The sequence below is a fragment of the Bicyclus anynana genome, chromosome Z (genome assembly GCF_947172395.1).
Source record: "Bicyclus anynana chromosome Z, ilBicAnyn1.1, whole genome shotgun sequence".
NCBI lineage: Eukaryota > Metazoa > Arthropoda > Insecta > Lepidoptera > Nymphalidae > Bicyclus > Bicyclus anynana.
The window spans coordinates 17,316,428-17,369,355 of record NC_069110.1 but is presented as its reverse complement, the minus strand read 5'-3'; the positions used below and the strand labels follow the sequence as shown (position 1 = coordinate 17,369,355).

At 34.4% G+C, this 52,928-nt stretch overlaps 1 protein-coding gene across 1 annotated transcript; it reads right to left on the bottom strand.

Moving 5' to 3' along the window:
- Positions 1-1,463: 1,463 nt before the first annotated feature.
- Positions 1,464-37,602, bottom strand: LOC112048523 (sodium/potassium/calcium exchanger 4). Its single transcript, XM_052890831.1, has 9 exons — positions 37,572-37,602; positions 35,834-36,055; positions 31,206-31,342; positions 29,092-29,262; positions 26,822-27,047; positions 23,075-23,200; positions 17,663-17,887; positions 12,588-12,689; positions 1,464-3,390 (listed from the first exon to the last, which is right to left on the bottom strand). The coding sequence occupies exons 1-9, from the start codon at positions 37,600-37,602 to the stop codon at positions 3,065-3,067; spliced, it is 1,566 nt and encodes a 521-aa protein (XP_052746791.1). The 3' UTR covers positions 1,464-3,064.
- Positions 37,603-52,928: the final 15,326 nt, after the last annotated feature.

Genomic DNA, 52,928 nt, shown 5'->3' with positions numbered 1-52,928 from the left:
TTTGGCCATACCGTGGTGGACTGGCCTAACCCCTATCATTCTGAGAGGAGACTCGTGCTCAACAGTGAGCCGAATATGCGTTGTCAATGATGATTATGAAATACGAAAGTACCCCTTTCTGTCTGTTAACTTATCACCGCTCAACTGCTCAACCGCCGAACAATCGATCATCATCATCCATCATCATCATCATCATGTCAGCCGATGGACGTCCACTGCAGGACATAGGCCATTTGTGGCCTTTTCCAAACATCACGATACTGAACCACCTGCATCCAGCGAATCCCTGCGACTCGCTTGATGTCGTCAGTCCACCTGCTGTAAATAAAATATAATTCAACACATATTTTTTTTCAATTGACAGCTTTAACAGCCTGTATTTTATGATTAAAAGATTATTAATGTGCTCGTTGAAAATAAAAGTTGCTGCCTACATTTGTTTTAACAATTTCACTTCGCATGTAACTTCAATCAGCTTTTAAAATCGTAAATGAAATCACTAATCTAAATGGATTCAATGCATTAAGGGTTAATAATCAAAATGCAACGAGATTATCACTTAATTTCAACAGAATTTTCGCGGGCTTATCGATCTACTTATTATACGAGTAATGAACAAAAATATTAAATGTAAAATAATCCAATTAAGGAGACTTTGTATGTTTATTTAAATACGTTTATCGGAGGAAAATCGGAAGAAAATTGCATTTTTTTTAATATGACCAATATTCCCGTTCCTCTCCAACTAGTCGGAAAAGACTATTTTAGGAGTGGGTACGATAATAGACCAACGGAGATCGAACCACCACCCCCACTAAGTTATGAGTCCAGCCCTTTTACCACCGAGCTATTGAAGCTGTAAATTGCTGTAAGTGATTGAAGCCAAGCGCTAGTTTAAATAACAAAAATGGTGTTTTCGACGCGAACGAAGTCGCGGGCGTCTTCTGTTCTGGAATATTTATGATCTTCAATTATCGTAATCACTTCTCCGTTTCACTAAACATACGTAAGTTACAATACGACAAGTATTTAAAAATATATTTTAATAAAATGATGTTAATTTACCAAATGAGTTTTTTGCTGAGAAAGTGGTGGGGTGATGAATGAAGTAATTCATTGTTTTTTTAACTTTAAAACCATGGTTTGGGCTTTTTGTGAATCAGTCGGAGCCGTTACAGTATTGATTACCTATCGTCGAAAATATCGGATATACCTTCTTGTAAAAAGGAAAACAGTGTCGGCATCAATTTTAATTTCTATTTTCACTGACACGTGCCTATGAGATATGTAGTCAACTCAGCTGTTTTTCTCACGACATACGTTAAACAACACAAATATATCAGAATAGTAACACATATGGTAAATACAACTATATACAGTAATGATTAAATTAATTTATAAATAAATTTAGTTTAATGATTTAATTTACAAATGGTGGGGTTTTGATGACTTTAATATATTAGTTTCTATAACTTAAGACTTTAATGTTGTCAATATAAATAATGCATCTACATACATATTGATAGAAAAATATTGTATCTATTTGTATGACTATAGATGCCTGTTAAAGGTAAATAAATTATACATAATTAAAAATAAACTATTTATACATTATATAAAAACGTTTTGTCTTGTTACCGATTATTATCTTCTTCTACTATATAAAAATAAGTCGGGTTTTCCTTCCTGACGCTATAACTCCAGAAAGCACGAACCGATTTCCACGGTTTTGCATTCGTTGGAAAGGTCTCGGGCTCCGTGAGGTTTATAGCAAAGAAAATTCAGGAAAAATTTCAACGTAACGTAGAGGTAGGGTAGGGTACGGGTAGGGTAGGGGTAGGGTAGGGGTAGGGTAGGGGTAGGGTAGGGGTAGGGTAGAGGTAAGGTACGGGTAGGGTAGGGTAGGGTAGGGTAGGGTAGGGTAGGGTAGGGGTAGGGTGGGGTAGAGGTATTTGTTACAGGTAGAGGTAGGGTAGGGTACGGGTAGGGTAGGGTAGGGTAGGGTAGGGTAGGGTAGGGGTAGGGTGGGGTAGAGGTATTTGAAAGTTTACATCGAGTTTCACGCGAACGAAGTCGCGGGCATCCGCTAGTTGTGTATAATACTGACAATATGATTGCCTGCGTGCGGAAACCTTAAAACAGCGTTTTTATATTAATCAAATAGCGGAAAAAACTAGATACATACGTTTTGAGTTTGACTCACATGCGGCTATGTTTAAAAACTGCCGAAATTGACTAACTTTACCTACCTAAAGCAACAAAACCGTCAATAACAATTCAACGGAAAACGCTACTCAAACTTAATATTAGATAAAAGTAAAAATAACTACAATTAAAATCACATTACAACGAGATTTACTATAATATATAATATAAAATGCATTTCCTCATAACAGGAAAGTGAATATTATTTCTCACTATTATATTTCTGCCATTCATGCCAAGGAACTTGGTAGCAGGATGTTGTGAACAGCAAGCAAGTGTGGCAGTTGATAGTGAAGCAACTTATAAATCATTATCTCAACTTCTTAAAATAATAACCATCTACATCACAAATAAATGAAACTTAGTTTAATTTCCAACGCACAACACAATTCATTTCCTATGAAATGTATTTCAAAGATGCCGCCAATATCTTTAGTAAATGAAAAATTGAATTCTAATACGCGTATTAAAAATTACAAAATATAATAAAACTCATTTTAAAATCATATTAATTAAAAATGTAATACGATATTATATATGATTATAGCTTGGCAAATTCGTTCGTAACACTCCCGATGGTCCGCGCGCACGACTTCACACCCACGCAGTCCTTTCCCCCCGTCGCCCGCATATCATGGGAGTGTCATCAACGAACTTGCCAAGCTACAGATATTGTATTTTACATCTTCGACTACAATTATGATATTCATTGATTTCAAGTGTGTATGATCTTTATATGAGTTTCATAAAAGTTTCAATTCCTTAGCCTTTGATTTGATATCATCATCAATTGGCAGCATCCAGTTCACACTATTCATACAGTCCACACTATTCACACAGCCCATATTTTTCATGCACTTCACAATGAAATTTCTCTGTTCAAAATGATTCCCATTTCCACGAGAATCGCAAAAGTAATGAAAATTGCATACAACACTATTAATACGAATCCTAAAGTTCTTCTTAACTTGAATCTTCCGATACACAACGTTATCCACAAACAGGTGGCGGCTACTAACAAAGAGCTGACTATGAAATCAATGCCCGCGGAATTGATTATGACTGCAGTATCATAACCCTGAACCAGCAGCGACAGGGTTTTAATGAGCCAGGGTAATCCTAGAGCGAATAAAATCGCAAGTGTGTTCGCCCCTAATGCGTTCGATACGCCTATACCTCCCTCGCCTGTAACAAGGAAAAATACAATTTATTATACTTGGAAACAAAAGTTTCAAAACAAAAAAAAAATCCTGAATATTATATAAAAATTAAGCAATTAAATTAATAATTTTAATTTTTTAAGCAAAAAAGCAGGATTATTGTATAATAATCCTGCCTATTTTTTTCAGTACTTGGGCACGCTTTCACAGATCCACATCGAATGTATCGAGTACATTTTGTATAGAAAGTCATACAAGTTCTTAAACGAATATCATATAAATAATTTCACTCCCCGTATTTTTTTTATATCGGGCGTCATATGAAAGTCGATTCTTATGGCAGGTGTCCACAGATCCGCATTGTACGTATCGTACGGATTGCATCGAATGGATTTTTAATTTTCACCTGTGGACGCCTGCCACAAGAATCGATTTTCATATACGCCCGTTATGAAAATTTTACGGGGAGTGAAATTAGTAGTGTTATAAAATCTAGGATTATGCTAAAAACTGTCAATAAGTTCGATTTTAGTAATAGTTAATATAATAGTTAATATAAGTATAAATATAAATTTAATTGCTGAAACAATACTCGTAAACATCTTTGCCTAAGACAATGTACTTGAAGATTAAACTTCAATTGTGCGTTGAATTAGATATTTCTTTTTCTTCTGATCACCTCTTTTTTTATCCCATCAAATTTTTCGTGAATTATATTTAATGCACATACGGTTTCTAGACTCTTATTTTTATTTATTCCTTACAAGTTGGCTCTTGACCCCAATCACACCTGATGGTAAGTGATGGTGTAGGATAACTAGCCACGGCCGAAGCCTCCCACCAGCCAGACTTGGAGTAATTAAGAAAATCAATCGGCCCAGTCGGGGATCGAACCCAGGACCTCCGTCAGTCTTACAAATCCACAGCGCATACCATTGCGCCACGGAGGTCGTCGGCTCTTACTATTATAATAGTATAAATGACTACACCAAATAAGATTGTACTAAATATCTTAGATCAATGTTAGTTGTAGCACTAACAAATGATCACCGCAAATATGGTGGGTACAGTACTGAGAAACTATTATAGTATGTATTGGTTAAATGGAAGGTTTCATGTATTCACTAATGTATATATAAAAATTAAGAGTACGTCAATAGTAAAGCAATTTTGTAAAAGGAACAGGGTAACTGCGATCATTACTTTCTACAGGAGCTACAGGGATTTAAAGGGTCAGATTTGCGGCGCTGCCACTGATCCCTGAAAAACGTCCCATACAAAATGGCACGAACTAATGACGTCGTAGGCAATGTAATGATCGTCAGATTTGTATGTGCGTACAAACAAAATTACTAATATCTTTGTTATTTGTGCGTTTATGTTTATAGTTCACATATTAAAAAATGACACATTTAATGTAAGGAAGCTAAAACTGTATGAATTTTCATCTAATTACGATAAAAGATCTTTAATAGATTTTGAAATTTTATAATCTCATTTACTTTGCAAATACTTGCTTGCTTTTCAATCTTTGCTTTATATATATAAATTAGTTAACATTGACCCTATTTATCCGAATGTATCATAAAAATCAATATTTTCAAACCTAGTCATCATCCCAATTTTCATAGTACAACTATTATTTCAAGATGATTTTTATTAACTATAAAGTGGAACCTTTGTATTCCGTTAAAGATAGTAGTTACCTACTAAAATAACAAAAGGTATTTATCCCTCTATTCCGATCGTTTTTCTGTACGCGAGATAAACTAACGTGCTTAACGTAATTTCCCTAGAATCAAAGTACCTACGAATCAAATAAGACAATATGGTGATAAGAGAATTTCGTGTAATCAGAGGAAAAACCTAAAATAAATGAATAAATGTTGGCAATTCAACGTAGATTGGAGATTTTCCTCTTTCCCTGTTACAGTGTACAACTAGAAACCCGAATGGGTAATTCGCGTATAATTTACGAGTATATAGCACACAGCCATAATAATTTATATACTGCATTACCTCTTTTCAAAGATATGACGTCACATGAATACATTGCAAAAAAAATATTTATTAGCAGAACCTCGCAGTTTCACCTGCGTATTTCCCATTCCCGTGGGAATACGAGGACAATATATCGTCATCAACCCATATTCGGCTCAATCCTGAGCTCGAGTCTCCTCTCAGAATGAGAGGGGTTAGGCCAATAGTCCACCACGCTGGCCCAATGCGGATTGGCAGACTTCACACACGCAGAGAATGAAGATAATTCTCTGGTATGCAGGTTTCCTCACGATGTTTTCCTTCACCGATTGAGACACGTGATATTTAATTTCTTAAAATGCACACAACTGAAAAGTTGGAGGTGCATGCCCGGGACCGGATTCGAACCCACACCCTCCGGAATCGGAGATCAATATATAGCATATATTATTACCTCATATTGTAGCTTTCTATTTTTAGAATATACTAGACTTAATAGACTTTTTAGAATTAGATCTTTCGCCTTTATCATATTAGTGTGATGTGATACACACATTTTTTTATTATTTAGATGTTAGCCTTTGACTGCAATCTCACCTGATTGTAAAATGATGATGCAATCTAAGATGGTAGCGCGCTAACTTGTTAGGAGTAGGATGAAAGCAAACTCCTTTCGGTTTCTACACGACATCGTAGCGGAACTCTAAATCGATTGGCGGTACGTCTTTGTTGGAAGGGTGGTAACTAGTCACGGCCGAAGCCTCCCAGCCAAACCTGGCCCAATTAAGAAAACCTCAATCGACCCAGCCGGGGATCGAACCCAGGACCTCCGTCTTGTAAATCCACCGCGCATACCACTGCGCCACGCAGGCCGTCAAAATATTTGATGTATGTATTGATTAAAGCTCATTGTTGCATTTACAAATTTTACAATAATAATTATTATTTATAGATATCTTGATTATTATAATCTTTTGTTAACTTATCTAAAACTCTTTAAACTTAAAATGATTGAATGTACCTAATTGTACTTTGTCCGATGCAATTATGATGTTTTAAATAATAAAATTAATAATTCGCATGATCGCTTGATAAATAACACAAATAAAAAGAAAGCAGTCTGGTATTATTTTAGACTTAGGTACGTATTAAGCTTCGAAGATTACTAATAAAAGTTTATTCATTATCGATAATTTGCGAACAATTTTAGTTCTTAAAACTATGAAACCTTTTTACGAGTAAATTGTACCTAGCACCTCATCTCATTCACGCACATAGAAAATTCGTGACGTCACTCTGAAAAATGACTGAAAATTATCTTTTAGTCCAATAAACAATGAATCAGTGACAGATAGATAATAATTAAGATATCTTTTTTGGGGTTGTATATCGCTATTTAGATAAATATTTTTTTAAACTATTGATTCCGAAAATAACAAAACACATTATTTTCATTATGCTGCGTGATAGGTCAATGAACGGAAGCGTCGGCGATACGAGAAGGTACATCGTGCATTTCGGGGTTTCCAACTTTCCAAACTTTTAAAAATAAATAAATCTTTGGTACAATAACGTTGATATTTTTGAGTAAATTTAAATATTTGTGTATAGCAAAAACTCAGACCAATTATAGAAGGACCTGTATCGCACTCATAGTCACGAACAAAATTGTCTGTCATTTTCTGAGGAAAACGAGCTTAGATTTGGTATATATCTTAAACTAAATTAGAAGTTTTTGCCCGTTTTTTACACAATTCAATTGCACAAAAAGGTATTTTTACGGAGCTCTTTAACCGACTATTTAACAACGATACTATAGAGACAGTTTTTGTAATCGCATTAGATCGTTGATCATATACTTTGACAGAAAAGTAACGTCTAGCGAGGCAGGTCCTATACAATAATTGGTCTGAGAGCAAAAAAGATCAACCTGTGTTTATAAGTTGGTGGGTAACAATGTTCTATTGTATTGAGTGTTAATGTGTACCTATAAATTTAATTTATTATACTTGTAACTTAGACTAAGGTAACATAGAGGCACAACTTTCTTTAAACACCAACAACATCTCCTGGCTAATTACAATGTTATGGCATATAAAAATATGGGTAACAATCATGTTTCGTTAAAAAATAATTTAAAAAATATTTTTGAACTAATAGTTTTAAAATAATATTTTAATGTAATAAAATAATTTTAAAAATAGTTTTGTTAATGTTTAAAAAAATGTAAAAGTATGTAAGTAACATCACATGATGATCGTACTTTAACAGTTATTTTGGTTGACCAAAAAAAAAAGTATTTTGAGATCTGTGTATCGAAACCGAGTGTATGTTTATTTAAATGAGTTATTATAGTTTGTCTCCTTTAAGAAATTTTGTTTTGTACGCCTGTTTATTTTTTTTAAATAGTGATAACAATTTTTTTTGACGACCTCCGTGTCGCAGTGGTATGCGCGGTGGATTTACAACACGGAGGTCCTGGGTTCGATCCTCGGCTGGGTCGATTAAGGTTTTCTTAATTGGCCTAGGCCTGGCTGGTGGGAGGCTTCGGCCGTGGCTACCTACCGGCAAAGACGTACCCAAGCGATTTAGCGTTCCGGTACGATACCGTGTAGAAACCGACAGGGGTGTGGATTGTCTTACCACTCCTAACAAGTTAGCCCGCTACCATCTTAGATTACATCATCATTTACCATCAGGTGAGATTGTGGTCAAGGGTTAACTTGTAAACTTTACAATGTAAAGAATAAAAAAAAAATCATTGCATTTCAATGTTTTGGTATTTCCGATGACCTTCAGAAGTGAAGTACTACTGTGAAGTGGTTAGATGAGCAAAGCGGAGGATCGTGTGTGTTGGCGCGCAAAAGCCTTTATATCCGTGGGCGGATATAGGGATGATGGAAATCAGAAATGGACGCAACTGCAACACAGTGTTTCACTAAAGCAGTAATATCGGATTTTACGTTATTGATGGACAATGTTACATGTTATATAAAATTTTCTTTAGTTTTATGTATGTACTTGTGTTATAAGCATAGGCGTATATAGCGGGTGGCGAGAGCGTACCCTAGAATAGTCCAGTGCCCACCCTTGGATACTGGGCTACCGATTTGAAATTCTATGATAAACGCAGAAATACTAATTTTACAGAAAATATCATTTCAAATATCAAATAATAACAATTAGGTACAACTTATAATAAAGGAAAACCTATAAGTAAAATAAATTAAGAAAATAAATTGAATGATAAAAATATATTAAGACCTCTTCTGATACCTACCTACCATAGATACAAAGAAAAAATTAATAAGTCGAGACGTTTCAGAAGTCTCCGTCTACAAGTATTGCTAATGAAATTTTTATATTGAGTGTCGACTCTGTTCGCTGATATGTAGGCCCACCCCTGGAAATAATCCTAGATACTATTCTACAATCTCACCTGATGGTAAGTGATGATGCAGTCTAAGATGGAATCGGGTTAACTTGTTAGGAGGAGGATGAAAATCCACACCCCTTTTCGGTTCCTACACGACATCGTACTGGAACGCTAAATCGCTTCGCGGTACGTCTTTGTCGGTAGGGTGGTAACTAGCCACGGCCGAAACCTCCCACCAGCCAGACTTGCACCAATTAAGAAAATCTCAATCGGCCCAGCTGGGGATCGAACCCAGGACCTCCGTTTTGTAATCCACCGCGCATACCACTGCACCACGGAGGTCGTCAAAAACTAATTATTATCAGCCTATATCCGCTCTCTGTACAAATAACTCTAGTAAATTTATGTGGTCTCATAAAAAAAATTAAGGATCTATAATTTTTTTTTAAAAGAATATTTGCCATAACTTTTAAATATGACCAATATTCCCATTACCCTCCAACTAGTCGGGAAAAACTGCTAAGAGTGGGTACGACAATAGACCTACGGGGCGAGGATCGAACCACCTTCGATGATGAGTCCGACCGCTCTTACCGTTGAGCTATTGAGGCTCAAATTCGCACATTCGCAATGCAATGACTAAACATGTTTACAAAGCCTTTCTCATAAAATTCAGTCGCTATCGCCGATTTATAGAGACAGATAATTGTTATTATCTAGTATCCAAGCTAAAACATATATTTATTTATAAAACTAATTTGTCCCTAAGTCCCTAATATACCTCAAGATTTATGAATCCCACTATATATAAAAGTAGTTATCAACATATTATCTTAGTCCGAGAGCTGTCATATTTATCACAAGTGATTCAGTATCTTTATACATATCTGATCAATATTATAAAATGCTCAGAACATCGATCTCCTTTTAAAAAGTCACAAAAAAGTCCCCACTCAATGAGTGCCAAACACAACTTTATATTTTTGATTTTTATTTATACAAGTTGATAAAAAGAAAATAATATATAAAAGCGTACAATATTTTTCCACAGTTGTAAACGAAAGTAACAGGTGATATTTATATAGGTATATACTATAAATATGAATATACTATATGAAAAACTTTGTTAGTATGAGTAGGTTAAAGCCGTAAATTAAAACTTATACGTAGGTAAAAGGCGCCCCAAGCAATAACTGGTGGTTGTTTCTTTTAAAATAACTTTGATCAAACTCCACCGTGTTTTGCTTTATTTCCGACCTCGATAATGATCATCTTTATACAATACGTAATAAGGCAATGATTCTAATAAGAAGATTTGAATGTCTACTTTGATACGATAAGATATTTTTTTACCTATTTTAGGACATTGGTAGGTAATTATGATAACAGTTTTCGTGTAGGTATAAATTAAAAATTAATCATCGTAATCTCTATTTATTACTAAGATTAAAATATAAAAGTGACATGCACGTGTCTTTATATTAAGAATGATAGTGATTCATAAACATGGCAATTAGAGAATAATAATATGAGTCTAGGGAGTCACTCTAGCATTATGTCTGGGTGGTCTCACCTCGCTAACATTGAGTACGTGCACAGACATTACTTTTTTACTTTTGACTGTATGTACTAGCCAGTGGCAGATCATGAAAATAGCATTGCATTGTCTTATATCGATTATATTATCACTGACATGTACATATTGTACACAATAAACCGTACAGTGCTAGTCAATCGGTGAGTGCGCTGTATAATAATTGTTTATTGTTGCACGTGAATTTAATCTGGTTGAAGTCGAAAAGGAAAAGTATTTAAACACTTAGGACTTTGCTTATGAGATTACCGCCTTGTAGAATGTTGAGTTAATGTTATTTTTCCGATAGTCGTTTCAATCAATGGTCAATTTTTTAGCGAAAAGCTTACGCCTTAATATGATTACGCTTGGATTCTGGTGACGGCGCGTATTGTGCTGAGGTTCCTCATTATGGACTCTACAACGGTCGATTGGCTCAAGATGCATAACGGGGCTGGATTTTTTATAAATTATTGAAAGACTTTTATCATATTTTGCGTTTAATCAAAGATAGCCAGTATCAATCTGGCTAGGATCAGAGTACAAAAGGAAAAAAGGTAAGACCAAGTGAAAAATGCGTTGATGAAATAATAATAAGCCGTTGAAAATTGGATCGCAATAGCAATGGACAGACAGACGTAGGGGGAAAATGGTCGATACCTGCACCCGCAGGCATTATAACGTGCACATTGTATGTAGGTAATACTAATCTGTAAAACTCAGCTAAGTTTTTCATTGAAAACCCGTTGGAACTTGAAACAACAGTTTGTTTACAAGCGGTTTTCAATTAAATACTTAGATGAGTCTTAGCGGTGTCGTATTCAACTAACGTAACTATATAGATACATATATATCTTAATATGTTTAGAACAACAATGATATAGTATTTCTTTTGTTGCTGAACTCTTTATCGACCAGTATCTCTGATGTAAAAACCCTTTGTGCTTGGATTTTTCTTGACGTCAATAATAATAAATATTATGTTTCCTGTCACTTTAGATAACCCTCATATGCATTACTATAGTCGGAAAACAGTATATTATCAACATTTTTGATCATCCAGAGGCTAGTCTACGTCACCACCATTTATATTTCAAGGAAGTGATGAACAAGATTTTGCGATACAGTTCATAAGCAATTCATTCCTTAGAAATATATATTCATTGTTGTTGAAATCTAGAGTTCATCGCAAGTTAAGCATGCTTTAACATTCTGAAACTCAATAGGAAACCTCTTTGTTCCACAATAGATACAAATCCGAACAATTCGCACGAGTTAGTACATTCGCTTGGCATAATAGCTGATAATCTAATTTATTTTTACCAAAGTGAATAGCTGAAAATCATGTTATGTGCAAAATAGTTTAAATTTAATTAAATTACAGATTACGACATTATGACAAATGAAAATGAAAAAATCTTTATTCATAAACCAAGTCTAACAAACAAATAGCAAAGGCTAAAAATTATTGAGATTTTTCAATATTATAAACAATTTATTATAAAATATTTATTATAAAATCTTTGATTACATATTGTAAAAGATCGTCAACTAGATATTTCAATTAACGTTGATTTAATCAACCATTACAGGGCCAGCACGCTTATTCACAATCTTTGACGTATGTTAGTTGACATATAAGAAATTGAGATTCTATGTAACAAATGTCATCCGCTGCCTACTGGTGGATATCATACAGTAACTAAATGACATTTTGTCAAATTATTTGATTTTAATAGATTGATAATAAATACCAAAATAGTGAATAGACCAGCACGCGTCGCTCTACGTAGAAAAGTTTTTGTAGAGCTTAAATCCATCACGCGGCTTTAATCCGAGTGGGCGAGCTTAGCGTAAAAATATTTCATTTTGTATTTATCATAAGTACCGGGATCTCCAACAACAACTTTCCAACTCCGAGTTGAGAATTTTTACTGAGAATTTCTTGGAAATAATAATCAAAATATCAAAGCCCGATACAGTATTCAATAGTAAGGCCTCGTGTACAAAAGTCAACAACGATTATTTATGTAATTAGATTATAACAAGTTACTTGATTAACATTGATGACTATTGTATATTCAAAGAGCTGTGATAGCCGAGTGGTTGTGACCTCTGCCTCCGATTCCGCAGGGCGAAGGTTTGAATTCGCGAGGCATGCACCTCCAATTTTTCATGTCTATTTTAAGAAATTGGACTGAAATAAGAGAAGCATTGGGCCAACCTCTTTCAGAGGAGACTCGTGCTCATCAATGATGATGATGATGATGATTGTATATTCAAATAGTCTTACCTCTTCTCGACATGATAAAAATGGAGCAAGCTTCAGGTAAACAACCGCCGAACGCAAGGAAGGTCATTCCCATCACCGACTCGGGAATATAAAATGTGTGTCCTGGAACAAGTAATTATCTATTATTTTTTTTATTTTTTTATTATTTATTTATTTATTTATTATTTTGTATAATGTGAATACAACGGTTTGTCTTTAAAAGTCCTAATAAATACTGATTATAAAATCGTTTATTAATGAATATAATAAATAATAGATTAATATGTTTTCATACTCAATAAGGAGCCGTCCGACTATTAATATAGAAAGCTGTAACTTAGCATGAAAACACTAAAATATTGTAAAATAAAGTCTTATGGTTTATGGAGTACCTTTATTTTATTAATTAATTTATTTAGATATACCAACAATGGCAACCAGAATCATTCATAAATTATACATGGGAAAATCTTAATGCTAGTACTACAGGATTCCAATAAAGAAGAAATCTTTTAAAAGTATATACAGCATTGTCTTCCGATTGAAAGTTAAAAATTAATTAGCTTCCGTACTAAATTAAATAAATTCACCCTCCCTAAATTGGAGATGAGTGTTTTTATTACTCGATTATCATGAAGTGTAGGGAATTGTTGGATAGGTATGTAAAACATAGCGTGAGTTCTGACACTATATTTCGCTTCAGGTGAAATATTCAGATTTAAGCCACAGACCCGCATTGTACGTATCGGACACATTGCATTATACGGATTCTTAATTTTACGGTATTTGTAGACTTTGTATACAAATAATACTATAGCTTGGCAACTTCGTTCGTAACACTCCCGATGGTCTGATCCCCCCGTCGCCCGCATACCATGAGAGTGTCTTCAACGACTATACAATCCGTTTAATGCGATACGTACGATTCGAATTAGTGAGCTAAGTGAGTGAGTGATTACTAATTAAAATTTTTTGGGTTTGATTTTGTGTTTATACGAGTCGTTACTATACTTAATAAAAACAGGTCAATGTTGCCTTAAACACATATTGATATGTTTGTATAAATGTAATCTCTTTATATTTGTGTAGATTAAAATGAAATAGCAAAACAAATATACACAGTTATTGAAACAAGTTATTTATTTATTTAATATTATTTTTAAAAACAAATATGACTGCGTAAAATTGTCATCTTGACAAATCACAGTTTGATAATCAATACAGGTACTAAAAAAATGGAAACAATTTATTTTAATATTTACTTTTTTAGCATTTCTTATTTCAAATAATTCTATCATTTATGAGCTTAACGAATATATTTTTTTGTAATCTTTTTTTTTATTTTAATTCTTTATTTAAAACAATTGTATGTGCCAGTTTTCTTTTATAACTTTGAAGTACCCAGTGTTACTCTTAGAATCAAAATCATTACTCGGTCGTCAATATTTTTTTGAAATCTGTTTGACGATTTAACTAATCTGACTTGATGATTAAACTCATTATTAAAATGTGTTTGATTTTAGTGTTTTTCTTGAATTCGTGCATTTTATCAACCGACGGAAACAGAGAGAAGGTTAAGAATTCGACGTGTATGTATTTTTTATGTATGATCACGAGTATTTTTTTACCGAGTAGTCCGAATTTTTAGTCTGTATTTCCCTTAATATATTGACTATGCAACTGTCATTAAAACTGATGATTTAAAAATGATGACGATTTAATTACTGACAGTAATTCAGATAGACTTACTTAAAATAATTCAAATTCGACGCAGATAGACAGAACAGAAAAACTTATAAAATCGTAATAACCTTACCAGACAAATGTGTGGGAAGGAAATTCATTGGGTTTTATTATTTACATAAAGTAGAATTCAGTATAAAGTACCAATTGATTTCATCCGAGACTATCAGACAATGCTCATACTGCTTGTATTGACTACGTAGTCGTCAATAGGTACATAATTGAATTAAAAACGTCTCCTGATCGATATTTCAATGCGAAATCACAATCAAGATTTTGTCATCCCTTCTTACAAACGTCATTTTTAATAAATAAAATGTATAATAAAATAAATTTGCATTCGTCATTTTTAAGCGTTCTGTAGAGCGTCCTAGGATTTTTGAGATAGATAGAATAGGCTAGTTGACACTTTTTTTAATGGTCTTAAATTGATAATAATAAAAAAGTTTCAACTAGATTGAAAAAAAATATATCTTATTTTTTCAGACGATTTACATGAAAATTTTAATTTTTGAATATTTATTTTGACAATACGAGCCAAAAGCTGTCTTCCATGATGGTTTATATTTCAAGCGTTTCATGACGTCACGTTAACTAATCCTTAAGCAAACGGAGCGTTTGACAAAATGTATTAGCTAATAACTAGTTTGCCGTTTAGTACATCGAGTAACATTGTGACGTCACAAAATGGCGTTTTACAAAATTTAAAAAAATAAATGTTTTTTGAATTAAGTTTTATAAGAAATCCTTAACTTTTGTTAATTGATATCTATATATTTCGGACTTATTCCATGTACTATACGAAATTAATGTTTTTTGTATTAAATTCGATATGAGTGAACTAACCTACTTGTATTTCACGCGCAAGAAGTCGCGGGCGATCGCTTGTTTAATATAAATAATTTTTCTGGGATATAAATTTAATTCCATGACTAAAGTTTGTTGAAGAGCTGGGTGTAGGAGGGTAAAAGATATTCATTTATATATTTGGTTTTATTAGAAAAGGTCGAATTGAAACGAGATTTTCAATATACAAACAAATGTATAGAGTATTTACTCGTATAAGTTAAGTTACACATTAAGGAAAATTTATATTTGTCACGTAGTAATAATTTCGCATACAAATGATCTGAATGTTAAGTGCAGAATTAGAGCTATTAGACCTTACTTCGTGCCAACTCAAAAACTTCAAATGGAAAATACGTACTTAAAGTTTCGATGAGTCAGTCAACCAATGTATTGAGAAAATTATTTCGAAATAATAAAGTGATTACATCTTCAACGGAATTAATTAAACTAAATATTGTCGTCGCTTATATTAAGTGGATAGGTAAAATTCATTTCATTTGCTGCTATCTTAACTTTTCAAGTATTAAAAACGTTACGTATAGTCGATAAAATAAAAAAAAAACAAATTTATTATATAATAATTTAAATATCAGTCTTTATACGGGTACACTAGATACATATTTACATGTGTGTATATCTATATAGTGCCTTACCCCAGCTATAGACAATCAAGTTTATCGGATGGTGGAACTCTATAGTCTGTGCCCACATCCCTAACAGTGGAATTAATAGACGTTGTAGGAGATCATTCAGGGGATCATTCAGCCGCTGAGTGTCGAGTTTAACCTCTATTTGTTTGAGAATTTGACACTAGTAGTAGTAGTAATTTAGTAGGCAGTGAAAAAATATCGAAATCATAATATTGTGGTTATGAATATATTATTTTTTGTAATGTAATGTGACTTTCTTTATCTATATATATTATTTTATTATATTTTGAAGGGATTCCTAATCAACGTTTTTGGCTTGTTTTTATCGATACTTACATATTTCTACCAATTTATACAAAACTAGCGGACGCCCGCGATTTAGTCCGCGTGGAATACAGTTTTTTACAAATCCCGCGGGAACCATGGATTTTGCCGGGATGAAAAGTAATCTATGTGTTAATCCAAAGTCTATTTCCATTCCAAATTTCAGCCACACAAACTTTCGTCTTTATAATATTAGTGTGATTATACACCTAAACCTTCCTCGTCAATCACTTTATGTATTGGTGAACACTGCATAAAAATCTGTTCGGTAGTCGACAAGTTTATCACGGACAGACGTATCGGAGAACTTATCTTATAACATTTCTATTGAAATTGTACAAGTTTATCGAACCGAAAGAAACGTGTTTCCATAACTTATTACAGATGTATTCTCATATCGAGTAAAATACTGTATTGTGTAGAAATCTTTGCTGACACGTAAGTTTTTACAACTTTAAAGTAAATTATTAACGGCAAAGTGACTCCAGAAAGTTTTCCATATTCACACGGGGACTTTGTTCGGAAATTTTATTAACTTCTTTTAAATTTTCCCGAAGGAATATAATACATATTCTTTGTGATTTCCCTAACAAATGTTAGAGTATCAAGCAATATTTTTAATATTGTAGGGAAATTAAATGTTTTTCAATTCAATTTTTTCCATTTTTATAAACTCAAGTCACTTAACTAACTTACTTCGCCCGCCGTTGAGTTCAAGCTCCATAATATCTCCTCTTCAACAGGGAAGGGAGGCTTGACCCAGGCTTTTAAAATTGATTTAAAATTAATATTTCATAAAAAGTTATGCGTAAAAATTAGAAAGCATATACGCGAAATACATTTATGAATAATACACATCGAATTGACCACCTGCTTCGTTTTTTCGTCGGTGAAAAATGAGGTTAATGTCTTTAGTATTTTATCTCAATATGCAGTTCTAATGACATCATAACATTGTGACTCCAAGTAACGTTGTAAACCAATGATCTATTAATGAGTTAAACACCGGTAAAGACTTTTTTTTTTAAATCATCTATTGCCTATTATTTTTAAAAGACTTCCAATAAGGAGGAGGCTCTACGTTCGTCTGTATATTTGCTTTTTTTAATAATCTGTTGTTGTGAGTATAAGAAGTTGATTTGTAGGTACCTTATGTAAACTCGCTAGAATGTTTTTAATATTTTATATTTTATTTGATAATAGATATTATTAAAAGGTCTTATATTTTTTCACTAATTAATCTGCAAAACATAAGAGTAAAGCTGGGTCCACAAGGCATTGTTTGTTTTTGTTATTTTATTTTATTAATTTATTTTAATATATAGTTTAATATTTATACTAATCTTGTAATATGCTAATGTAGGTAAAATTAGTAGAAATACTTATAACTAAATAAAAATATGTTTGTGTGTTAGTTTTGATAGTATCTACCTTTTGTGAATTACTGTAACTTGTAATTTTATTTATAATTAACTTTACTGACGGCCGTTTCCCAACCGCATATTGCTTTTCAAACTTGTTTAGACTTACCTATTACTGTCATACTCCACGTTACGAAGTAAGAGTTCACACCAATCCAAATGATGCACATCAAGAAAGCCAGCGGGTAAAATCTTCTGCATGTAATTGGCGACGGCACCGTTATGCTGAGAAGAAACTTCAAAGGCCACGTGTACACCCACCATATCCTATAAATGATTGAATTTTCTTTCGGGAATCGAAAAACACTTTTCTTGGGCTTCACTACAGCATTTTCTAAAAAGAAAAATATTTATAAGATACGCTAATTAATTGTTTATTTTAAGAAATAATGGGGCTCTAAGATCGCCCACCTGGTATTAAGAACTATTTCATTTTTCATCTCATTTTTCTGCTACTATTTAACGAAGAATATTGAAATTATTAAAATAACAAATTGCTTACGCCCACGTATAATTCCCAACTCGATATGTACTGTTCATCAACGAAGAAATTTAAAATGAGTGCTTTTTATTTATTTTTTTAATTCTATGTCTGACAAATTGATCCATGCGTCAGGTGACCCGAGAGCTGGCGCTTATTTGGCCCAAAGGTTAAGCCTTGGCACCCAGAGGGGTAAAAGCGCCAGCGCATTGGGTACCTTGCCTATGGGTGAACAGTTAGATATTGTATATTTGTTATAATCATTTAATTATTTAAAATTTAGATTTTATTAACACGCCTTATTATTAGCTTCACTTGTAACTATGTAGGAAAGAAAATCTTGTAATCTTAATTTGACCCACATTCCAGTCTTCGATTGGGATGAATTTTTGCACACGCTCTGAGTTCTAATGACAATACATGACTAGCTAAGAAATGTCATTACAAATCCAATATCGCAGCCTCCTCAAGATGTCGGACTGGCTGTTTGTAATCCGCCCCCATGATATGTATATCAAATGAAAGGTTTTGCTGTCAGGAATACGAAAAAATAATCACGTGACTTAAATCCAATATGGCGGACGTTCAAGATGGCGAACAGACTATTTGAAATGCAATGAATGATATGGGTATCAAGGGTGTTTTTTAGTTTTTTAAACTATTCATGTTATTATTCTTTTAATAATTCTAAGTCTTATTTTATTTTAATTTTATTTATGTAAAAATTTCAGTATGTATATTATTTAAAAAAGAAAGGTATAAATCTCTAGTAATTTCACACCTAATTATAATTAACTTGTTTTTAAGTTAATTAAAATAAATTCGATTAATAAGCTTAGAAAAATTAGATGTTTACTTGATATATTTTGAAGAACATTTTATAAACAAACAATACATAAATTCAAAATAAACATGTTATGAAATGACAATTTTCTACCTTCATTTCTAATCATTGTTTGTTGATAAACAATACACATTGAGTAGGGTTGCAGTATAGATTCGTGAGGCAGAAGCATTTACGATTCGGTACAAGTACCTATATAATTCTATGGGCTAAAGCGTCTAGACTATTCACAAGGAGATTAACAAACGCCTCGGAGAAGCAACAGGCGTCCCTCGCACGACGGATTTAAATTCAACGCAGAAATGCTACCTGCGTGATACTCTACCAAGGGCGGCAAATTTCGATAATTATTGTTAATTATTATTTTAAATCTATTTTAATTTTATTCTCCATCAACCCATGTTCGGCTCACTGCTGAGCTCCAGTCTCCTCTCAGTATGAGAGGGGTTAGGCCAATACTCCACCACGCTACCCAATGCGGATTGGCAGACTTCACACACGCAGAGAATTAAGATAATTCTCTGGTATGCAGGTTTCCTCACGATGTTTTCCTTCACCGATTGAGAAACGTGATATTTAATTTCTTAAAATGCACACAACTGAAAATCCCAGTAAAGAGCTGTGATAGCCCAGTGGATATGACCTCTGCCTCCGATTCCGGAGGGTGTGGGTTCGAGTCCGGTCCGGGGTATGCACCTCCAACTTTAATTTTATAGATTTCATTAATTTATTTTAATATATCCCTTAAGAGGCATGAGAGCCCAGTGGAAGAGCCGTGATAGCCCAGTGGATATTCAATTCGGAGGGCGTAGGTTCGAATCTGGTCCGGGGCTTGCACCTCCAACTTTTCATGTGCATTTTGAGAAATTAAATGTCACATGTCTCAAACAATGAAGGAAAAACATAGTGAGGCAACCTGCATACCTGAGAGTTTTCTTAATTCTCCGCGTGTGTGAAGTCTGCCAATCCGCATTGGGCCAACGTGGTGGATTAATTGACCTTACCCCTCTCATTCTGAGAAGAGGCTTGTGCTCAGCAGTGAACCGAGTATAGGTTGATAATGATGATCATTAATCGTTGAATTGTACCTTTTTTGTTTAAATAAAACTCTTTTTATTTATTTAAATAAAAATAAAATTTTAATTTGACGAGATCCTGGGTTTGAATCCTGGGTCGGGCTCTAATAAATTTTTTGGTCAGCGTCTGTCCACCGTGGAATTACAATCAGTATTTCCCCACCATTCCACGTGGGCATGATTTGTATAGCCACTACTTATTAGGATAAGTTAGCTTATGTTCCTTTTTCAAAAAAAGAAATGGATAGGAGATAATAAGTAATAATAGATCTCATGTCTAATTTCGAAAAAAGTGTACATATAATCACAATATCAATCTATAAAATCATCTAAAGTGCATTATCTATCAATTCATATCGCTTATCGTAATCCTAAACTTGAAAATGAAAAACATGTAATTCCATGTCTCGGGCTACAGAGGGTTCCGTATGGATGAAATGTGCGATGTGCGTTATCATTTAGATTTATATATCAATTCAAAAACCTTTCAGGTTCACGAAATCCATAGATTGAAAAGTTACATAGACAATAGAACAATATCAAACACATGTTACGATAAAAGTAGATATTGAAAATCTTTGGAGCCATAACTCTCACACATCTTTTAAAATGTGTGCGAATCGAATAGCAAGCAACGATGTTTGCTATTGAACTATCTTTATAACTAGATATAATAAAATTCATGTGATATTTTCATTGCTTAAAATAATTAACATAAGAAATATTTTATTGCACACAACTAAAATATTAAAAAGAATAATTCCAACTAAAAATTAGCATGCAAAGGCTGTAAGCAATATCTAACAGGCAACCCCAGATGACAGGGGTTGGGGAGAAACATACATTACATAAGTAATTAAATTGATTGTAATTTTTTCCCAAATCATTTGTCCCTAAGTCAGTCAAACAGTCTAATTCACATAATAATCTCTAAGAACACTCATTTTCAAATTGCCTAGCACGGACAAAAGCGCCCATTGTTTTTTGCATATTAAATGCTTACGAATACCACTGGCTATAATACAGACGGACATCAAAAGCAATTAATTAAGATTAAAAATTTCCTTTGACAATAAATAAGCGAATTGTTCGTACGAGTACGTCGTTTTAATAAAGGGTGCATTGCGAGTGAATCTACGAATATGTTTTTTAATAATTTTTAGAGTTCCGATCGTACGTAGTACAAAAACGTAACCCTTATATTATGTGAGTTTTTACCTCTCATCATCATCATCATCATAATCATCATTATCAACCCATATTCGGCTCATTGCTGAGCTCGAGTCTCCTCTGAGAATGAGAGGAGTTAGGCCAATAGTCCACCACGCTGGCCCAATGCGGATTGGCAGACTTCACACACGCAGAGAATTTTCTTAATTCTCTGGTGTGCAGGTTTCCTCACGATGTTTTCCTTCACCGTTTGAGACACGTGATATTTAATTTTTTAAAATGCACACAACTGAAAAGTTGGAGGTGCATGCCAAGGATCGGATTCGAACCTACGCCCTCCGGAATCGGAGGCATAGGTCATATCCACTAGGCTATCACGGCACAGCTAGAATAAAATACCTCTCAGCTAGAATAAAATTACGAAATGGACGCAATAATATTTTACCTCTGTATCCAGAGATTAGATTCCATTTAAAAATGAGGTTTGTTTATGAATTTGAACCGTGAATTTTCGATTTCATAAAGCTTTGCTACAATCAAATTAGTTAGCAATCAATTATCATACAAACAGAGGCTCATAAGCTCCCTCTGCTGCTTCATTAATAATCCCTCGGTAGATTTTAATTTTTGTTGGAGGTGCATGCCCCTTTTAATTTTTCTAATCAATTAGAGAGGACGTATCCCTCGCCTGTCTTTGTTATTATTGCATCATAAAGTGCCAATGTGAGTATAGTTGTTTTTCTATTTTTCAATTATGGAAAACTCTCACAAATCCCTGACAGCCACAAAGGAGATGGTCCAAAATTGTATGGAGCCCAGGTCCAGTCATTGTACCCTAGCGGAAATGAAAGAAAATATTTTTTTAACTATTTTTGATTATACAAATCTACGAATTTACTTTAATTCTTTCGAAATAATATTTATTATCTTCCAAGAAATGCAACACTATTAAGGGTAATAATGGCGGATTGATGACGTTTTCAATGCAGTAATCTATTTGACGTTTGCTGTCAATTGTCATGTCATAGTTGCCATAAGGGCGTCATCTTGATATAACTCAAAAACTTGGGTTTTAATTTTATTTATTTCTTTTTATTTAGTTTCATTTATTCATTTTAATAAATTTTAATAAGATCCTTGTATTTTTAAATTTTAATGATACGGGGTACAAGAGTGGACCTAAAATGGACCATCTCCTTTATGAAGACAGATATCCTTTCCATCATTACATAAAGTTTAAATGGTATTGCAATATGTGATCTGAATCAAAGAAAATTTACTGTCCTTATGACAAACCAGTATTAGAGGAATTACACAGAATATTAAAATATAATAGGTAAATCACTGGCCACACAGTACTTTAACTTGTTTATGTTTATGTTAAGCTAGCTTATTTACTTATCAATTTAGTTTTGTTGTTTTTGTTGTTGTTTTTGTTTTCTCTTTCGACTTTTCTATTAATTTATCTCTATTATTAATATCATTATCTCTTTTTTTTATATTGGATTATGTTTTATTGAAGTATGTTTTCCTTGCGAGCTTGCTATCTAATATGTACAATTTATTTGCGAAAACTTGTAATTGGCTATAATCTGTTTTCTATGTTGTTACTTTTATTATCTTTGTATTTAGCTGTAAGTTTTCCTTTTTAAATAAATAAAATAAATAAAGTAATTAAAAAAAGCAATTTTTTTTACACTCGTCACATTGTACCTGTTACGCTCTTTCATTCGGTACCCTCCCGGGTTTTTAAATATATTTGTTTGCAATATAGAGCAAGGCATGTTTCCTTATAGAAGAGGGAATATGGACCTTAGACCCACCACGCTGTTTATTTATTTTGTTTTTACCCACCGACATTTGGCTATTTATCGATCACTATCAGATGAGAATGATTATTCGCGATACGGTACCCTAAAACGCAAGCATGCGATGCCGACGGTGACTTACCCTTATCAGTGTCGGCGACGTGAGGTTTTCCGTTGCTTGGTATTCCATTCACCTGCGATTCGACATTGTTTATGGTTTTGCTATCAACGCTGTCTTCTACCGATTTACTAATAGTTGTCACTACATCTGTAGACAAAATAAATTTAAAGATAAATAGGGACTCTTATTAAAAATCCAGCTGGCCTATTTACTGATTTGGTCTTTATTATCAACCTATTAAAGTAAACAATTTTTATTTTAAACATTTTTAAAAAACAAATTTTGACGACCTCCGTGGCGCATTACTAAAAATATTTGCACTTTAATTAACTAAGTAAGAAGCCGTGATAACTTAGTGGATATGACTTCTGCCTCCGATTCCAGTGTGGGTTCGAATCCAGTTCGGGGAATGCTTCTCAAACTTATCAGTTGTGTACATTTTAAGAAATTAAAATATCACGTGTCTCAAACGGTGAAGGAAAACATCGTGAGGAAACCTGCATACCAGAGAATTTTCTGAAGTCTCTGCGTGTGTGAAGCCTGCCAATCTGCATTGGGCCAGCGTGGTCGACTATTGGCCTAACCCCTCTCATTCTGAGAGGAGACTCGTGCTCAGCAGTGAGCCGAATGGGTGATAACGGTGATGATGATGAATTAACTAGGTAAAACGTCCTGTTTATAATTTTATGTGTGTGGTACCTATATAGAATCTCTAGCTCATCTGAGCTTTCATCACGTTTGACGTTTTGGTACAAAACTTTATTTTATCACAAGTCATGCAGGGACCTTAATTACCAATTACATTTCTAATTTTATAATTTGAGTGGCAGACGCCCGCGACTTCATCCACGTTCATCATCATAAAATTCATTTTATTTTAAATACTGCGCTAAATATACATTTTCGTGGAATAAAGTCTATAAGTTGCTCAATAACTTCATTTATCTTATTCCCATTTAAATCCAAAAAAATATTGACAACTGTGTTTCAGTATTGTGTAAATAACTAAAAGTATTTGAGAAAACACAGTTATTTTTAAATCACAGACAGCACTTCAATTTTATTTATATCTATGTATATCCATATATATATGTGTGAGGATATAAATGAAGAAGCTCATAATTCATTTGAGCTTTTATCACATATATTTATATTATATCGTTCGACGTTTTAGTATAAAACTATCCTTTATCACAAGTAATACAAGGACGCTAATTATTATCAATTACAATCCTAATTTTATAAAAAAACTCTTTTATTTGATTGGCTTATCTATACAGCTTATTATATCAGTGCTATCACACTCACAGTCTCAATGGCAATAATTGATTGTTCACAAGTGGTAGACGAGTTCACAAATAATAGGGATGATGACAGATTTTTAAATTGTATATAAATTAAGAGTATGCTAATAGTAAAGCAATTTTGTAAAAGTAACAGGGTATCTGCGATCATTACTTTCGGAGCTACAGGGATTTAAAGGATCAGATTTGCGACGCTGCCGCGGATCCCTGAAAAACGCCCCATACGAAATGGCACGAACTAATGACGTCGTAGGTAATGTAATGATCGTTAGATTTGTATGTGCGTTCAAACAAAATTACTAATATCATTGTTATTTGTGCGTTTCTGTTCAAATATTAAAAAATGTCACATATAATGTAAGGAAGCCAAAACTGTATGAATTTTCATCTAATTACGATAAAAGATTTTTAATAGATTTTGAAATTTAATAATCTTATTTAGTTTGCAAATATCCAGACAATCTTTGCTTTTTATGTATAAATTAGTTAAAATTGATCTTAATTACCCGAATGTATCATAAAAATCAATATATTCAAACCAAGTCATCATCCCCATTCAACCCCTTATAGCTCAACAGTAAAAGAGCCAAAGTTATGTGGCACGTCGATTCTCTTTCTACAATCGCAAACGCTTCGACAACTAGAAAAATGTATTGGAATGACATTTTCTGTCGACGCGACGGGTCGTGTGATTAAGATCTGTCATTCCCATACATCTTTCTATTTTTCGAAGCGTTTGCGATCGTAGTAAGAGAATCGAAGTACCACTTGGCTAAGAGGCTGGACCTGTAGCTATGTGGCTCGTCGATTCTCTTTCTACAAACGCTAACGCTTCGAAACTAACTAAATATATGGGAATGACAGATCCAATCGATAATTTGTTCACGTTACCTGTCGATAACGAATGTCGTTTCCATACATTTTTAATTTTCGAATCATTTGAGATTGTAGAAAGAGAATCAATGTGCCACGTGGCTACAAGCGCGCGGCAAGATACATCACCGAGAGCTCGTGATTCGAAAGGAGTACAGAAAAAGACATTACGTAATAAGGATTGTAAACAACGTAAAAATATCTTCTGTTATCCCATTTTAATTGGCTCCATTAAAGATTCCCTAATCCTAATTAGCTTGCTAATTTTATAATATTTTTCATCCTCCATCAGCGAAACAAAATAAAAATAAAATAAAATGAAAGTATTCTGTTGTAAAAATTGAAGCTTTTGTTTTTCTCAATATTTATTGGACGATTTTTTTAATATTTTTCTTAATTTTGATTAAAAAATTAGTTATAAAATTGGGTCCATCGGACCATGAAAACCATTAATAAAGGAAATTGAACAAACGAACAATTAACAAGTCAAACCACAGTAAAGCAAACTGTGGTTATTGTTGCAAATTGTTTAAACTAGAGTTTTGGTTTAATGGTCATAATGAATTAAAAAAAAAATTGGTACACCCTTGCTGCGGTAAACCTAATTGATTTTTGCCTAATTGCCTCGACTGATGACAGATAAAAGTAGTACAGGAAATCTAGGAATATGACTAAAATAAATTACATGACTCGAGATTTTTTAACTATCGGTAGGGAGCAACCCAACAAGCTCAACTTGGGTACATCGACCGCCCCACCCTTGGGGTGGTTTAGTAACTCAAAAAGTTTTTGGATTGCGTTTTTCTCCTAAACTATAAGTTTTACATTAAAGTGTATTTGAAAAACAAATGTAGATTACATTCTCATCTACAATTAATGTCATTGAGGTAAGGTTGAGGTGACATTCAATTTTTTATATCAAATGACACTTCAACCATTTTTATAGGAGACGGAGAAAAAAAATGTACTCCAGAGCACATGTAACCAGACTATTCTATTGTTAAAACGATGTGCATTTATCATAACAAGTCGTACTTGTACAAATTTTATGAAAAAATATCAAAATATACTATAGAAAGTAACTCCGATACCAAAACTAGAGGAGCTAATCGAGCTAATTTGGCGGCCTTCGTGGCGCAGTGGTATGCGCGGTGGATTTACAAGACGGAAGTCCTGGGTTCGATCCCCGGCTGGGCCGATTGAGATTTTCTTAATTGGTCCAGGTCTGGCTGGTGGGAGGCTTCCGCCGTGGCTAGTTACCGGCAAAGACGTACCGCCAAGCGATTTAGCGTTCCGGTACGATGCCATGTAGAAACCGAAAGGGGTGTGGATTTCATCCCGCTTCCATCTTAGATTGCATCATCACTTACCATCAGGTGACATTCTAGTCAAGGGCTAACTTGTAAAGAATAAAAAAAAAATCACGCCATAACTTCGTGTAATAAATAACAATTCGGAAAATAATCAAATCGAGATCAGGCTCAAAACTTAATTAAATCGGGAATTTACTGGCAACGGTCACCCGATTCAATACCGTTTAGAGTTATCCTTCCTTCCTTATTGAATAATGAGATTTATTGTGTTTACTCACACTGCGTCTTCCTTTTCTGGCGGAAAGCCATGTATATCTTTTCTATGAGCGCGAATATCTTGATGCTGTTGAATATGAAGATGAAGTAGCATATATAAAGTATGCCGAGTACCAGCGCCTCGTACCAGACTATTTGGCCGTCCCACACTATCGTTACAAGAACGCCCACAGTTATCATGTATATGATGACGTCTCGCGTCACCGGCCGGAAGTCGATCGCGATCGGCTAGAACAACATAACAAAGCCCGTGAATACTGAAGGCTATCAGTATTGGATAATGCCTATATCTAGATTAATATAAAAAAATATCAATTTGATTTGCTTGGCTTATTAAATTGATTGATTGAATTAACAAACACAACTTAATTTTGAAGACAAAATTCATTTCATATTAAGATATTATTCAGAGAATGCATTCGGGATTTTCCGAGAATGCATTGACCAATACCATGTTTATCTTCTTGTATATATACATACGTACCTACTCTTTACAAAGTTCTTCGATTTTATTTCACCAATATTTATAACATCAAATATTGATTTCCTAAATAACAACGCTTATTAAATTTGTCATTACTTATTTTTCAAAGAACAATTAAAATATAATAAACAAAACTATATTTTAATTTTTCTTTGAAAAATAACTTATGACATTATTTTTGCTTCACCGTGTCATTGTTTGTTAAGGTAAACCACATAAGCACGTGTATTATTGCAAATTTAATGGCAACTGAACAATTGTTAATTAAGAATTATGTATGTCAATAACCATATTATGATTCAAGTAGATAAATTAACTGTAAACTCCGTGAAAATTTTACTTCATATTTATAGATATATATATCATGTACATATATATATATATATATCTAATTTAAACGATATCGAAAAAGCCTAGAAACTTTGTGCTGTTAATTTAATTTTGTTCGGAATGAATTATTTCTTACCTGAACCATTAGAACAATTTTATCTCTTAAAAACTCTTATGTGGGAATTATTTTAGTTCATGTACATATATATAAATATATGTAATTAAAACCAATGAATTCAAAAAAATGTTTGATAAAAAATATTTTATTTAATTATTCAATATCATTTAAAAACGTAATATGTACTCATAATCTACTAAAATTATCATACCAGCTTTTAGATTAAAAATTTCAAATTGCTTATAAATGCCACGGATTAAGGACTTACTTCTTATTTCGTAATACATCCTATTGTCGAATTTTAAACATGAGACATTCAAAAAAGTTTTTGTTTATCCATGTCTAACACTTCTAAGAATATATTTTAATAGTTGTATATATAGTTATATATATACAACTATATATATATAGGTCTTACATATTAAAATACAAAGTTTTGTCTCTACCCGCTCTCAAATTTATAAACATATTTAATCTATATACGAGTATATTGCACTTTTGAAGATATTAAGATTGGTCTAAGGTTCGGCAGTAAAAATATATACCCCTATCTGTAATTCATTAGTGCTTTGAAATAAATGATTGATAATGTTCACAGTGATTGCAAACAGGTTGCCTAGTTAAATTGCGGCCTGAATGAACTAGATCAAAACCAACCTAAATTAAATTACAGTTTCATTTAGTTAAGCTTTCGTTTGACATATTAGACAACTTAATAACTCGCATACTCGCTTAAATAACGGGCATGCATTAAATAAAGTTATTTAACTGTTTATATCTGGCAACCCCACAGTTTATTTTTTCATTTCTTTTGGGTATATTCTATTAATTAACTGGTGTGCGATTTTAATTAAGCAATGAGAGAAGTAGATTAAATAAATTAAAATAATATGCATTTAACACTCTTGCAGGCTCTTTAACAGATGAGGGTGTAAATTTCTTATGCCGGTCTCGTACTAGATTGAAACGACTCGTACTAGAGTGACGGCCTCCGTGGCGCAGTGGTATGCGCGGTGGATTTACAAAACAGAGGTCCTGGGTTCGATCCCCGGCTGGGCAGATTGAGATTTTCTTAATACAAATTCCAGGTCTGGCTGGTGGGAGGCTTCGGCCGTGGCTAGTTACCACCCTACCGACAAAGACGTACCGCCAAGCGATTTAGCGTTCCGGTACGATGCCGTGTAGAAACCGAAAGGGGTGTGGATTTTCATCCTCCTCCTAACAAGTTAGCCCGCTTCCATCTTAGACCGCATCATCACTTACCATCAGGTGAGATTGTGGTCAAGGGCTAACTCGTAAAGAATTAAAAAAAAAAACGAATAGATTAGATAAATACTCACTGTAACAGCAGCAAGACTTCCAATAGCAGCCACTCCTAAGAGGTTAAATATTGCTGAACCAACAATGGTGCCTATGCCCATATCTGACTGTGTAAGCAATGTTGATATCATGTTCACAAAGAACTCCGGACACGATGTTGCAACCGACATGAAGGTAGCAGCTGCCACGTTCTAAAAATATGAATATCTGCATTACATTCTAGAGGGAAATCCACATTGACGATCCCTGTGGCGCAGTGGCTGGGTCGACTGAAGTTTTCTTAATTGTTCCAGGCCTGGCTGGAGGCAGGCTTTGGTCGTGACTAGTTACCACCCTACCGGCATAGACGTACCGCCAAGCAATTTATTTAGGATTTCCTACTCCTTACAATCATTATTTTTATTTAGCCCGCTTTCATCTTACACGTAAATTTCATCACTTATTACTTAGGTGTGATTGAAGGCAAGGGCTAACTTGTAAAAAATAAAATAAAATTGCCACTGAGATAGACTTTTGTCTGGATATACATAAAAAAGCAAAGATCACTCATCACGAAAAGTAAATTATAATTTTTGATTAAATTTACCTCACAAAAGATATTCTGTTAAACATTAATTAATGTGTGGGTACGACAATAGACCAACGGGGCGGGGATCGAACCACTACCCCTCGATGATGAGTCCGACCGCTGACCGTTGAGATATTGAGGCTTATTTAGAAAAAAGAATTTTCTTTTTTATATGATCTGTGGGTATAGTGCCTAGCCTAGGTGAAATTCTTGTGCACGAAACTGAGATACTATCAAGTGAGATTGTCAAGTGCAAACATAATTATTGCATACTAGCGGACGCCCGCGACTTCGTCCGCGTAAATTTCGATGTCAACTTTACTACTACCCTACCCTACCCCTACCCTACCACTACCCCAACCCTACCCAACCCCTACCCCTACCCTACCCCAAACATACTCCTACCCTACCCCTACCTTACCTACACCCAACCCCCATCCTACCCCTACCCCCATCTTACCCCTACCCTCCCCGTACCCTATCCCTTTCCTACCCCTATCCCACCCGTACCCCTATCTCACGCCTATCCTACCCCTACCCTATCACTTCCCTATCCTACCCGTACCTCTACCCTACCACTACCCTACCTCTACCCCTACCCTACCACTACCCTAAACCCGGCCCTAAACCTACCCTACCCCTACACTACCCCTACGCTTCCCTACCCGTACCCTACCCTACCCTGTAACTTCTCTATCTTACTCCTACCCTTAGCAAAATCGGTCCAGTCCTTCGAGAGTGGTGGTATGACCAAGAGAAATAGAGACTTCTATGCTAATAATATAAAGAGGTAAAGTTCGTGTGGTTGTAGGAGGTAATCTCTGGATCTACTGGACCGATTTGGAAAATTGTTTTACCAATAGAAAGCTACGTTATTTGCAAGTGTCATAGGCTATGTTTGATTCCCATATTCACACGGGAACGGGAACTACGTAAATGAAAGCGCCGGGCGTCATATAGCGGAATTTCTGCGTCTTTTAGAAATTTTGTACTATCTCCGAAACTATTTAAGTAATTAACATACTCTAAAGGGCAAATCTTATCTTCATAATATCCTTGTGATTATTAAATAATTTATTTTAATAAGGATTAAAGTTTAGTTGTATAAATAATGACGTAAACCTAAGTATATAAAATTAATATTTTTTAAAACACAAAAGGTACTATATCTGCTAATATATAGAAGATAGATATATGGTGTCGCGGACTTTTTTGTAGAACTTTTAAAGATACATAAAGCCTCCATACATTAATTTCAATTATACACAATATTTAAGGCAGCGCATGCGAATAAGTCTGTTTAATAGGATTTTCTGTGACAAAAACTGTGATAACCCGGCTAATATATATGATACCAATATAAAATATAGCCTATAGCACTCCCCGATAATGTAGCATTTTACTGGTGAAAGAATTTTTAAAATCGGACCAGTAGTTCCGAAGATTACCCCATTTAAAAAATGTGACAAACTTACAAACTTACAAACTTTACCTCTTTATAATATTAGTATAGATAAAAAGAAAAAAAAAACATGACAAACATGTATCTATCCAAAATGTACAAACCTGGGGTATCTTCAAAACCTCGCATATAATTTCCACGCACGGTATGAAGTAATCATTGCACACGATGGCTAGAAGGGTGAACGAATAAATTCCAAACATCACGTACAAAAGAAAAGCTCCCTCACGTAATTGTTCATCTGGAAAAATATACTTATGTTAAATTCATCATTAGCAACCCACATTCGGTTCACTGTTGAGCACGAGTCTCCTCTCAGAATGAGAGGGGTTAGGCCATTAGTCCACCATACTGGCCCAATGCTGATTGGCAGATTTTTTTACACCTAAAGAATTGAGAAAATTCTCAGGTATACAGGTTTCCTCACAATTCTTCACCGTTTTAGACACGTGAAGGTGCATGCCCCGGACCGGATTCGAACCTACGCCCTCCGAATCGAAGGCAGAGGTCATATCCACTAGACTATCACGGCTCAATTTAGGAAAAGTATGAAAATCCACACCCCTTTCGGTTTCTACACGACATCGTCCGGAACGCTAAATCGCTTGGCGGTACATCTTTGCCGGTAGGGTGGTAACTAGACACGGACGAAGCCTCCAACCAGCCATACCAATTAGGAAAACCTCAATTGGCCCAGTCGGGAATCGAACCCAGGACCTCCGTCTAATAAATCCACCGCGTATACCACTGCGCCACGGAGGTCGTAAAAATATAGATTCACTTTTTACAAAAGCTTTTACATTCATTATCGATAGGTCACTTGATCAACCTAGCAATCGGATATGTCGTCCTGTACTTTTGTTTTCGATGCGTCAGAATTTGTAGAAAGAGAATTGATGTGCAACATGGCTAGAGCCTCAGTTAAGAGCGCGCAGCGCGTCGTTACGATATAGATAAAATTCGAAGCGCAAACGAGACGCCGAATTATGACTTTCACGTGAGTGAAAAGCACGGAGCGATTGACGCGCGACGCAAATTTTATGATATGAGCGCCAAAACCATTTTTACCTAATTGCAAGTAAATTAAACAACATAATAAAAAACAAAATGGCCATCTTCAAGATATATACCTAATTTTCTATACAAAACAAAAATTTAAGAAAATAAGTTTGCTTTTCCTGAGATTGAAAGCAAAATGTGAGCAAAACGTATATTTTTCAAAAAAATAAACTATCGAGAAAAGTTTTACAAATTGTGTATTTTGTATAGCCATAACGAAGCTAACACTTTGAAATATCATTTACTCAAATATCAGGCTCCTAACTTTTCCAGAATCTGAGATCCAGAACCATTTGTAACCACCAAATTACATATTGCACACTCTTAAAGTAATTAGAGTAAAATAAATGCCAACTCCTACTTGGAGTAGATTCTACATGTAATAACAGTAACTGCATTAGTAATCAATGTTTACTACTACTAGGACTATTTAAAATTAATAATATATGACTACTAGAAGTTGCCGTTGGGAGCAGGCCTAGGGCGTTCTGCAAAGCATTTATTATTAACTTCTGGTTTTAATGTTTGCTGGTGTAATTTCAGATGAATAAGATTCTATAGGTAACTAGTGTACTTGCTTTATGAGAGCCAGGTGGTATTGAAATTAAATTTTATTAGCTGGCATCCAAGCTGATACGCTAATATAGATTGATCAGAGAAAATTAAGTAAAAAATTATTTATAAGCACGTTTGAAACGTCAGCTTATATTGTTTCTTCTCGATTTCTCCAGGATCCCATCATTAGATCTTGACATGATGACAATGGGACCACCTTAGGAGTATAACCTTTTAAACAAAATAATATTTACTCAAATTGGTCCAGGCATCTTAGAGTAATCGCATGGAGTAATACTTACAAAAAAAAACATAGACTCGAATTGTGAACCTTTTTTTGAAGTCGGTTAAAAATTAAAGTTACGAGGGCACGATGGTGTTGCGTATTAGTAATCACTACAAATAGACGGAATACAAGTGTTTTACCTGTCCTAAGACCCGGCGCAAAAAGTTATAAGTGTACACTTGTAACTTTTTGCCTCAAACTTATGACTCTCGTATGTATATCTGTGTGTATATTCATATTATTTATCCAAGACAGTAGGGGATTCCAATTTTTTCAATTTATTTGTAATGTTAGATGAATTTCAATTCATGGCTAACACTTACTAAATAAAATAGAGACGTGATAGCCCAGTGGATATGACCTCTGCCTCCAATTCCGGAGGGTGTGGATTCGGATCCGGTCCGGGGCGTGTACCTCCAACTTTTCAGTTGTGCGCATTTTAAGAAATTAAATATCACGTGTCACGAACGGTAAAGGAAATCATCGTGAGGAACCCTGCATACCAGAGAATTATCTTAATTCTCTGCGTGTGTGAAGTCTGCCAATTGGGCCAGCGTGGTGGACTATTGGCCTTAAACCTCTCATTCTGAGAGGAGACTCGAGCTCAGCAGTGAGCCGAATATGGTTTGATGACGACTTACTAAATATTCATTTTAAGTTCCGAGTACCACGTTTCTTACCATCAAGTGATATCATACTCGTAATATAGTATAAGCGTGTAATAAATAAAAAAAATGCAAATATAACTTGCTAAGAAAAACGACAAACATCAGAAATGTTTCCAAAGTCCAAACTTGTTTAATTTTTTCGGCAAATCACAATAGAAGTAAAGTGCTAATTACCTACTGCGATGTTATGTTTCGGTTTAACTGAACTGAGGTTTGGGATTCAGATTATTACATAAAATGTAGGTCAATTCTTCCAGATACAAATCAAAAGGATGAAAGAGAGAATGGGAAGTAAAATAAGACTCGCGACGTTGGTGGTAGGCTTTATGGCAGGAACACCGAACGTCTAGAATTAAGAGGGGTTTTTAGCCAGAAAGAATCAGGCACTACCCAACATGGGTGTCCATGAGGATATTCCCCCTACGAAAAAAAAAAAGATACAAATCTCGGTTTATGCGTATTTTTGGTGACAATAGTTATTCTATTTCGGGAAAGCGGTCGGTGTGTGAGGAAGTAAGATGACGTGTTTTTTAGTGAAAGGATTGTTGGCACTTAATTGGCGTCGTTTACTAAACATCCTCGATTAATCGGTTCACTGCTGAGCTCGAGTCTCCTCTCAGACTGAGAGGGTTGTAACGGGATTAATTATTATTTTATGTTAAACCATTTTTTGTATATACTTTTAACGGTCACATCGAAAAAAATACTAGGCAATGTTATACATATCTATTTTTAAAACATGTTCATTTAATAAGAATTCCAAAAATGTTACACAATAATGTATTAAACATTATTTTCAAAAACTTTGTAATAATCGCTATTTTCGTTCCGAAAGGGGTTGATTACGTAAAAATCCTAATTTTATGCCAAAATTACTCCGGATAATATTTACTAGTAAGCTGGTTATTATCTGTTATTTATTAAAAACCTTTCTCATTTTCCTTCAGACAAGCTATTTTTAACTTTCTGATCGCAACAATTTACTGACTCTAAGGAAAAGATAAAGAGCAATTATTAAGTAGTCAATAGGTAGGTACTTCTGAATTCTTTCATAAAACCTAGTTCGTGTTAGTTTTAGTATTTTTACATAATTTGTAAGTTTTAAACACACATTATGTTTAACATAATGGTAAACTTCTTACAGGTCATGTTATTCTTATTACATTCATACGAACGCCCAATAACTATAAACAGCGACGTGCACAAGGCTTTAACTAGGGTAGGCACTATACGCACAGATTATACAAAATGGAAATATCCTTGAGTCCTCGGGGTAGTCAGTGCGATATTGCATCTATTGAGTGCAAGCCACTGGTTTTAATTATGCGATATTTTAAATTCCGAGGTTGCAGTATGTATAACTCGAGCGCATTAACTGACACCTGGCTATCAAACACAACCAAAAAAACACAGTAGGTACAAACATCATTATTGCCAAGTGTCAAATCAATCCGCACGAGCTGTATGTCTTTGATATTTATTACTGTCACCGATTCCATAAATTATGTTAATTGTATATATGTTCTTAATATAAGATATTAACTTGTAATTATTGTAAATTGTTTTATGACAATACACATCACTTTCTAGAGATAGAGGTGATTTCATCATATACATATATGTTATATACACTTCTCATAAATACATTTTATATACAAACATATTATAAGACATTGGAAAACAGGTATGCTCATCACACAAATATTTTCCAATTTCGGGAATCGAACCCACGGCCGTGAAATCAGAATGAAGGCTCACGCGCTCATATATGAAATCTGTATTAAGCTAAAGACCATAGTTTTTGTTAAAACTATGGTCAGTGTTACACAAAATAAGTTTCACTAATCTCTTTGCATATAATATCATAATACATAAAACTTAATATTACAGCAGTAATTAATAATATTTACGATAATTAGAAATAAGATCAATAAATAAAAATTAAAAATTGTAAGCCGACTGCGAAAATACACTAAAATCGCCCTCTCCTATTACAAGTAGTTGAAATCTTTTAAAATGTAGCCTATTAGAAATGTAATGGCTATATAATAATAGGCTACATTTTAAAAGGACAAAATAACGATTTGTTTGACACCTTGTTTATTTTTTGGACAATTAGTTTAGATGTTAAGAAAAGGACGCACGTAAAAGTAATTTCACTCACCTGTGAAAACACCATCGGGAAAATTTCCTACGGAATCCTTTGTAGAACGCTCCACTTCCTGTATAACATTTCCGATGACCTCTGTCTTGGTCCTCAACCACGGTTTCCAGTGCCATGTCTCGGCTTCCTCGGTCAATCTCGTCATGAGTTCTCTCGTGATGTACACCGTCTCACCATGATCGTTTAACACTGTCAAGTAATCTGATTCATCGCCCGTTGAGTCTAAACGAAAGAATACATACAATGAGTGAATAGAACATTATAATATGTTTACATGTCGATTAGAGATAACTAAGATTTAGCTAGCGAGGCAATGTTCTACTTAAGAACGTTACAGTCACAGCACAAACGTTTAACCTATATTTATAGTTTTTAGATTATTAAATAAATTTATATGGGGATTAGTACAAAAATAAAATTATATAAATTTAATATAAATATCCTACTCGTAAATGCACCTAGACGCCAGTAATCCAAAACTGTATTTATGTATTTTTTATAAAATAAATACATTTACGAAATGTTAGTAAATAAATAGCTTCACTTGTATACCTAACAGCTGACCAGTCAGTTTGAAAGGCAATCATATACTGTGTTGTAACAGGTAAAAGCGGAAAACCTTAGTAACCGCAAGACCTATAATCTCGTAGCGGATCGATTCCTAAATCATGGGACATTTATCATTTATTATCACAAAATGATTAATGAAAAATGATAAGTAGTAACGCACTGCCGAAATTTTATCTTTATGTAGGTGCTCGTTTAACAATTGACACACTATATGAGATATCAAGAAATCGTGGCGTATGGACCAAAGTTACACTTGATATACCTAATATGGTATCAAAAGCAATAATTTAAGAAACACATAATGGATTTATAATAGACGACCGTATCAAAATAAAATTTGACCTGACACTAATTTTGATAAAAACTTATTACTGGATCTTGATAATATTTGTATCAAGAAACGATAATTGTTACAAATAATATCAACATCATCATCATCAACATAATAAAAGTACTTGTAAAGAAAATTTTTCCTTCGCACGAGTAAACGGAAAATTCTTCTGTATTGAATAATAAAGAACGAACTGGGGATAACAACTCAGTGAACTTGGATTTAATATAAAATATTTAAACGCTGGTTGTAGTCTATTTTGCATCGAATTCGTTCTGCCGATTTTAGAATATTAAATAAAAAATAACTCACTAACAAAAAACATCGTGTAAAGAGGTTCTATATATCACATACTAACAAATACATTTAAGTCTAAAAATAATTTTAAAATAGTGATCGAATAAAAATAATCGCTATTTACTGTAAAACAGATTTTTTAAAGATGTTTTTTTAATATGGCCAATATTCTCATTCCCCTCCAACTGTTGGGAAAGACTGGTTTAGGAGTGGGTGCACCAATAGTCCAGCGGGGCGGAGATCTAACCACCACCACTCAGTGATGAGTTCGACTTCTGTTATCGTAGAGCTATTGGGGCTTGTTTGAAGTAATAAATCATAAGTTTAATGTCGTAATGAAAGTCCCAAAAAGTTACACTTAAGATAACTTAACATCAATATTAATTATAGTCTCATTACTGGACTAACCAATCTCATTAGTAAGCTTATAGGGTTTCGAAATGATTCAGGGTTTGTGGTCTTAGTGAAAATGCAATACTAAACATTTCTATCTTCGCTGAACTGTTCTATAGCAGCGGACTCGAGATGGAATAGTGTTACACCCCGTGCGTCGTAGAACATTCCAATCCATTTCTCTCTCATTTATTTATTTCTCATTTTTTTTTAATTTTTAACAATGTTATACATACAAAATGTAATACAAAACACTATTAAAAATTTATGAAAAAGAAAATATTAACCCTCTCGCTACGAGACATTTGAGTTTTTTTTTTATTCTTTACAAGTTAGCCCTTGACTAAAATCTCACCTGATGGTAAGTGATGATGCAGTCTAAGATGGAAGCGGGCTAACTTGTTAGGAGGAGGATGAAAATCCACACCTCTTTCGGTTTCTACACGGCATCGTACCGGAACGCTAAATCGCTTGGCGGTACGTCTTTGCCGGTAGGGTGGTAACTAGCCACGGCCGAAGCCTCTCATCAGCCAGACCTGGACAAATTAAGAAAATCTCAATCTGCCCAGCCGGGGATCGAGCCCATGACCTCCGTCTTGTAAATCCACCGCGCATACCACTGCGCCACGGAGGCCGTCAAACGGTTGCTTGGGCACTCAAATATCCCAATCAATATCATTAATATATGACAGTGATCGTTATAGAATTAAAAATGACCACCCCAAGCCCGCCGACCCATTATTTTATTTTCACAATCACAGTAGAAAGGGGCCTGACTCGTCATGGAGAGCTCGCGGTTTATCCCTGCCTGGGGACGTAATCACTCATAACTCTTTTCTGACTAATTGAAGGGGAATGAGATGGAATATTGGAAAAATTTAAAAAAGGTATCACATATATTCTTAAAAAACATAATGAATCAGCTACACTGCTAATCTCCTAAAAGAAGAGAGGTCTGGCCCTGTACTAGGCTATTCAAATAGGCTGATAACTAAGATAGGTAATTATGTCAGGCAATTATGTTATCTCTGTTACTATTTCTATACATAACGTTTTGGTTGTGTTTATGAACTCACTAAATACCTACTAATATTCTTCTATTGTTTTTTTTTTTTTTTTTTATAAATAAATATACTTAAACAATACACATCACTATCTAGCCCCAAAGTAAGCATACAGAGTAGCTTGTGTTATGGGTGCTAAGATAGTTGATATTATAATATTAATATACAATTATATACTACATATAAATACTTATATAATGTATAAATACACACAGACACTGGAAAACACTCATGCTCATAACACAAATATTTTCCAGTTGTGGGAATCGAACCCACGGCCGTGGATGCAGAAAGCAGGGTCACTACCCACTGCGCCACGCGGCCGTTTTTTTAGTTATTTTTAGTTTATTACTTTGATATTTTTACATATTTTATTACTCATCTTTTTTGTTATAATAATATGAAAACGTTTGATTGCAATCACGCCTTGCGAAATGCTACGTTAAGGATACTCCAATTTAGGGAGCAGTTCATCAAATGCGGTTTAGTATTTTTGTGATACAGAGTTAAGTACGTAATAAGGTGTTTAATTTTTTTTAATTATTCGTGCCGTGGTTAGTACGCACTAACGACTTTCATACAGACCTAGATCAACAGCCAAATATATGAAAATGCTCTCGAAATTCTATACTAATATTATAAAGCTGAAGAGTTTGTTTGTTTGAACGCGCTAATATCAGGAACTACTGATCCGATTTGAAAAATTGTTTCAGTGTTAGATAACCCATTTATCGAAGAAGGCTACAGGGTATATATTATCCCCATACTCTTACGGGAATGGGAACCACGCGGGTGAAACCGTGCGGCGTCAGCTACTTTATTATAAGAGCCACCAAAACCAACTAGTTGTTGAGGCTTGCAACTATGGGGGGTGTAGTTGCCAAATCCGATTGAAGATCTAGACAACCGAAAAACGGCCTTTACGTTCTTTACAAAAACTGGATAAAGTCTCCATTCCAAGAAGCCTGCAGCTTTGATTAACGATTATAAAGTCAACTAAACAGACTCGAAATTAAGCCATTAATTTAACAAATAAATACTTACTAAAATCTTCGATGGCTGCACTACACGATATTAACCATATCGTTAACGAAACAGCAACTGAATGGTACGTAACCATTTTTTGTCACACTCTCAACTGGTCCAAAATGCAGTCACACACTACCGCTGAAAATAAAGTATCAATATTATATCTCGAAATTATATTATCCTAATTAATTATATAAACTATGTATGTTTCATTTTTCCTGTCAGCGCTCCATTTATGAAACTATGTACGTAAGTAATGAGTTTACCCGGGGAAGTACTACCGCTATGATTGCTGGTCAAATAACATGAGGCTTAGTATAGTTGTGACTTTGATTCGGAGGACGTAGGTTCGAATCCGGTTCGGGCATGGAACTTTTCAGTCATGTGCATTTTTAATTAAATATCACGTGCTTCAAACGGTGAAGGAAAACCATCGCGAGGAAACCTGCATACTTGAGATTTTTTTTAACGTGTGTGAAGTCTACCAATTAGGCCAGCGTGGTGGACTAATTGCCTAAACCCTCTGATTCTGGGAGAAGACTTGTGGTCTACATTAAGCCGAATATGGGTTGTTAATTACAATAAAGAACGAAAGCCTGCGAAGCCTCATTTTATGAAGACAGAAAATTGGTCAGCCCATGCTCTTTTCATAGGCAAGTACGTTTGCCAGTTATGGAGTTTGAACATCGATGGCTTAGAAGATAGCAGGTTTCAAGGGTCCAGATCCTCAATTGTCAATATTATCCAAGTATCCGTGATAGCCCAGTGGATATGACCTCTGCCTCCGATTCCGGAGGATGTGGGTTCGAATCCGATCCGGGGCATGCACCTCCAACTTTTCAGTTGTGTGCATTTTAAGAAATTAAATATCACGTGTCTCTAACACTGAAGAAGAAAATATCGTGAGGAAACCTCACGATATTTTTTTAATTTCTCTGCGTGTGTGTACTCGTAGTCTGCCAATCCGCATTGGGCCAGCGTGGTGGACTATTGGCCTAACCCCTCTCATTCTGAGAAGAGACTCGAATTCAGCAGTGAGCCGAATATGGGTTGATAACGAATGTATCATCACAAATTATAATATGTCGTAATGTTGTTACCTGAAAAGCCGATTATATAAAAGTAGTTGGAACATTCGCTAATTGAACGGAAACTTAGTTATGACATCTGTGTTGTTATAAATAGTCATGGGTATACCAACGTTGTTAAAGTTTTACAGAAATAGCACATTTTTGTTAAACGACAAATTAGCACTTGTCTGTGATCACACCTAATCGTAAGGGACGATACAGTCAGTACAGTCTAAGATTACTTTTTCCAAGTATAATTGACGGAACAAACATATTAAGCCGAATTGATAGCATCATCAGCATTATTATCAGCCGATTGATTCCAATGCTGGTTATGCTGGCCTCTTGTATAGATTTCCATACACCGCGATTTCAAGGCGCCAGCATCCAGCGGCTCTTTACAATCCTTCTAGCGTGTCCCATTAAAATCGGTTCAGTCATTCTAGATGTTTGTCCAGACAGACATATTATAGACAGGCAAAAATTATAAATAACTATAATTGTGTTTTATTATTCTGTAAATAACGATAAGCGATAATTAAGCACTTGAAGTAGTACATTTTTTTTAAATCACAGATAAATAGGTACTTTAATTTCATTTATATATATTTATGTATTAAAAATTTATTGGTCACCAGAAAATCTGAATTGTAAATTAATTCAATAAATTTCAGTTTGCAAGGTCTTGTCGTACTACTCATATATTGACACAATTCATTAAAGGAGACTAGACTGTCAACTTTGGATTTACATCGACTTGAACTTGGGATTTTTGCATTTAAGTATGGCAAACTAACGGACGCCCGCACTTCGTCTGCGTGTAACCTTCCCCTACTCTACCCTACCCTACCCCTACTCTAAGTACCTTATATCCGTCTCCTTGTTCTGAGCTACCTCTTCACTAATTTATGAGCCAAATTAGTCCAGCCCCTCTTGAGTTACAAATAGTGTAACTAACACGACTTTCTCTTACATATTATATCAGATGTTCAAACTTGACAAACGAATGAACTTTTCTGTCTCTGCCTGTCTTTTTTCATTTAGATAAATGCTAATAAAGTGGAAAGATTTTATTGTTTGTTTGTTTGCATTGAATATCCTGAACCGATTTGGAAAAAATCGCCAATGGAAACTACATTATCAGGAAATATAAGTAGCTATATTTTATCCCTATACTCCCACGGGAATAGGATCTACGCGGGTGAAACCGTGGGGTTTTGCTAGTAATTCGCTATTTTATATTTAATTTTGAATAAGAAGATCTCCGTTTATGACGGGATCCCCCGACCGTACAATATATGTATTTATTTATATAGAAAATATTGTGTGTATCAGCTAAAGGTAATCTTATAATTCATATCACATCGGTATTGATATCTTTAGTTTCGTTTTGCGCTCTTACTTGATAATGTCCATTAAACTCAATGAATACTTTAAAAAATGTCTATCTCATCATATCTCTGTTACATGTTTATAATAAACGATGTCGAGGCTGTCTCTGATATTTCTTAAAACAAACAATAAATAAAGTTTTTTAAGCCCTTATTCATGTTTATTATATTAGATATAAACAATTCGTACGTTTTACACTATTTTACATTTAGAGAGTCCTCAAGAATATACACTTTACTTCGTATATAAAAAATATTATTAGATATTTCAATAAAATCTGTGATGGATAGGTCTTCACTGCTTGGTCTTCATTTCAAAATTCAAATGCATTAAAAACTGATTTTTTTTAGGAAAATTGACATAAGTATTAATTAAAAAACCAACAGTAAAAATAATAACCCCCCCCCCCCTAACCTTACCCCTTGACACTTTGTTTGGGAAAGAGAAAGGGTTGTTTTATAGTTTCCCCGACAATTATTATAATTTTTCTCACCTTTTAAACCTTCCCTATACCTCCACGAACATTTCAAGAACAAGATAAGATAAATTCGTTCAGCCGTACTCGAGTTTTAGCGAGACTAACGAAAAACAATTCATTTTCATGTAGAGATTTCCTTCAGTAATACACAGAAGGTCACTGCCCTTGACTTTCAATCTCACGCCATACACATTTCCGTTCTTGTGACACAGATCTAGTTTCGAAATCCATTGAACAATGGATACATGTAACAAATCGCTTAAAATAGAGTATAATGTTGTGGATATATTTCATAATGCCCGGGGTTGTAAATAATCTTAAGATTAATCTAATATGCAAGTGGAACTTGAAACAGAGGATTTAAAACCATTTCTCAAGAATAAATCATGAATCTGATTATATTAAAGTCAATTTAGGTTTTTATTATCATAGACAAATTCCTTTGAAATGATATATTTTATTATTTTTTTTTTAATTTGTGTTACGTATGAAATACCAATATCTACAATAATTATTATATAGAGAAAAGATTTGATTGTATGTTTATTTGCTTTGAATAATCTCAAAAACTGCTGAACTGATTTAAATCTAAGTTCCTATTAAATAAATATTTGCAGTACATCACTATCTAGCCTCAAAGTAAGCGTCGCTCGTGTTGTGCAATAAAATAGCTGATGAATATACAACCCCTCTAGCCAAGTGGCACGTCGATTCTCTTTCTACGATCGCAAACGCTTCGAGAACTAGAAAAATGTATGGGAATGACCGACCACGTGACCTGTCGACAGTAAATGTCATTCCCATACATTTTTCCAGTTTTCGAAGCGTTCGCGATCGTAGAAAGAGAATCGACTTGCCACTTGGCTACAGGGGCAGTTTATATAATTCCACCCAGATACTGGAAAACAAGAGAGCCGTGATAGCCCAGTAGATATGACCTGTGCCTCCGATTCCGGAGGATGTGGGTTCGAATCCGGTTCAGGGCAAGCACCTCCAACTTTTCAGTTGTATGCATTTTAAGAAATTAAATATCACGTGTCTCAATCGGTGAAGGAAAACATCGTGAGGAAACCTGCATACCAGAGAAATATCTTAATTCTCTACGTGTGTGAAGTCTGCCAATCCGCAATGGGTCAGCGTGGTGGACTATTGGCCTTACCCCTCTCATGCTGAGAGGAGACTCGAGCTCAGCAGTGAGCCGAATATGAGTTGATGACGTTACTGGAAAACACGAATTTTTCCAGCTGTGGAAATCAAACCCATAGTCATGTATGCAGATGTAATGAACGAGTACAAAGCAAACTTGTGAACACAAATTATTATTTATGATTCTCCTTAACATGCTAGACTCATTTACTTATTAGGTTGGGTTTTAAAAGTAAATAGGCTAGCCAGTTAAGGATAAGTGGCGTGAATGTGTTAATACATTCTGTAATCGAGATTCGTGACACAGTTCTTTGAATAATTTGAAGTCGTTATAATTACGTAGCGGTAAGAACCTTAGGTTGAGTTATAATATTACTAGCGGACGTCCCGCTGTTTCACCCGCGTAGTTTCCATCTCTGTGGGAACAAGACAATATATTAAAGCCTAAATTACTCACCAATAATGTAGCTTTCCATTGGTTATGGAATTTTGTAAATTGGTTTAGTAGTTTAGCCGTTAAACCATCAAACAGACTCACTTTCGCAATTAACAATGATTGTATAGCTGTTATTTTGTGCTGATGGTTTTGTTTTGTTTGTTGTTGTATGTTTATTATACGTGATAGGACAAGCGCATCTGTGTGTGTAACAGCCTTAATTGAGTCAAATAATACATAAAGTAAGCGTTTTCAGGAAGTGCTCAGAAACAGCGCCGATTTTGATGATTTTTTTTAAGCTCATGTTTTTTATTTTATTTAAAATCAGATATGTTTTAGTGCGGGGACGAAGTGATTTATATTGTTAAAAAATATCTATGCTATTTATATAAAAAATAATTTAAAAACACTACCGACTTCAAAATACAAACGTAGAAATGCAAGAAACTAGTAAGCTGAAGAAAATGTTATAATAAGCTGAAGATAATAATATAAATCATTCCGTCTCCACTCCAAAAGTTTTCTGATTTCAAATAATATCAAGAAACAAACTGAACAAAAAAATCATCAAAATCGGAGCTGTTTCTGAGCAGATCGAGGCCCTATTGATTAGCCTACCTGTACAGATGAGGTGTTGGACGCGCGAATCTACTCGCGCGATATCACTCTCTCGTAGCCGAGATACTAGAGCTACCTACGTCCCGCAGAGTTACGCGTTTTACTCGCGAGTGAGGAAACGCGCGTATGCACCTGCTGCCCTATTCACTATTTTGGTCTTCATTATCAACCTATTAAAATAAACAACAAATCAATTCACAAAGTGTCATCTACAAACTGAATGATATCCACCAGTAAGCACCTGATGACATTTGTATTTTGTATCAAAGTATGTACAGATAACATTTTGTCAATTGATTTGTTATTTATTTTCGTCGTTATCAACCCATATTCGACTCACTGCTGAGCTCGAGTCTCTTCTCAGAATGAGAAGGGTTAGGCCAATTTTAGTCCACCACGCTGGCCCAATACGGATTGGCAGACTTCACACACGCAGAGAAATAAAATAATTTTCAGGTATGCAGGTTTCCTCACGATGTTTTCCTTCACCGTTTGAGACACGTGATATTTAATTTTCTTAAAATGCACACAACTGAAAAGTTGGAGGTGCGTGCCCCGGACCGGATTCGAACCCACTACCCTCCGGAATTAGGGCAGAGGTCATATCCTCGAGTTATTTATTTTATATAATAGGTAGCTGGCCAGGACATTACCTCTAGTATTTAATTTTTTTATTTAATACTCTTTATTTGTACACCACAAAAATTAAAAAAAAACAAGCAAAACAGAAACATAAGAAGAAGTAGAATACAAAAGGCGGCCTTATCGCTTAGTAGCGATCTCTTCCAGGCAAGGTCAGGCCTAGCATCTAGGCAACTTTAACCTAGTATTTCGGCTACGCGAGAGTGTTATAGCGCGAGTGGACTAGCGCGTCAAATATTTCATCTGGACAGGGATTAAATAAAAGGAACATTTGCAGCGGCACGTAAACGCATTGTAAACATATTTAGAATGATACAGGAGGCAGCGTATGGCATCGGAATCCGTTTATTAAATAACCGTGGCTTAACCTACACATACAGGCAGATGATAATTTAATAATGCTTTCCATACACCGACGCGTTCTTCTAACACTTGGCTCTACAACATACTACAGTTATTTTTTTTTTATTATTCTTTACAAGTTAGCCCTTGACTACAATCTCCCCTGATTGTAAGTGATGATGTAGTCTAAGATGGAAGGGCTAACTTGTTAAGAGGTGGATGAAAATCCACACCCCTTTTCGGTTTTTTACACGACATCGTATCGGAACGCTAAATCGCTTGGCGGTACGTCTTTGTCGGTAGGGTGGTAACTTGCCACGGCCGAAGAATCCCACCAGCCAGACCTAGACCAATTGAGAAAATCTCAATCGACCCAGCCGGGGATCGAACCCAGGACCCCTGTTTTGCAAATCCACCACGCATACCACTGCGCCACAGAGGCCTTCAATAAATACAAAAAAAAAAAAACACTTTTTTTATTTAATGACAAATTACTTTACTTCTTCCGAAGTTACGATGGAGTCTATGGACACTGGCTAACTCTAACTTAACTAACCTTTAAGTTTATTCAACAAATACCTCTAATGGTTTCTACTCGGCATGGTACCAGAACGCTAAGTCGCTTGGCGATACTTCTGTACCGGTAGAGTAGCCATGGCCAAAGCCTACAACCAAGTCAGATCTTAACCAATATAGAAAACACAAAATCCTAAACTGCCCCGTGGGAATCGATCAAAGAATCTCTCTCTCTTGAGAACCACAGTACTACTAGCTACGATGTCGTCGACCTCTTTATTACTACTAAGCCATTATCAGGAAATGTTCTACCACCAGGTGTATATCTGCCGCTTACTGTCATCACTATATTTTAGTCTAAATGTCTGGTATAAAAAAAATAATTGCTTATTGGCATGATACATAAAAAAATAGACGGTCAAATCTCAAACTGAAAATATTTGAGATTTAAACCAAACAAAGCACTACTAAAGTTTTATAGCTGCATATACAGACACATTCAGATATACCTACAATTATTTTATTGCAGAACACAAAGAGTTTCGATAATGAAAGTAGAGGCTGATATCGCCCGCCAAATTTAAAAAAGCATTAAAGTAAATTAAAAAACCATGCGTTTTCATATTTTTTTAAATAATTTTTTGTTTGTGAATACATTACTACTTATACTAAAAGTATTAAACTCAGTTATTCCAACATTTGCACTATAATTTTGAGAATTCTCTCTTTGAATGAAGAATTTGAGAAACTCCAATTTTTTTTTAATTTGGCGAACGATTTCAATCTCTACTTTCACTAGCCGAACTCTAGGATAATGCACTTTTTCCTTCAATCACCATTTAACATTTACTGGCTGACGAAGACGCATCGGGTCATGTAGTACAAGATACGGCATAAAAAATGTGTACTCCCATGTGTTATTTATTTGGGACGAGAAAGAAATTATAGAAAATATTCACATTAACACATTGTAAACAGGTTGCCTTGTGAAAATGCAGTCGAAGTATTAAATAATTATTTTTATAATACTATTTTTAATAATTATTTTTAAAATAATTATTTTTAAAATAATTTACTTCCTTCATTATTCAATAAAAAACGTACACCAGTTAAAAGGACAACTAAATTAACTTAAATTAAATTTCGTATTTTACGTATTTCGTATTTTAATGAAAACTTTTAATATTTTCAATCGACTTCAAAAACACAAAAATATGCTTAACTAAAAATAAAATACTAACAGCTCTTTACTGATCGTTTTGAAGGTGGTGCCCGACTCAAACATAAAACTCACTCACAACTCAGCAAACCAAGACATATTAAAAAAAAACATAACCTAACATTATGCACGTGCATTTACGAGGCATTTTCTGAGATATCAATCTTAAACCCACCACGTTTATCCAATGCGGGTTAGCGGGTTTTATTTTAATAATTACTAGAGTATTATAGTATATATATGACCTTCGCGAAATGTGTGTCTATTAGGTATTAAAAATTGTATTTTATTCGATGAAATCGCTATAGCATGCTACCGATTATAACTTAAAATGATTATACTGATTCAGATATTGTAACACAATATACTTACATGTAAATCGGTCAGTCCCTTAGGACAATAGTTGCTATATGGCACAAAAAGTAAACAAATATATTTTATTTACAAAACATTTTAACGAGCAAATATTAATTGCCGTTTGATATCACTCATCACACAAAGGTTTTCATTAGTAATACTGAAACAACGATATGAATGCGAGGGTTTTTAAACAGATAATCTTAATTGATAAGGAGTTGTCACCGATTAGTAGATTCAATTAAGTGCTGTACACAATAATTTATATATACAGGGTGCTCGGGAGTATTTGTCATAACTCTGGGGTTACATTCTTTACCGAAAATTAATTCAAAATGTTCAAGGAACATGTGTTCTAAAATTAATATTGTCGGGATAAATAATATTTTTTTTTGACATTATAGCTTAAAATGTGTCCCTTTTATTTATTTTATTTATTATTCAACAAACAACATATTGAAATTAAGCCTAACCATAGTGCAACACAAACCACAGTTAGTTTTACTGTGCACTGGTTATTATTGCATAATACAATATTTAGGAACAAACAGAACATTATTAACAAACAGAAGAGGATAAATAAACAGATTAACAAACAGAAGAGGATAAATACCAAGAATAATAATTATAGGGTAGTTAAATAAAAGTGTGAGTGAACCGGTGCTGCGACGCTACACAGGCTGTCCCAAAAAATAATTCTTTAGTTTCCGCTTATGTACGTTCGTGAGTATATTGGTATCTTTTAGAAGATAGCAAAATTATTATCATTTAGATTTATGCATTCTTATAATAATGAAATAGCCAAGGTTTACGTATTTCAAAATGAACGATAGATAAAGGCGTGTGTTACATGGATAGTCTGAATTATTTGAATTACTTTGTATAAAAAAATAATAAGTTTGAATTTTTTTAAGTAAAAAAACATTAGTTATGCAGTTTGGCCCCTATTAGTGGACTAGTCAACACCTTGAACTTATGGGAAATACTCCCGAGCATCCTGTATGTTCATAGGTTCTTGAGAATGTACAATCAAGGAAAACAAAACTGAAAGTGTGATAATTTAACGTGTAATGTTATAATAGTATTTTAAAAACAATAACAGATTGCAACATTACTGCAGCGAGGTCAAATTATTATCTGTATGGCGGATTAGGCAACTGCCTAGGATCTTCGCATGGTGCCACGCATTAAGAAAAATAAAACGTTCCCCCTGTATGATGCCACGCAATAAGAATAATAAAACGTTTCATGCAATATATTTTTATTTTTGGGAATTTGTATTCTTGTTTTTCAAAACTATACCTTTTTTATGTTGTCACTTGATGAAATACTTCATACTAGATGTAACAATAGCTGATAATGGATTGGAAAGTAATAACGGTAAGTTGCTTTTTTGCATTGCCTAGGGGCAATCCTGATAGGATTAATCCGGCCCTGCTCCCCTAGTATCCTATTGCAAATTCAAGAATAATGTCCATACTAGGTACTACACTGTCGCGGTCCGCAGTTTTTAAAGGCGGACCATCAATTTCATTAATTGTCATTGTTTATTCATTAATTGAATAAATAATGACAATTAATGAAAAGTTTAGGCGCTACGAAGGAACATTCGTAAATAGAAACATACATACATAGAACATACAGCCGGATAAAAAGAACTAATACGGAATTTGTAAAAGATCAGTAAGTAATGTTTTAAAAATATTTATTAAAGAAAAGCTACAGAATTTCGTTTCAGCTCTATCAGTAAAATCTGCCTTCAGAGACATAGAGGCAAAGTTTGAGATATCAAAAATGCCATTAAATCAAGCCTACTTGTAAAAAACTTATTTAAAAATGTCGGGATAGATTATAAACATAGACCTCTTACTTTAGTGTTACCAACTATGAAGATATTAATGCTTGAATAAAATCAATAAACTTTTCCTTATCTATCGCATGCTGTAACGCACTTAATAAACAAAGGATTTACCGCCTAACCAAAAGGTTAGAACTATTCTTGAGAACTGTTACAACAAAAAGGGTCTAACTGACATTTTGTGTAAAAGTTGAGTATGAACCTATCATTATTTAATTTTTAGGCTGATTTTGTTGTGGGCTCTTCTTGGACCAAGATGCGTTTGGAACCCTCGTAACTTTAAATTTTCGACTATTTATTATCACCATTATCCAATAATGGCAGAGAACCTGGGCGCGGCTGATTCGCACTCACCAGTAGAAAGTTCATTTTTTTTTTATTTTAGACTAGCGGACGCCCGCGACTTCGTCCGCGTAAATTTCGATGTCAACTTTACTACTACCCCTACCCTACCCTACCCTACCCCTACCCTACCCTACCACTACCCCAACCCTACCCCAAACCTACCCCTACCCTACCCTTACACTACCCCTACGCTTCCCTACCCGTACCCTACCCCACTCTATAACTTCTCTATCTTACTCCTACCCTTAGCAAAATCGGTCCAGTCCTTCAAGAGTGGTGGTATGAACAAGGGAAATAGAGACTTCTATCCTAATAATATAAAGAGGTAAAGTTTGTGTGGTTGTAGGAGGTAGTCTCTGGTTCTACTGGACCGATTTGGAAAATTGTTTTACCAATAGAAAGCTACGTTATTTGCGAGTGTCATGGGCTATGTTTGATCCCCATAATCACACAAGAACGGGAACTACGTAAATGAAAGCGCCGGGCGTCATATAGCGGAATTTCTGCGTCTTTTAGAAATTTTGTATTATCTCCGAAACTATTTAACTAATTAACATACTGTAAAGGGCAAATCTTATCTCCATAATATCCTTGTGATTATTAAATAATTTATTTTAATAAGGATTAAAGTTTAGTAGTATAAATAATGACGTAAACCTAAGTATATAAAATTAATATTTTTTAAAACACAAAAGGTACTATATTTGCTAATATATAGAAGATAGATATATGATGTCGCGGACTTTTTTGTTGAACTTTTAAAGACACATAAAGTCTCTGTACATTAATTTCAATTTTACACAATAGTTAAGGCAACGCATGCGAATAAGTCTGTTTAAGAGGATTTCCAGTCCGACCTGTATGACAAAAACTGTGATAACTCGGCTAATATATATGATACCAATATAAAATGTATAGCCTATAGCACTTCCCGATAATGTAGCATTCTACTGATGAAAGAATTTTTAAAATCGGACCAGTAGTTCCGAAGATTACCCCATTTAAAGAATGTTACAAACTTACAAACTTTACCTCTTTATAATATTAGTATAGATAATAATTATAATTCTTTGTCATTTTGTTTTCATTTTTGCTGAAATTGTTGTTATAATGTACCTTCCTATATACTTACTTAATTAGTGTAACTGGACTGGTCTGGTATAAATAAATAAATGCAATAAAAAAATGTATATTTTACTTATACCCTTTTTATTTATCCAATTCAATAGAAACTTTTAAAAGGATATCCTTCGATAAGTTATTTCAATATCATGGTGAATTCATTGATTAACCACAATGCAACCGTACTGTTTACAACACCATAAATATTCAATAACTCAACATTATTATCTGGTGGGCAATTATGTTAAAATGGTTATACAGTATTATGGTTATTTTTTTTTTATTTTATTCTTTACAAGTTATCCCTTGACTACAATCTCACCTGATGGTAAGTGATGATGCAATCTAAGTTAGAAGCGGGCTAACTTTTTAGGAGGAAGATGAAATCCACACTTCTTTCGGTTTCTACACGGCATCGTACCGGAACGCTAAATAGGTTGGCGGTACGTCTTTGCCGGTACGGTGGTAACTAGCCATGGCCGCAGCCTTCCACCGAAATCGTAAATCGTAAATCCACGAGCACACCACTGCGCCACGGAGGCCGTTTTGTAAGTCCACTGCACATACCACTGCGCCATGGAAGCCGTCAATCAATGTCTTCCATAAAATATTTCAACCGTAATTGGATTCAATTTAAAACTATTTTCCAGATTGAACATTATTTGTGTTATTTAGTAATTAATAGTGTGCAATATGTAATTTGGTAGTTACAAATGGTTCTGGATCTCAGATTCTGGAAAAGTTAGGAGCCTGTAATTTGGGTAAATGATATCTCAAAGTGTTAGCTTCGTTATGACTATACAAAATACACAATTTGTAAAACTTTTCTCGATAGTTTATTTTTTTGAAAAATACATGTTTTGCTCACATTTTGCTTTCAATCTCAGGAAAAGCAAACTTATTTTGTTAAATTTTTATTTTGTATAGAAAATTAGGTATATATCTTGAACATGGCCATTTTGTTTTTCGTTATGTTGTTTAATTTACTTGCAATTAGGTAAAAATGGTTTTGGCGCTCACGTCATAAAATTTGCGTCGCGCGTCAATCGCTCCGTGCTTTTCACTCACGTGAAAGTCATAATTCGGCGTCTCCTTTGCGCTTCGAATTTTATCCATATCGTACCGACGCGCTGCGCGCTCTTAAATAGTTAGGTTTTTCATTGGAGCAGGAGCCAAAATAGTTCTGAAATCATTATGTTTTCTATGGCGTTATTTACAACGCATATATTCACGTAGAAACGATAATCAATTCAGAGAATTCAGAGTTACACTTCTGTCTGCTGTGCTTACACTCGATTTACGAGGTAGTAATGCTATTTATTACGCAGTAAAAATATTATTAGAAATTGTGAGTAATAATATTTTTTTCTTAGATAATTTAAATGATAAAAATAAACATTACTATAATAACACTATAGATAATAATCATGGTAACAACACGTATCTGTTCCGTAATAACAGAGCATTTAGATAAGGAAAAGCTTCCCATCTTGTTATCGTTTACCATGGCTCTACACAGTGATATGAATGGATTTCATGATATGCATGCATTCTGCAGCAAATGTCATATTTGAGTCACTGTTGAGCACGAGTCTTCTCAGAATGGGAGGGGTTCATCCACGCTTGGACAATACGGATTGGCAGAATACAGAAAATCCTCAGGTATTTAGGTAGCTTTAGATATGACCTGATTGAGAGTTGAGAGCCGTGATAGCCTAGTAGATATGACCTCTGCCTCCGATTCCGGAGGGTGTGGGTTCGAATCCGGTCTGGGGCATGCACCTCCAACTTTTCAGTTGTGTGCATTTTAAGAAATTAAATATCACGTGTCTCAAACGGTGAAGGAAAACATCGTATTTCTCAATTCTCT

What these genes read in the sequence shown, in the direction of transcription:
- LOC112048523 (XM_052890831.1), bottom strand. Translation starts at nt 37,602, where the DNA reads ATGGATTGGAATGTTCTACGACGCACGGGGT. An exon ending in CGTCGCCGACACTGATAAGG is followed by an intron (nt 17,888 to 23,074) that starts GTAAGTCACCGT and finishes TTTTCTTTTTAG; the next exon opens with AAAATGCTGTAGTGAAGCCC. An exon ending in TTTTATCATGTCGAGAAGAG is followed by an intron (nt 3,391 to 12,587) that starts GTAAGACTATTT and finishes TCCTTGTTACAG; the next exon opens with GCGAGGGAGGTATAGGCGTA.